This window comes from Meles meles, chromosome 17, assembly GCF_922984935.1.
Source record: "Meles meles chromosome 17, mMelMel3.1 paternal haplotype, whole genome shotgun sequence".
Classification (NCBI taxonomy): Eukaryota; Metazoa; Chordata; class Mammalia; order Carnivora; family Mustelidae; genus Meles; species Meles meles.
Window position 1 is genome coordinate 54889619 of NC_060082.1, and position 72089 is coordinate 54961707.

Below are 72089 nucleotides of genomic sequence, written 5' to 3' on the forward strand. Positions count from 1 at the left end.
CTTTATCTCAGAAATAAATAATAAAAGTAACAAAGAATTCGATCATATGCTGAGGACCTACTCCAGGCTGGAGCGATCAGGGCATTCAGTCTTACAGCAACCTGGTGAGAAAGAGGCCATTTCCTCTTATAGATAAAATAGCAGAGACTTGGGGAGACTGGTTAACTTGCCCAAAAGCACATCGTTGGTGAGGGATCACACCCCGAGTCAGAGCTGGTGCTCTCAGTCAGGAGATCCTCTACGTTTTCACCTGGGTACCCATCAGTGTAAGCGCTGATTTAACTTCCTATCTCGAGTGGGTGGGATCATCCCTGGGATGCTGGAGTTCATCTTATCAGTTAGTAATCTGGCTTATGGAAAGGGCACTAAATTAGAAGTCAGGAGACCCAGTTTTCGGTCTAACTCAGCTCCCTACTGTGCCCGCTGGGACCGGCTAGTTAGCTCTGCTGGGCGGCAAGTGTGGGGACTGATAACGCCCGCCCTGCCTGTCTCAGCAACTATGATGAGAGGCAAAGGAGAGCCTTCACATTCAAACTCATTAAACAAGGAGTGCTCACTGTGGGCACAATCCTAGCAACCTGCGCGGGTAACATGGGTAATACGCATGTATTATCCGTGTTAAATACCCATGTTAAGTGAAAAACATGGTAAAGACCCCTGTTTCTCATTATTGTAAGTTAACTCAGGAAACACTTCAAAGAGCAAGATAGCATCGTTCCTGTGAATTAGGAAAACATGAGCCACTTTTTCTTAAAGGCTTGATTTCGCCCAAGCAGGCGAAACATTAAGGCTCCAGAGCTGGGAGACCAAGCCGTCTATCGGAGAGAGCCAACTTCGCTCTCGAGACCTTCTGTGTGTTTCAGCCTGCCTCTTGCAACTATTGCATGGATGGTAAGCACGCTGCATGTTCTTCAGAATAAGAAGGCCAGCAAAGTTGGGAGACCGACCTGAAGACCACGAGGGGCTCTGTGAGGATGAGGTTCTCACGCGGCACAGGACACTTCTTTCCCCAAATCCCCACGTCTGTCTGCTTGCGGTGGTGGGATGCTGGGTCAGTTCCACGCTTTGCTAAGAAGAAAGGTATCGATATGGAGAGGAAGGATTTGAGAGCTGAAACAACCATAAAAAACGAAATCTGTTCTGACTGGTGCACTGACTGGTCAGTACCCATGGCGAGGGGCTTGTTAAATATATTGACTCTCACCCCCGGATAAAGCTTGCCTCTGCTTGGTTTTGCAGAAGCTCTCGTTGATTCTGTGCTCTGTCCGGGGCTAACTCTTTTCCCATCGCTTCCGGGAAACATAGTGCAGCACCGTAAGTACCCTGAGGTCTCAGGGCTGACACGCTGGGGCTGACTTCCAGGAGGACCTGAAAGAAGGTTTCCGTTCAGCTGGCTCATCTCATCTCTGAGAACCGGAGTTGGACCTTCTTTGATTCTTCAATGGTTCTGCGCCCTTGTGTTCAGAAGGTATTTAGTAGGCACTCACTGGAGGAATGGACGCATCAGAAAGCATCGAGGGAGTGCCAGGTTACGTGAGGTGCTGGGTTAGTCCAGGTAGAGAGTGAAGGAAGAAGACTATGGAATCACACCTCTCAGGGAATTTCAGCTTCGGGCAGATGATCCCACCCGACATGGCAGAAGTAAAGGACACATGAATTTTTATTTGTGCAAACCATGAGATTTAATTTAAAAAAAGGAAAGGTTATCACGAAGCGAAATGCAAGAGCCAGGAGACATGGAGGGCGCGTAGAGGTTTTTTGTGGATGTCAAGGCCCCAAGAGAAGCAAATTCCTTTGGAAACAGCCCAATGAGTAGCATTTCCCATCCCTTCCATTTTTGCAAAGGCAGGTTTTGTTGGGTTTTTAACCGAGGGCCTCAGGATGGAGGGAGAAGCTATCTTCTCAGCACAGAGTTTTCTTCCCCTTTTCCAGAGGGAAGGCAGATTTGGGAAACTGGCACTGCCCCTGCCCAGATGGCAGCCAGCAGCTGGCTCTGGCAAAGGGGAAATTCTCACTCTGGGCTGCTGACTGCCTGCCCCTCCCGTCTCCCCAGCAGTCCCGGGCCGGGCCATTGGAAAGGCGAGAACGTGAGAGCCTGGTCATGCCAGCAGCTCCTGGCCACCCTGACCCAGCGATTCTGACTCTGATACCCAGACCTGTGGCTGGGGAGCAGGGGTGTAGACCCAGAAGCACTAGCCTGCCGCCTCGACCTCCTCTTCCTGCCTCGGGAGCCGGTCGGACCTGTGCCGAACCACACCGTGGCTCCTGACACCTACGGGGCTGCAGCGTGAGGGACAGAGGCTGGTGGTCATTTCCCAGAGAGTGGCCACAGGCTGATTGGGGTCACAGGGCCCCAGATGACCCAGCTGGCCTGTGACTGCCCCTTGCCACAGCAGACAGTGCCCCGTCTCCTAGCAGACCCTATTAGTCCTCGGTTCCTCCGCCCCGGCCACACATTTTCCTTTTTCCCTTTGCTCCTCCCTCCCTTTTTCCTTCCCTCCCTCCTTCCCTCCTTCTCCCTTCCTTCCTTCCTGCTTTCCTGCCTGCCTGCCTTCCTTCTCTCTCTCTCTTCTCACAATGTCTTTCTCGTCCTTTCTGCAATGAGGCCTGAAAGGTCACAAGATAAGTGTTTTTCATTCATATCCTGGAGCTGTAGGTATTTGGAGACGATTAAAAAAAATGCACTTTCTTGCTTTCCTCCTCCTTTCTTTCATTCTTCGACCCTGTATTGACGACACATTCTGTGTCACTCCGCTGCTCGGTTCCAAGGGTGCACAGATATAATAATCATACAATAATAGTCGGCCCTGCCCCTGAGGAGCTCACAACTCAGGACATTTGTGCATGAGATGGGATGAGTCTACGGCAATTAGCGACAATAGAGTGTGTTAAGTACTATAAAAGCACACAAATTACTGAGAAGGCAGAGGAAAGAGCCATTAATTTCTACCTGACCCATTTTGGGGAAAAGTTAGCTGAGGTGCTGCCATTTTTCAATTTAGTTGCTCACTCGGCTTCTTACGTTCTGGAGAAAAGGTTTTATGTCGCTTAGTCTCGTTGGAAAAATGAAAGGTTTGCTTTTTGTTTCAATTCCTGCTTATGACTCAGGTCCTGAGGTTTTGAATTTTTATCAAGTCCAATTTTATTTATTTTTTTTTCTTCTACGGACAACCCTTTTGCGGCTGTTTTTGTTTAGCCCAAATGTGGTAAAGATTTTCTTCATATGATTCTGTAATTACTTTTGCATTTAGGATCTATTTTTGTTAACCTTTATTTATTTATTTTTAAAGAATTATTTGTTTATTTCAGAGAGACAGCAAGCACGTGGCGGGGAAGGGGCAAAGGGGGAGGGAGAGAACCTTAAGCAGACTCCTCACTGAGCACAGAGCCTGATACGGGACTCCATCTCACGATCCTGAGATTGTGACCTGAGCAGAAACCAAGAGTCGGGCACTTAACCGACTGCACCACCCCAGGTGCCCCTTCTTTTTTTAGTATTTTTTAAAAAATAGTATTTCTAATACCACTTGTTCCAGTACCACTTTTTGAAAGACCATCGCTTCTCTACTGAATTATTTTTGCACTTTTGTCAAAAGTTATTTGACTCTATTTGTGTGGGTGTATTGCTGGATTCCTCAAGAGGAGTGTTGTTTTTTTGAAGATTTTATTTCTTTATGAGAGAGAAAGAGAGTGAGAGAGCGGGGGCGGGGTGGGGAACAGAGGCAGAGGGACAAGCAGACTCCACACTTGAGTGTGGAACCTGACTCGGGGCTCTGTCTCAGGACCCCAAGATCATGACCTGAGCGAACACCAAGAGTTGGGCCCTTAAATAACTGAGCCACCCAGGTGCCCCTCGGAGGGGCCTTTTTATGTCCAGTATACTACTTCATGCACTCTCTGTCTCTCTCAAAATAACGGCATTCCTGCCACACAGATAACAGCGCATCTGAATTAGAGTCATGACCTGAGTAGGCAGAGGAAAAGAAGTCTGGCCAACCAGCATTCGAATGAACTTTGCCACCGATGGCTGTGTGACTTTTGCATTTGGGACTTCTCGATCTTGAAAAAACACAGGTGAGACTCAGTCAGGAGTGTCCTAAAGATTAATGAGGGCCATGGCTGCGGGAAGAGCTGGGATGTGCCTCCTCAGTATCCACGTATTTGTGTCATTCCTTCTGTCCCGTTTTACCGCGAAAATCTTTGGACGGTGGGGAGCGGCACGGAAGCTGTGAAAATAAGCGTATTGTTAGATTACAAGCGCTTTAAAGGAAGGTCTGTCTTCTTCAGTAAAAGGGAAGGTCTTCCTGTTGCCCCCTAAGGTAGGCAGCGAACAGACCTCCAGGGTCCCTTGTTTATTTTCTGCGGCACGAGGTCGAATACAAGAATTACGCCGGGGAGCCTTATTCCTGTTACATTCCTTTGGTTCTCCTTCCCAATAGTATCATTCTTTTACAACTTTGGAATGAAGAGCATGCAAAATGGTGTCTTCATGTGGCTGAAATGCTTTCTGCCCATGCCACTCATTTCTGATTTTTCATGGCCTTAAAACACCATCTGCTGGGTGGGTGGGAAGGACACTTGTAAGGTTGTCACGCCCTTCCCTCCAGTCGCAGCCCGGGCTGCACTTGCGCCCATCACATAAAAAGCATTTTTTTTTTTTTTTGCTTTGTTTTGGGTTTGGTCTTTCTCTGAACGGTTCTCAGAAACTTAGTTCCCATCTTTGGAAGTTTCCTCTTCTGGGCCATGCCCCATTCTCCCTCCAAGGACTGCATTCCTGGGGGGATGGTGATGGACAAGGAGACGTCATTCATGCCGAACACTTGGGGAAGCTCGTACCATGATAATCATTTCGTGTCTTTGATTCACTTGGCTTTCTTTTCCTTCATAAATTGCTCAAACACTTTCAGTCCGAACACTAACACGGGGGACAGTTGTGATTAACCTCTCTCCACTCCAAGAAGTAGCCAGCATCACTGATTCTTCCTTCTAAAATAGCTTAACCAGTTTTTAATACACCAAAAAGACTTTTGCCCATAGCCCTCTGGTCATCTATTCTCCTTAATGGCCTTTTATGAGGGACCTTATCAAAAGCTTGCAAGGAAATCCAAGTAAATTATGTTCCTTGGTTCACCTTTACCTACTATTTCATTAACTTTTTCAAAAACAATATGACATAGTTTTCAACATAATTAAAGGGGTTGGGAAAAAGGGAACTTTAACTACCGTTTGACAGTTTCCATAGTCGCTTAGGGGAGCTGGGTCACTGCTCACATTCTGTCTCTGCTTAAGGACACTAATTCATTTCCCAGGCTGTCTGGCGAGGTCAGCCACTAGTTCAAGGTGGAAATGACAAGTTTTTAGGCTTTCAAGTGTGCAGCACTCAGCTCTCCAGAGAGCACGAAGGAAGGAAGCCGCAAGTTTATCCAGGTCTGGCCCAGAGAAAGAGGAAATGATGGGGAAAATCAAGACGAGGGCAGAGGGCGGTGTCTCGGTGGAGGGGAGAGTAGCTTGGGAGAGTCTCCCATATTCCCAAACAACTTTTCATCGTTTGCATGAGAAAGGGAGGGGCCGAGACCACAGAATCTGGGAAGATTCTCCGTGTTCCAGGGGAGGTATGGAAGGCCAGAATGCAGGGGTACATAGAGGTTGGTAGAAAGAGAAGGGAAGAATTAGGTATGGAAGAACAAGTCGTAGCACTATTAAAAGTGACGGCTATTACCATCTTAAAAATTAGTGTTGTATTTGCTAAGTGTCTCCTCAGTGCAAGGCTGCTCTGGGCGGGTGCACGTGCCTATCTCGTGTAAGCATCAGGGATGGGGAGGGACGATAGCATTCCCTTCACTTATAAATGAGAAAAATAATGCACAGAGAGTTCAAAGGACTTGAAGGTCACACAGTTAATAAATTATCACATTTGGGAGGCGACCTCGTCCTTCTAATTCAGAAGCACATGGATTTTCCATGATACCAGCTAGCCAATTCTGAGTCCGTTCCGGGGCAAATTCTCCCTTAAGTCAAATACTCTGGTTAACTCGATGTTCTAAACATTCTAATTATGAATTCGCAGTTTTCATGAAGTAAGTATCATTACTGAGTCGTTAAAAAAGGGCAGCCACTATTTAATTTGTATTGATTCACAAAGGCATTTAAGGTTACAGTCTCTCCAAAGAGCTTTATGAATCTTTGTTTTCATTGGTCTGGGAATTTGGAAGTATTTTTTTTAAAGATTTTATTTATTTATTTGACAGACAGAGATCACAAGCCGGCAGAGAGACAGGCAGAGAAAGAGGAGGAAGCAGGCTCCCTGCTGCGCAGAGAGCCCGATGCAGGGCTCGATCTCAGGACCCTGAGACCATGACCTAAGCCTAAGGTAGAGGCTTTAACCTACTGAGCCACCCAGGCGCCCCTGGAAGTATTTGTTTACAAAGGACTCTGGCTGGCAGAATGCTAGTAAAATGGGCTTTTAATATCGAAAGAATAGTAAAGAAAAGCAGAAAAGCTTTCATTTCTTTCTGGCTTACTTCTCGGTTTCCCCTGGCTCCATGCCTATTTTTCCTTATGTCCTGAGGAACTGGCCATTTTTAGTCCTTTCCACAACTTCAGAAAGCCCACCATAATTGTTCTAGCACACGCTTCAGACTCCAGAGGATGTGATGCCTGCATATTCCGAAGCACTCATCTAAGTGTCTTCTGGAGACCTGCATGCTAATCTCAGATTCTTCCGGAGGCTGGTTTTCCAAGGGATCACGGCACCTTCCTTTCTGCCTCGTGCATGCTTCTTGTGGAATGCTCAGGACAGGCAGGTATCAGAAGGAACCTGAATGAGCCTGAGCGGCCCAGCCAATGAGGTCCCCACCCCTGCTGCTGATCTGTCAAGACCGTGGTCCTGAAGACCAGGAGTCTGAGAAGCTGAGGAAGCAGAAAAGCAACTTGACCTTTTCTTCAAAGAATTGAATGCACTGGTAAGAGTGAATGCAAACCTGGCAGTCAGAGAGAAAAAAGACTTCTTTCCATCTCCCATCAAAATAAGGAGACTGAGGGAAAAAGAACAAGTCTCCTGATGTAGGAGTGGAGATGGCGTGGGCTGCTGGATCTTAGTAAGGTCAAATAAAGTTGGAGGTTGGCAGTTTTGATGGGATATTTCAGTGTCCATGTCCAGATAGCAGGAGGCATCCACCTGGGGCATTCGTCAGGGCTGTAGTCACTAGGCAGGTCTCTGTATGAAAAGTTGGGCAGGGGTGCGAGACCCTGGGCCATGCAGGGGAATAGAAAGGGTCCTACCAAGATCGTGTTGGTGCATTCCAATACAAGTTCTGGTACCTTCTAGCTTTGGTAACATTGGGAATGTAAATCTTGATTTATTAATCAGAGTTTCAGTTTCCTCACCTAGTACATGAGAATAATGCCTGGTTTACCTGGTAGTTTGAGGAATACGGAAGATAGTGTATGCAAAGTCTCTAACAACATGTAGCAGATAATGTCTTTCCCAGGAATTTTTTTTAAGATTTATTTATTTATTTATTTGAGAGAGAGAGAATAAGTGAGAAGGTGGGGGGGGGGCAGAGAGAGAGAGGGAGAGAAGTGAAGCAGGGCTCTATCTCATGACCCAGAGATCATGACCTGAGCCAAAACAAAGAGTCAGATGCTTAGCCAACGGAGCCACCCAGGTGCCCCTTGCCCATAAATTTCTGATGTGTTATTTTTCTAAATGACAAATATAGATTCATAGCATAACTACATGTATGACTTTGTGTTTTTTATCACAGGTATATCTAGGAGATACCGTGGGCTCTGTTCTTGGCCATTGCAATAAAGCAAGTATTGCACTAAAGTGAGTCAAATAAATTTTTTGGTTTCCCAGTACTTATAAAAGTTGTATTTGTGCTATACTATAGTCTCTTAAGTGTGCAATAGCATTATGTCTAAAAAAAACAATAGAAGTACCTTGATTTAAATTTACTTTATTGTCTAAAAGACACAAACCTGAGCTTTCAGTGCCTCATAATAACTGCTGGAGAGGGTCTCACCTCGATGTCGATGGCTGCTGACTCATCAGGGTGATGGTTGCTGGTGCCTGGAGTGGCTCTTGCCATTTTATAAAACAGGACAGCCTTGAAGTTAGCTGGACCAACAGACTCTTCTTCTCATGAATGATGTCTCTGTGGCATGTGATGCTGGTTGATAGCATTCCGCTCCCAGGAGGACTTTTCTCAAGGTTGGAATCAGTCTTCTCCAACCCTGCTGCTTCTTTATCAGCTAAGTTTGTAATATTCTCAACCCTTAGTTGTCATTTTAACAATATTCACAGCATCTTCACCAGGAGTGGATTCCATCTCAAGAAACCACTTTCATTGCTCATCCTTAAGAAGTATGCTTCCTCCCGTAAAGTATTATCATGAGATTGTAGCCATTCAGTCCTATCTCTAGGCTCTACTTCTGATTCTGGTTCTCTCACTATTTCTACCATGTCCACGGTCCCTTCTTCCCCTGAGGTCTTGAACTCCTCAGAGTCATCCAGGAGGGTGGGGAATCAACTTCTTCCAAACACCTGTTCGTGTTGATGTTTGGGTCTCTTCCCATGAATCGTGAATGTTCTTAATGGCATCCAGAATGGCAAATCCCTTCCAGAAGGTTTTCAATTTGCTTTGCCCAGATTCCTCAGAGGAGTCATGATCAATGGCAGCTATAACCTTATGAAATGTATTTCTTAAATGATAAGACCTGAAAGTCGAAATTACTCCTTGATCAGTGGCCATCTTGTTCCAACTTCAGCTCCCTGCACGTCCTCTGACCTCTGCAGAATGGATGTTGTGTGAGCAGGCATGACAACAACATTCATCTCATTGTCCATCTCCAGCAGAGCTCTTGGGGACCAGGTGCACTGACAATGAGAAGTGATCTTTTTTTTTTTTAATTTAATTTTATTTTTTTCAGTGTTCTATGATTCATTGCTTATGCACCACACCCAGTGCTCCATACAATACGTGCCCTCCACAATACCCACCACCAGGCTCACCCAACCCCCCACTCCCCTCCCCTCCCAAACCCTCAGTTTGTTTCTCAGAGTCCACAGTCTCTCATGGTTTGTCTCCCCCTCCGATTCCCCCCAGCTTTTCCTCTCCTTCTCCCAATGTCCCCCATGTCATTCCTTATGCTCCAAAAGTGAAACCATATGATAATTGACCCTCTTTGCTTGCCTCATTTCACTCAGCATGATCTCCTCCTGTCCCATCCGTGCTAATACAAAAGTTGGGTATTCATCCTTTCTGATGGAGGCGTAATATTCCATTGTGTATATGGACCACATCTTCTTTATCTATTCATCTGTTGAAGGGCATCTTGGCTCTTTCCACAGTTTGGCGACTGTGGCCATTGCGAGCAGTAATCTTTTGAAAGGAATCTTTCTGCCGGGCACTAGGTCTCAACAGTGGGCTTAAAATATTCAGTAAACGATTTGCAAACAGATGTGCTATCATCCAGGCTTTGTTGTTCCATTTCTAGAGCACATGCAGAGTAGATTTAGCATCATTCGTAAGGGCCTTGGATTTTCAGAACAGTGAAAAAGCATTGGCTTTAAGAGGAAGTCACCAGCTGCCTTTGTTTCTAACCAGAGTCAGCCTATGCTGTGAAGCTTTGAAGCCAGGCATTGATTTTTCTTTCTAGCTACGAACATTCTAGATGGCATCTTCTTCCAAGAGAAGGCTGTTCTGTCCACTTTGGAAATCTGTTGTTTAGCGTAGCGCCCATCAGGAATCCTCGGAGCTAGACCTTCTGGGTGACTTGCTGCAGCTTCTCCCTCGGCACCTGCTGCCTCACCTGGCACTTGTATGCTCTGGAGACGGCTTCTCGCCTTCAACCTCATGAACCAACCTCTGCTGGCTTCAGACTTTTCTCCTGCAGCTTCCTCCCCTCTCTCAGCCTGCACAGAACTGAAGAGAGCTGGGGCCTTGCTCTGGATCAGGGCTTTGGCTTCAGGGAATGTTGTGGCTGGTTTGATCTCCTATCCAGACCACTAACACTTTCTCCATATCAGCAATAAGGCCGTTTTGCTTTCTTATCATTTGTGTGTTCACTGGAGCAGCACTTTTAATTTCCTTCAAGAACTTCTCCTTTGCATTCACAAGCTGGCTCACTGTTCAGGGCAAGAGGCCTCGCGTTCAGCCCATCTCAGCTTTCAACACGCCTTCCTCACTAAGCTTCGTCATTTCTACCTTTGGATTTAAAGCGAGAGACCTGTGAATCTTCCTTTCACTTGGATACTTAGAGGCCATCACAGGGTTATTAACGGGCCTAATGTCAATACTGTGGTGGCGCTGGAAACAAGGAGGCCTGAGGAGGAGAGAGATGGGAAAGGGCTGGTTGGTGAAGCAGTCGGAACACACGTAAGATTGGTCTGTTCGGTTTACTGTCTTAAATGGGAGTGGACCAGGGCACCCAAAACAATTACAATAGTGACGTCAAAGATCACTGATCACAGATTGCTATAACAAAGATAATAATTATGAAAATTATGAAAAAGTTTGAAATATTGTGAAGATAACCGAAATGTGACACGAAGTGAGCGAACGCTGTTGGAAGCACGGCACCTATGGACTTGCTCTTTACAGAATTGCCACAAACTCTGAATCTGTAAAGGATGAAATATTTGCAAAGTGCAATAAGGTGCACACCAGAATGCCTCTGTTCTCTCCACCGAGGGCAAAGAAATAACACTTTTTTAAAAAAATTTATTTATTTTTTTCAGCGTAACAGTATTCATTGTTTTTGCACAACACCCAGTGCTCCATGCAATACGTGCCCTCCCTATTACCCACCACCTGTTCCCCCAACCTCCACCCTCGACCCTTCAAAACCCTCAGGTTGTTTTTCAGAGTCCATAGTCTCTTATGGTTCGCCTCCCCTTCCAATTTTTTTTTTTATAAACATATAATGTATTTTTATCCCCAGGGGTACAGGTCTGTGAATTGCCAGGTTTACACACTTCACAGCACTCACGATAGCACATACCGTCCCCAATGTCCATAACCCCCTCCCCCTCTCCCAAACCCACCTCCCCCCAGCAACCCCCAGTTTGTTTTGTGAGATTAAGAGTCATTTATGGTTTGTCTCCCTTCCAATCCCATCTTGTTTCATTTATTCTTCTCCTATCCCCCTAACCCCCCATGTTGTATCTCCACGTCCTCATATCAGGGAGATCATATGATAGTTGTCTTTCTCCGATTGACTTATTTCACTAAGCATGATACCCTCTAGTTCCATCCACGTCGTCGCAAATGGCAAGATTTCATTTCTTTTGATGGCTGCATAGTATTCCATTGTGTATATATACCACATCTTCTTTATCCATTCATCTGTTGATGGACATTTAGGTTCTTTCCATAGTTTGGCCATTGTAGACATTGCTGCTATAAACATTCGGGTACACGTGCCCCTTTGGATCACTGCGTTTGTATCTTTAGGGTAAATACCCAGTAGTGCAATTGCTGGGTCATAGGGTAGTTCTATTTTCAACATTTTGAGGACCCTCCATGCTGTTTTCCAGAGTGGTTGCACCAGCTTGCATTCCCATCAACAGTGTAGGAGGGTTCCCCTTTCTCCACATCCTCGCCAGCATCTGTCAAAGAAATAACACTTTTAGGTGGAAATGTAATGACCGAGTTTTTCCCCTCCAATTGGACTTACGATGTAAACGCCCCAAATTTTATAATTTAATAATAGATGAGAAGCCTTACGAAACTGTACAATTTAGATGACATTATGTGTATTTCTAGTCTCCTACATTGTATCACTTTAAAGCATGGGTAGGACTTCTGGGCATTCTGACCAGCAACTTTGCATCTTTAATAGAGTCAGGGTTAGAAATCACATGCACTACACTCAGTTGAGTTAAAAGCATAGAGCATGTAACTTCCTGATGTAAATTTTCATTTTGCTCTGATCCCTTTCTTATGGAGGTGCGTAAGATGGGACTTTAACTTGACAACTAAAGGCAACCCTTTCTCACGTTGACAATAGCCTCTTTGGGGCCAATGTCAGTCTTTCAGGGCTTTTCTTCTCCCCTCCCACCTGCCAGCTATGGACAGCATTTGTACTTGGGAGGAAGCTGTCCTGGTGGGTGGGGAGGGATGCCTGGGTTGGCCTCTAAGTCCTTGCTGGTCTTTGCTGCAGGATAAGTCTGGTCTGTTCCCTGGATACCCCGGACTGGTGGTCATGAAGGAGTAGTTCTTTCATCTGGTCTTTTGGGGTTTGCATTTAATCATGCCCGTGGTCCTGGTCATTTGCTTCTAGTGGTGGCGTCCTTACGCTCTGTGGCCGTCTTGTTTCAACTCCAGATCCTGCTTGTCCTCTGGCCTCTCAGTACCACTGCATCATTTCACAGGGCCATTGGGAACTTCTGGATTCCATGTAGACTGAGTACAAGCCTTGGGAAGCCAGAAGGTGTACTTCGGGGCACCTCAAGAGCTCCCTCAGCCAGGTTAACCTACCATATCGCTGAGGTTTCAATACATGTGCAGGCATTAGGCAGAGGGGATAGCAGGATTGAAATTTTCCTGGGGTGTTCACAGGAGGGCAAAGAACAAGCCCCATTCCTCTGGGGAGTTCCTAGTGCAGATGGCATGAAAAGTCAAGGATATACATACCTGGCTACTTTCCTTGGTTGTTTTGTTTTTTGTTGTGCATTTTCCAATTCTTCCTCCTCCCTGGTCCAGAACAACTTTGAATTTTTCTCCCCAAGTAGGTAAGAATGTCCCTTATGTCATATTCTAAATTCTTTACTCCTGTAAAATTCTATAATGTTACTCAAAGTATGACGTTGCTTACGTACACGAAGCGAACTTTTGAAATTTAGAAGTCCCTTTTTCTCAAAGCTTAGCTTTTAAGATGATCATTTTATTAGGGACTTACACACACACAAGGAAATAATAATTTAAGGTTAAATTTTGGACAATGACTTCCTTTTTCTTCCTGGCATTTTGTCTATCACTTAAAAACTGAGAACCATAGATTTGATGGAGGAAAACCATAAGGAATCATGATTTAGAGGAAGAGGGAAGTTATATTACTTCAACTTAAAAAAATGATTACCTGTTAGATATGAGTTGGAGATTACCCACCCTGGTGTTTTAAGCCATTCAGCTACTTAGGGGAACTTAGGGGAAACATTAAGGGAAGGAAGGTGCTTCGCCGAAGGACCCATCAAAGCTGTAAGCTCATCACCAGTGTATGCTGAGCCTGGATAAGTGGGCACTCAGACAATGACTGTTAAAACTTCCAAAGATGGGCTGCTTCTAGGCTGTCTCCCTTTCTGATCACTAGATATCATCATTTGAAGCCTCTACTAATTTCCTTCCATAAGGATTCATATCAATTTCATTGTGAGAATTCATCTGCAGTCTTCTTAATCTCTTATTAAGGAGGAGAACTTCCACTCATCCACTCACCTCACCTGATTTGAAGACTACAAAAAGCTGCAATTCTGCTGAGCAAAACTTTTCAGACCTTTATCAAACAAATTGACATTAACCAATAGTCACTGGGCACCTGCTATGTGCCCACCCACGGTCCTAGGTACTTGCCACGTGTCTGTTGTGGTTTCATGTGTGGAGTGGAAGAAGAACATTTGAGGAAGGAAATAGACAAGGATTATTGCATTGGAAAAACACCAAATACACCGTACCTTATCAAAATCACACAAAAGATATACATTTTTAAATTTTCAAAACTCTGTTATAGCTCTGTTATAAACTCTGTTACAACTGTGTCCATATCACTGTCTTCTGGAAACACAATGATCCCTTTGGGACTGGGATTTTGCCCTTTTTCATTTAAAGATTAAGTATCATTTTACTCAGAATGAATGTGCTTTCTGGTGATAAAGTTCCCTTCTCTTTAGTTGCTCTTGACGGGTCTCCACAGTGTTCTCTACTTTACCAAGCTTTACACAGAAACATCTCCTTTTCCTTTGGAGTCCTCCAAACTCATGGAGTCACCTTCCTCACAGAGGCCTCACAGAGCCTCACAGAGCCTGGCTTGACTCACCCAACCAATGGTCAGGTGAATTCCCTCTCTGAGTTGCTATCACACCTATAGCCACCCTTACGTGATTGACCTCAAAAATAGATTGAGGTCGGGGTCTGTCTTAAATTAAATTTCTTTGTATCTTCCATAATGCCTAGAAAAATTATACACCTGTTGTTGGTAAAAATAAATAAAGAGGCAAGTGTAGACTTATTTAGGATACTCAGGGCTGATATTACCTGGTATAGCATGAACACTGACCATTGAGGATACCACTACCCATTCGTGTGATCTGAGTATCAGCCACACTCTGTGTGTGTGTGTGTGTCTCAGATGTTCACACTGTTATACAGGTTAGATATATTATCCTCCATTTCACAGATGAGAAATGAGGGAACTGAGTTTCAGAGACATTCAAATTACTTGCTCAGGACATACAACCGATGGAAGACCCTAGATCTCTTTCACTCAGACCCTTGCTCTGCATTCCACTCTGCTGCTGCACTAATGACTACTCGTTGGCAGATCAGGTCCTCTGTCCCCTTGCATTGAGGTGTGCTTTTCAGTGAAGGGGGAGTGGGTGACTGGGGAGTCTGAAGCGTGTGTGGATAACCAGCTCACTTAACGCTAAGCCATCTCCACTGTGGGGACCTGCATAGTCATGACTAATTGTCATTATGGTCAGTTTACACAGTAATTGCTTGTGTTACACAGATTTGGCCGGAGAAGGTCATTTTTCAAAGCCGAAGTTCTAGTAGCTTGCTGGATGATTCACAGCGGGTCCCGTGACACCTCTGCACTGTTTAACAAACGGTTGTTTGTTAAGTGGGAAGAAAATTACACTTGCCTTAAATTCTTCATAAGCAATTTTAAGTGTTTTGAACCTGCGTTTTTAATATAAAAATAAGATGTCTTTATTGTCTAATAATGGACATCTTGTTGGTGAAGAGAAAAGAAAATCTCTTCTCAGTTTGGTCAGTCATCGATAAGGAGTCAATGAAACATTGTAAATAATGACACATTATAACTCAGAAAGGAGAGCTTTAAGCACATCAGTCCTATTTCCTATTCCTGAGCACACAGGAACATTCTAACTCCTCCTTGCTAGGTTGGGGTCATGTGATAGGGTTCTGGCCCAAAAAATTAAGACAGAAGAATATAAGCCACTTCTAGTTCTGCCCCTTAAAAACATCTTAAACAGTATTACAGCTTCGCTTCCCCTTCCACGGTCTGTAATTGTCACTGGTTTAAGATTCCAGCTTCACGGAGTGGAAAGAATGTATGTTCCTGAGTCACCACTTAGAAGAGAGCTTCCAAGGAGAGCTCCCAGGGGTGCATAGACAGTGGCATGAGGGAGGAATGAACTTACGTGTGAGACCACTGAGATTGTTGTAATAGATTATTGTTATAGTAACAGGTATTTATGGATCTAGTATAGAAAGTGGTCCCAGAAGTGGGGTGTTGACATAACCAAATCATATTCCTTGACTGTTACACTATTTTAAATTTGTATCATTGGTTTAGAAGTTTAGCGTCAGGCAGAAAAGCAGCTTAATCAGAAAATGGGAGATAGGAATTCAGGTTGTGCAGTGACAAATCGTTCAGTATAACGAGTGTCTCCTCTGAATTAGAAGATAGCCACGTGCACAGTTTATACCTTTAGGGGAAATGGTGAACAACAGAATTCCAGCAGTGTTTATAGTATCACAAGAAAGATGTGTATTACAAGAAAGAGATGACTCAGGAAATCATCATGAGTTTGCAAGCAGAAATAGAATCCAGAATCCAGAAATTTGGGCTGTACGATTGGAAGAAATACATTTATTTTAGACTCACACAGTAAGACATGGTACCAAGAAGGGCTTTAAGTGACAAATATCTAGTAAAAGTTCTCAATGAATGATTTGAGACAAAAGTTAAATCAAGTGTGTGGTCTCCCCATCTATTATTTCTGAGAGCCTTAATGCCTTTAGATCATTGTATTGAGAAAAGGAAAGGCATGAAGGAGAAGAGGCAAAGAAAAAAACCTAGATTTGATAACAACATCTAGAAAATAACTGGGTGTGGTTGCTGGCACATGGATGTGACCGGAAGCAGATAGTTCCTGTGCCGTCTAAGTTTTCCAGGATTGCGTTACCAAAGAATCCAGGGGCCTAGACCCAAAAAGTCCTTCCTTGATCAAGGCTTAAAATAATTCTTGAGTTCTGAATCCATTCCAGACTGAGCAGAAGTCAAGCTTTTAGAATGACACTGTTCCGAATGAAGCGTGTTTCCCCAAACTCACACGTGGCCAAGGAGAAGAACAAAGGAGGAAGTCCTTTCTGGAGCAAACTCTGTATACATCCACCATGTCTGGAGTATGGACTGGGTGGTGCTGACCCAAAGGGTTTTAGCATGGTTGTAGACCATAATGCTGATTGTTGCCCATTATTTCCCTTTTCAGATGGATTATTTGTTGTTTTTTTCCTACCATTAAAAATGGGCTGTGATGGTGGGGAAGTTGAGAAGCAGATAATTTGTCTTTTTAATATGTGGGCTACCATACCTAGAGGTACTATATCAGACTGATGGTGAAGACGGGCCATCACCCAAGTGTTCTGGACATTGATCTGAAGGTCGTGACTGGATAGGACCTTGACTTGTGAAGTGAGAATGCTGTGTGTGAGCAGGAAGAGTATCATGGATATTGGACATCCAGGAGGGCAGACTATGGCAAAAATCTTTCAGTGTTCACCATTTGGGGTTTTTCTTGGACACGAGGAAGGCTACATCTCCTAGGCTGCCTTGAAGTTAGATGGGCCATGTGACCCTGAGCTTTGCCCAGTGGAATCTGGGCAGACGACTGTTACTTTGAGGCCACCTGTATTAAAACCTGTTATGCCTTCTTTTTCTTTCATCTGAATAGTTGAAAGCAAAGGACTCTGGGATTGGAAAGCCACACAATGGAAGGATCCCGACCTACATCAGATGTTCGTAAGTAAGTAATAGTCTTGTACAGTGTTCTAGTACACATATTGGGAAATTATATTTTATAGCAGCCTGCATTGATTACCTTAACTTATACACTAGAGCTGGAAGAGCTCTTTATTGCTCTTGAAAGGAGTGACGTCATCCCCCTTCCCCATCATCACCATCACCATTATCATCATTGTTCAAAAAGTACTTTTTGAGTATCTACAACTTGTCAAGCTCCATGACAGACACTGGAAGGCAAAAAGGAATGAAACACTGTTCCTGGTCTTGTCTATAATCTGGTGGAGAAACAGATAAACAGATGACATCAAGAATTATATCCTGAGCGTCACACCATTAACATATGACGTAGTTCATTCTGGGGTGGGGGCAGCGATTGGTATAGATGTCACGGAAAGTCACATGTGTATCAGGTTCTAAGGGATGAAGAGGGATTTCCTGGGCAAATAGAGCAGGTGGCAGGCATTCTAAGTAGAAGCAACAATTAGTGTGAAGACATGCTGATCTGCAAGTTAGGAAAATGAAACTGATTTCTATACTTGGAGATGGAGAACATATTTACTACTCTCATCCTCTTCCTCAAATGTATCATCCTACCATCAAAATTATTTATTAATGTCCATACAGAGTGACCACGTGGATTTGATCCTGTTCTCCAGAGGATCTCAGCTCAAGGGAGTGTAGGTAGCAGATTACACACTGACCAGAGGAGTTGCCCATAGAATGCTCTATTATTTCCTTGCTATGTAATATGGGCCAAGTTCACCTGACTTGTCTTTTTCTTACTCGTACTGCTGTACCCAAGAGAGAACTCATATTTATCCTTTCTCACTTGAGAATTTGTCATGCACATCTGGTAAATGAAATATGTGAAACCTGATCTGAAAAAAATACACAAAGACCACATATATATATATATATATATATGTTTATATTTTACAAAGACAGTTAATAAAGGAGGGTTGCGGTGGCGTGGGCCATGGTCTGTAGCAGTCTCTAGCGTCATCTCATTAAAGGGCCCATTTTACTTCTTCCTGGTGGCAGGTGACTGGTATCCTCAGACAGATCCTACCTCTTAGTGGTACACCTGGCGGGAGAGCCAGTCTCGGAGGATGGGGACACATGATGTAGAGAGGGCCGTGTGGCAGTCCAGACCAGGTGGAGATGTTTACTCAGCGTGCATGAAAGCAGCGCCGTGAGAGCAGGAATAGGGATCAAAGTTTAAGAAGGAAATAAACATTTCAGTCAGAGGGTGGCTGGTTTAGGGGGTGAGTGGGGAAGGCTGCCAAAAGGGAAACCAATCAGCAGACCGGGGCCCAGTCAGGATGTAGCGTGTTCGCGAGTGGGGACCAGTGGTTCAGAACTAAGGGTTCCAGCAGTGAAGGCTTTGGAGGACCATCTATCACGGGAATCCCTTCTCTGTGGCAGGATAGCGCATTTTCATTTATACATAGACATGTAGGACGTGGCAAAGAGCTCCGAACCTCTGTCCTTACCCTGAGAGCTCCAAGTGAAATAAATGCTTGGTCAGTTGCTTCCTGCCATCAGTCTGCCGCCCCCTTTCTGCTTGTGGAACACACTCTACTGCTTCAGCATGTCGGGGACTCTCCATCTATCGGTGGCACTTAAGGAGGCTACCGGGCAGGCACGGGGATGCCATCGGCCCCTTTGATTGACAAGAAGTGCCTCAGATAGCCCATTTTCTCCTGGTGGTCCATCACCCACCTGTGAAGCATGCAGTTCTCTAAAAACCCTCTTAAGCCTGTAGGAATTATTATAATCTATAACCTTGCAAGGACATGCGTCCCACATATGCAGCTACTTCGGAAAGTGGTACTTCCATGTCCTTTGAGATCCTAAACCTGCCTCATTGACGACTGAATGCCTCTAGTATTTTTTAACATAATTACAATAGACATTTATTTAAAGTAATACAGGGGTCCCCGGGTGGCTCAGTCAGTTAAGCATCTGCCTTCAGCTCAGGTCATGATCCCAGGGTCCTGGGATCGAGCCCCACATTGGGCTCCCTGCTCAGTGGAGAGGCTGCTTCTCTCTCTGCCTCTCCTCCTTGCTCATGCTCTCTCTCTCTCAAATAAATAAATAAAATTGGAAAAAAAATCTTTTGAAGTAATACACTGGCAGCTCAAATTGTTCTAAATTGTACATTTCAGGTTTACCCAACTTCTTAGACATATTTGAAGGCAGCTGCAACCGCGGATTTCCATTCCGTGATTCTTTCTTTGCCCATTCTTCTATCTTTTTTCTTTCCTGAATAACTTCTTCCAGATATGGTTCAAGGTAGAATTTATCCTCCTCATATTTTGTCCCGTCATGGTCAGGTCAGGTGCTCTCTCAATGTGAAACATCCTGGCGTTATAAAGGTTCTCAGGAAGCCTTTGTGTGGCTTCATCTCACATTAACCGCAGCTCACAGACCCCCGCAGCGCTGCAGTACATTTCCAGATACCCTCCAGCCACCGGCTTGATGCCGCCACAGCAGGCCTGCTCGCCATTTTGACCCAAGACTGCAGCATTGGACGCTTCTAGTATCCTGAGATTGGATAAACCATTTCATGTTTATCCATTGAGTTCTTAAAGATCGTGGCTGAGGTCTTGAGCTTTATCTTCGTAACCTAGGCCTACATGGCGTTCCCTAACTCAAAGTCACTAACGATGCCTCTGAGAAGTTCCAAACAAAACCCAGCCTAGGGATGTTGGGTGACCTTGTGGCCCATCCAAGCCTCTGATAAATCCTTAAAGCTTTAATCCTGCCCTTGTCCTCTCCCCACTTCTCAGTGCCCTTTTACTTTGCATTGGCATTAATGGTATAAAGAGCTACCTTCTCATCTGACTAATGCTAATTCACCTCCATCCGTGGTCATTTGCTACCTATTAGAAATATCCTGACAGCCTGCCTCTCATTACCATTGCACCAGGTCCAGCTCCCAAGAATAACCTTCTAAGGAGGATGAAATGTACGCCAACGGCATCTAATACCAGGGCATTCGCATTCATATTTTTAGCAGCACATATCAGTGAGCCCAACCTTTAGTGTACTCTATGTACTTTTAATAATCTCCATAAAAGCCTGATTTCCAATCCCTAGGCTCAAGCTGACAGTGTAAATAAAATCACCCAAATCCACAGGGTAAGAGAAATGAAAATGACAAGGATTAAAATTTGGTCAAACCTCTTTCTTTTTAAAAATTCTGCTTCCCTTCCAATTGGATCACGACCCTCTGTGTGCTCAGCTTAAGACCAGACGGTATGCTTTCACTTTTATTCCTCTCTGCAGCAGGCTCACAGTATTTAGTGAGAGTCTGTAAAGAATGTGTGCTGGGTAGAGAGTTAATACCATAATCCCCTCTCGTTGGGGTCAAATGCTGAATAGAGCAAAAGAATTAGAAAACATGTTACATACAATGGCAGGAAAAAATGCATCAGCATGCTGTTCTGTGAACGCTAGCATCCATCACCCGCGAGGGACGGCCGTGGGGTAGCAGAGCGCGTGAGAGATGCAGATGGGAGTCCGCTTGCGCAAAGGGGGCGGACGGAGACCTGAGCACGAGTCTTCATACCCATGTACTCTGGGAGGGGTTTGTCACCATGTTCAATCACTGCTTTCCCAGTACCTGCTCGGAGTTCGTTCCTCAGTAACACATCAAGCCACTAAATTGTTTCACGGAGCTGGACCCCCAGCTATCTCTTTTCACTCTCCAGCCGTGGGTGTGAATATTGTTCTCAAAGTGCTGTAATACATCTGTCTCTGGAGGCTTCTCCTAACGAACAAGGAGAAATGTGAGGCACCGCGGGCAAAAAGGGTAGGACAGCCACCTTCCATTGTACCTCGGGAAGGTCACCCGAACTCTCCTGGAGTAAGATTACAAGCAAATAAATAACTTTGTCTGGAAGTTCTACCCAGAGAAGTGTGTGTGTATGTGTGTGTGTGTGTGTGTGTGTGTGTAAATGGTTTAACCAAAAAGTGACCAGTTGAATTTATTTTAAATAACACCCTTTGAAGTAGCAACTATTCGAGACGAGCATTTTAAAAATTTTGTTTATTCTTCCATTCCCGTATAGTAAAATTCTTTGGGATATCGGGTTCTATAGTTTTAACAAGTGCAGAATTGTGGAAGCATTGTCACAATCAAAACAGTGCACAGCCGCGTCACCCTCAAACAGCACCCCTGTGCTGTCCCTTTGTAGTCAAAACTTTCACCCCCTCAACCCGACAAAACTTAAATTCTTTTATACGACTTTACATATGGATAGCTTGTACAATGACCAGAGTGATCACCGGAAACTGTATTTTTCTATAATTTATGTGTACTAAAATAACCCAAAACAACATCGTCTGCACATTTTAAACAAAGTCATATGCGTGTGTGTGTGTGTGTGTGTGTATGTATATATATAAAGGACACACATGTAAATAACTAGAGAGCCAATGTTCTTTGATCGAAAAAGGCTTCCTTATTGTGCAAAAAGTTCAGTGGCTTCAGGGAGAGTAACCTAACCCACTCTTGTGTCAGCGTGAACAAAAATACCGATTAAATGTGTATTGAACTGATTATTAAGCCATGGATTGAGGAATGATTTTTACTTAAACTTTTAAAAGCTCATGAAACTGTAACTAGAAATGTGACATTCATAGTGTTGTTGTTGTACCTTAAAGACAGCTAGGAAGGGGGCACCTGGGTGGCTCAGTTGTTAAGCATCTGCCTTCGGCTCAGGTCATGATCCCAGGGTCCGGGGATCAAGCCCGGACCAGCTCCACGCTCAGCCGGAGGCCTGCTTCTTCCTCTCCCACTCCCCCTACTTGTATTCCCTCTCTCACTCAAAAAAAAAAAAAAAAGACAGCTAGGAAGGAGAAGTGAGGTTTAAGGAAGGGGGAGAAAGATGGTGCGTGCGTGTGTGTGTGTGTGTGTGCATGTAGGTGAGATGACGTCATACGTTTGCTAGCTCAGTAATGATAAAAATTGACTTGTTTTTGCACATAACCAATACTGTGTATGTATATGTCAGTGATTAAAAGCTGATGGCCTTAAGGAGAAAACTATTAGAAACATTAACTTTTGAGTTATAATTTTGAGTTATATTTGTGAGGATCATCTTTGTTTACTTAAATCAGACACCAAGATTTATATGAAAATACTGAGCAAGACTGGATTCTAACCAGGAAGTAGAAGACATGTTACGAGTAACTCAGCATATCACCTCTTTCCTGCAGGGGCATATTGATGATATTACTAAAGAAATCTAATTTCAAGCAAATAAGTCGTTATTGTTTAAAACAGAAATATTAACGTGTCCTTGATTTTATGCATCATCTCATCTACATTTCTAGTAGCCCAAGGTCACCCTCCTAGTCTTCTCTACTGCGTCCTCCTCCTCTAGCTGATATTCCTTTTCTCATACTTCACTCGTTTTCATGGAGAAATCATTTATACCCAGAATTAGAGATTTCTCAATCTACACCTCCAACCCAGGTTTTCCTCATCAGTTAAAGACACATATTTCTAGCTTTCTACTTGATATCTCTCCCTGTATATTCCACAAGCCCAAACCTAATTGGTCCAAAATGGATCTGAGTATCGGTCAGACCATTCGGTTCTCCCCCATAGAATTTTCCATATGCTTCCATTAGCTCTTATCTCACTTCCTGTTTCTTTTGCTGGACTGAAGGCAACAAACGTGTCTTTTCCCTAGTGCCTGGCACGGTGCCTGGCATCTGGTAGGCATTTATAAATATTTGTGGAAGGAATGAGCGCTCATGACACTCATATGCATATAAATAGGGATTTATTTCCACCCTAAACCCCAATGTTTATGAATGGTTTTTAAATGGATGAGTAGCTCTGATACGTATAGATATAAGCATTTGTTCTCACATCAACCACCAACCACTGTATCTACATGATGTCTGGAGATCAAATAATGTCTGTTTTATGCAGCAGGGAAAATAATTAGCTCATTTCAGGGCTCTTTTTTCCTATCTTTCTCATCGAAGTCATATTCTTTTTTTTTTTTTAAAGATTTTTATCTATTTATTTGACAGAGATCACAAGTAGGCAGAGAGGCAGGCAGAGAGAGAGAGAGAGGGAAGCAGGCCCCCCGCTGAGCAGAGAGCCCGATGCGGGGCTCGATCCCAGGACCCCGAGATCATGACCTGAGCCGAAGGCAGAGGTCCAACCCACTGAGCCACCCAGGCGCCCCGAAGTCATATTCTTTTTAAATTTAATACGTAACAGAAGCATTTCCTATGTCTTAGAAAGTTCCAGATATTATTTTCACTGATGGAATAATAGTTCTTCTTGCTTTCTCCAAAAGATGAGTCGGAAGCATCATGATGACCTCATGGGGAAGCTACTCCTGTTCGACAGTCCGTTCTCTCCACCAGTGATTCTCAAAGTGTGGTCCCTGAACCGGCAGCATCAGCAACATGTAGGAACTTAGAGGATGAAAATTCTTGGGCTCCATCCCACACTTTCTGAATCAGAATTTCAGGCATGCAGCCCAACAATCTGGGCTTTAAGAGGCTCCCCAGGAGATTTCAATGTACAAAAAAGTTTGAAAACCCCTGTCCTACACTTTCCAGTGAAAGAATCCTCCTGAACTTTTTCCCCACCCATCCCCCCCCGCTTCAGTTAGGTGCCTCATTAGTTTCATATCATGTTCGCACTGAAAAAAGGCTTCTATGTTTGACAATAAGTCTTTAGAACAGGGCCTGGCTTCTTATACCTAAACCGTAATTATAAATGGGGTGTAAGGCAGTAGTTTTTTTTGTTCTTTGTTTTTTAATTTTATTTAAAGATAAAATCATAAAAAAAGATAAAAAAATAAAAAATTTTATTTAGAGATCAAAAGTAAGCAGAGAAGCAGGCAGAGAGAGGGGGTTGGGGAGGAAGGAGGCTCCCTGCCAAGCAGATAGCCCGATGCCGGGCTCAATCCCAGGACTCTGGGATCATGACCCGAGCCAAAGGTAGAGGTTTTAAACCACTGAGCCACCCCGGCGCACCTGTTTTTGTTTTTTTAAGTTAGTTTTAGCAAGAGAAATTTTCCTCAAAGGAAATACAATACAGAAGCCCGGTGTGCATGCATGCGCGTGTGTCGGATAAACAGAAATCACTGTGATTGAATGTGGTTGACAGGATGGGGTATGTCCATTCCACCAGGCTTCCTCCCACTCAGCCCTTTCCTCCATGACCCCTCCAGGGAGCAGAACTTGAAAACCACAGAGGAGGTGGAAAGGAAACTCGATGAAGAGTCAGGGGACCTGGGCTCTAGTTTATTTCTTTGGGTAATTCATTTAGTCTCTCCCAGCCACACTCTCATTGCCTGAACATGGTGGGTAATCTGTAATTCCTTGTCCAGTTGGAAGTTTCTTTGTTTGTTTGTTTTTTATTGTTTCGCTTCTGATAGAAAGAGATCTGGGCTGTCTCGAAAGTTCTCCCTTCCTCGGAGACTCAGGAGTAAACGTTGGCTTTGCCATGTGCTCGTCTTCTGTCTTTTCCTTCAGTATTGACTTCCAGGCATTAATGGATAAACGGGGCCAGGCGGCCACCGTTAGGAGTCCAGTAAAGAGAAGAAAATCTTCCACCAGAGTCACATTAACAGTGAACAGATTTGCAGCCTCCGCATCTGACTGGGAATGTGGGCTGACGAGAAGGGCATATGTGAAGAATTCAGAGAATAGAGCAAAACATAGTGGCGCTGGCCTTTCCCGCAGCCTCCCCTCCGCCTTCTCTTTCACTCCTCCCCTCTCTCTCGTTGCCTCCCCTCCTTCCTCTCTTCGTCCTCCTCTTCCTCAGAGAGCTGGCAACGCACTGGCCCACAGTCACTCTCCCCGTGTGACACTGACCCGGCCCTGTTACTTCCAAGGCCCGAATCCGCAGCGGGTAACAAAGCGTGCGGGTGCCCCTAGTATTACCAGTGTTGAGTTCCCTCTCCCTCTTGTAAGGATCTGTGTGTTTCTGTCTTCTTTCTCCCTGACCTTCTCTTGCTTCCTCCCACGTCCTTCTCTCCTTCCTTTCAGATCCCCCTGACTGCCTGAGGCCACTTCCGGGAGACGGCTCTGAGCTTCCCCGTGGCTGTCAGGCGGAGGGTGGGAGGTGAGCCCAGAACCGTGCTCTCCCATTGCTACAGGACGAAATGCTTGTGTGCCTCCAAAATTCCTATGTTGAAGCCTAATGCCCAGTGTGATGGTATTCAGAGGGGGAGCATTTGGGAAGTGATCAGTCGGGAGGGCAGAGGCCTCCTGAGTGGGATTAGTGCCCTTCTCCCAGATCCCAGAGAGCTTCCTCCCTTCTGCCATGGGAGGTACGGTGAGAAGACAGACATCCGTGAACCAGTAAGTGGGCCCTCACCAGACACAAATCTTCCACCCCTTGGTCTTGGACTCCAACCTCCAGAACTGTGAGAAACAAATTTCTGTCGCTTACAGGCCACCCCGTCTGGGGTATCGTGTCGCCAGCACAGACTAAGACACCCGTCCTGATGTGAAGTAGGGTTTGCACGTGTGTGGGAGGGAGGTGGTGACAGGAGAGCGTCGGAGACCTGAGGGAGCCGGGTGGTCTGGCCTTTTACCTCTAGAAACTTGACTCCCACAAAGTCTCCTGTGACCCCTCTGGAAAGAAGGTCGCTCTGGCGCCTGCTCAGCCAACAGCAAGGGGCTCATCTCTGAGATGCAGAGACCTCGCTCTATCCGTCATTCCCTGGTGTGTCCGAGGTCTTGACAGAAATACCAGACGCACTTTAATTGAATTTGCGGACCAGAAATGGCCCGACAGGGAAAGCACGTTGATAAGAATCTAGGTTCTAGCTTACATTTTCGCATTAGACTATACTGCTCATGTACACACAATTATTTTTTAAATGGGATTTTAAAAAGTGGAATCTATATGTCTGTGCTTTTGCTTGTTTTTATCATATGGAAAACTGAAGTACTAGATTGTTGCTTTGGCCGCTGGCAGCTTTATCCATCCCCTTTCCCCTCTCTCCTGATTTTGAGCTCCCCCTCCCCCAAGCTTTAGTCTCTATTTTTTTTTCTGCATGTAAATGGCTGCACGTCTCACCTCACCTATCTTTTGCCCTCGTGCTTCTTGTGAATCCCTGGTCTACTTCATTTTCCTTCTCAGTCAAACTCTTTGAGCCAAGACTTAAAACTTGGGGTCCACAGGGTGCCCCTGCTGTCTTCCTCACAACCCACGACTCCCGGAGCTTCCCTTACCCCCAACCCCCACCCTGCTGAAACCGCTCTTGCTCTGGTACCATCTCCAGGGCCCGGGCAGCGCAGCAGTCATTACGACATTCGGCCTCTCTAAGAAAAACTGATTATTTTTTCCTGAGTCTCTTCCCTCCTTCAGAATCCACAGCCCTGCCCTCTCCTGCTTTTTTCATTGTAGGACCTTCATTCACTCTCCCCAGCCTCGGTCGGTCCTTTAAATGTTAGGGCTCCCTGCAATTCTGTCTTCTGCCCCCTGTTTTTCTGTGCTACTCACTCACCCTGGACAAACCCTTCACACCCAGGGATTCAACGCTTACCCCAAGCCTACACTTTCTACACCTGCACCCCAGGTCCGCCTTTCTTGGGCTCCAGACACATTTATTTTAGCGTGTCTCCACTTAAGAGTTGGCTAACGGTTACCTCCTGCACGGTACAGATAGAGAGCTGTTCCGTCACTGCAGAAAGTTTACCTCGATAGTGCTGTTCTAGAATGTGACGTGATCATGTTTTATCCCTGCTTGCTTCCATCGTGATTCCCCACATGCTTCAGAGGAAACCCCAAACTCATTCCCTTGGCAGGTAAGCTCCTGCCTTCAGTCCACTCTCGCTCTCGTTGCCTCCTCCCCACGAGCCTTTGCTTCCCTTGCGTCAACCCACTGCTCCCATGCCTCTGTGCTTTTGGTTACGCTGTCCCTGCCCCTTAGAAGGGCTGCCTTTCTCTGTCCCTTTAGAATTCCTGTATATTATTCAAGCTCAGCTCAAGAGTCATTCTCTCTGTGAAGCTTTTCCTTGCCTTTCTGGACAGAGTTTAGACTCAGCTTTTTGTAACTTCCACTAGAAGCTTATACTGCGATGACAGTCATCATTTGAAAGAAAAAACTATGGAGCTACCATGAAAGTCCAAATAATGCTACCCACCCCCAACCCCCACCCCGAAGACAACCATGTCCTAATCTCCCAAATTTGGGAATATATGACCTGACATGGCAAAAGGGACTTTGCAAGTGTGATTGAGTTAAGGACCTTGAGATGGGGGAAATGATCATGGATTATCCAGCTGGGCCAATGATTTAATCACAAAGGTCCTTATAAGAGGGATATAGGGATGTCAAAGTCCGAGATATAGAGAAAAGGATATGGGATGTTGGGAGCAGAGTTTGGAGTGATGTACTTTGAAGATGGAGGAAGGGGTCACAAGCCAACACATGAAGGTAGCCTTTGGAAGCACCTAAAAGTCAAGGAAACAGATTCTTCCCTAGAGCCTTTAGAAGGAACACAGCCCTGCTGACCCATTTTTGGACTTCTGACTTCCAGAATATAACAGAATGACTTTGTGTTGTTTTCAACCACTAAGTTGGTGGTAATTTGTTACAGCAGCAAGAGAAAACCAATATATTTACTCTCTCACCTATCCATCAAACGTCTGTGCCACATATAATTTCATATGGATTTACTGAGCACCTGCTTTGTGCCAGATGTAGTATTGCATGCTAAGAGTACAATAATGAATAAGATCCTATTACTGTTGGGGGAGGTAGGGTGGGCTAAGGGAGAAGGCAGGAGTCCTGAAACTTGGAATTGTAAAGGGCTGCCCTCTAAAGTTGAGGCTGTTTTCTGCAGATAATGCAGAGCCATTGAAGGACTTGGCCTTGTTAGTTCATGACTGGATCTTTGACTGCCCAAGTGTGGAAGTGGACTGATGCTCTAGCAGGAAAACACACCAGGCTGCTTGCCATATCAAGGTGAAAAATGATGAAGACTGGAACTGTGGGAGGTCGGTGAAGAAGGGCATCTGGTCATATTTGGGTGGTACTTCAGAGGTAGAATTGATGGGATTTTGTGATCAATTCGATACTGTGCCTGAGAGGCAGAATCCAAGATGACTCTGCTCCAAGATGACTCTGAGAACGGGTGACTCTAAGCTCCGTGCCTGGCACACAGTGGATAAGAAACAATTGTCTTGAATTGAATTGTGTGGCAAGAAGACAATGGAGTAGATCATCACTGGGAGTGAAGGATGATGCCAATGAATCTGAATAGTGGAGGAAAATAAATAGAAGAATAAGTGTGTGTGTGTGTGTGTGTGTGTGTGCAGGGAGCTGGGAAAAGGATGTGAAATGTGTGCCCTGTTAGCCTGTATGATTTTTACTGCTCAATTTAAGCTTTTGTTCTTTAAACTAGAACTGTGTTCAGAGAGAGAATTTAGAAAGCTGTATAACCACACTGAAGATGTCAGATTTCTCTCAATGGCAAGTTTAGCTACTGTTTTTTATCTGAAATGGTTTGGGGCAGGGGAAAGAGAATACATAGTTTGGGTTGATTTTTGGTGCATTTGCTATATTATTCCAGAGAGGGCAATGTCTCTCTTTTCTTCCTCTGCTATGGGCAAGCCTCATGTCTACACCCAGGACTGGAATGTGCTCTGGCGCATTGTGGGGTTATTTGCACCACCCCCCTTGCCCAAGACTCCTTGACATGACCACATGGTGGTGAATGTTCACTGTATTGAGAGGACACTTACAGTACCTGCTCGTCAGAGCAGCATCCTTGTTCCATCGCACTGATGGGAAGGTCTATACAATTATTTCCAAAGGCCCTGAAGCCCTTGTTTCCCAACAGCCTTGCTCTGTGGCATATTGACTGTGTTCCCAAACAGTCAAGTAGGGCCCTTGGTGGTTGGACAAATCTCTTCTTAGATCTGTGTTCACATCGAATATTATTCTAAGAGATACTAATTGTGACTCTGTCGATTGAACACAGGGGAAGAGGGGAAGACTCTTACGGTCTAATTAGTTTGGAAAATTCTGGGTTGAACAGATGTACTTAAGTCTGCAGGACTTCGCAGAAGCTTTACTTTACAAATAAAGACACTTTACAAACAAATATACTCTGTGAATGTCTGAGAGTGGGGTAAGGATTTTCCCAAACGTATATGACTCCAGAGCACTAGAAACATGATGTGGCAAAGTGTTCCATGCAACAGAAAGGGTTGTCCTACTGAGACAGTGGATGTCCAAGATGTTCTCGTATGCCAGGCACACTCTGTGGGAGGCCACAGGGATGACATTTAGCCATTATCCACCTTCACAAAGCCTCCAGTGGGCATGAATCACTAAAGATAGACTGAAATGGTAATTGGACCAATCTTTTTGTTCTGACACTTTTAGATTGGATTTGAACTCACTTGGCCGATGTGCCAGGATACAGTTATAATTCAGAGCTGCTAATATCATCATTCCATTTCTTTTTAATAAAAGATTACTTAGTTATTTGAGAGAGAGAGAGCACAGGGAAGAGCAGAGAGAGAGAGAGAGAGAGAGAGAGAGAATCCTCAAGCAGACTCCCCGCTGAGTGGAGGGTCTGATGTGGGGCTCAATCCCCAGACCCTGAGTTCATGACCTGAGCTGAAACCAAGAGTCAGCTGCTTAACATATTGAGCTACCCAAGGTGCCCCTCCACATTTCAGATCTTATCACACTTACCATTTCCTTCCCCTACCCCTCAAAGGTCTTCTTATAATAAAACAACCCATGCTGGTTTCCTTAAGAATTGTTTTAAAAATACATTGCTGGGAGCCTGGGTGGCTCAGTCGGTTAAGTATCTGCCTTCGGCTCAGGTCATGATCCCAGGGTCCTGGGATTGAGCCCCTCATTGGGCTTCCTATTCAGTGGAAAGTCTGTTTCTCCCTCTTCCTCTGGCCCTCCACTACTCCTGCTTTCTTTCTTGCTCAGGTGCTCTCTCTCTCTCAAATAAATAAGTAAATAAAATATTTTAAAAAATACTTTGAAAACACTAACTTTCTTTGGATATTAGAGCATAATACAACAGTATCTTATTTATGTTCTGTTTTTCTTAATCCCATGTGACTACAAATGCACAGTATTTTGTAGTTTTCAGGGATTTTTATCATCTAGAATTTCATTTGATCCTTAAAACAACTTTATAGGGAGAAGACGATGAAATCACATTGTCCTAATCTGTTTGGGCTGCTATAAGAAAACGTCAAAGAATGGATAGTTCTCAACAGCAGAAACGTATTGCTCACTGTTCTGGAAGCCAGAAGTCCAAGGCTGGGGTATGGTGCTGGCATGGTGAAGGTTCTGGTGAGAGCCCTCTTCTGGATTGGAGACAGATGCCTTCCTGCTTTGTCTTCACACAGCGGACTAGGTTAGGGAACTTTCTGGAGTCTCCTTTATAGAAGCACTGATCCCACTTATGAGAGTTCTACTCTCCTGACTTAATCCCCTCCCAGAGCCCCCACCTCCTAATGCCATCACAGTGGGCATGAGGTTTCGACCTATGAAATCTGGGAGGGCACAAACATTCAGCCTATGGCGCCCATTTTATATAGAAAAAGTCTGGCACATACCATATTTGGATGCCTAGCTCCTGCCAGGGATTGAGCTAAGGGTCTCACATGTATGAGCGCTTTTAAAGCTCTTACTAGGTCTCTGTATTAGGACACGCTCTGCTCACGTTAGAAATGAAGAACTTGAGGCTAAGTGAGTGACGTTCTCCAAGGTCACAGAACTCACACAAGGAGGGCTGGTGTTGGAGCATGTTTGTTTAGCCCCCAGATCCACTCTCCTTCCACGACGCCATCCGGAAAGACGAGGCTGAGACCAAGGGCAGTGAAAGATGGCCCAAGGTCACACAGGGAGTTTGGGGAAAGTGCTAATTCACTTGACTTTTAGTCCAAGGACTTCTCTTCTACATATTTTTGCCAGGTCACTGGAGGGCATTTTCAAGAATAAGTAATGACCTGTGAAATGTCGCTGACAGCGGCAACGATAACAACCCAAAGAGAGGAATAAGGAGGAGGAAAAATCTCCCGCCCCTCCACGGCCTCAGAGTCGCAACGTAGACTGAGAAAAATGCCACCCCAACTTTGTTCTCTTTTTTCACGCAGGTGAGGGACTGGGACAGCAGCGATAGAAAGAGGGAGGTTTGGCTCTTCTTGCCTCTTCTCGTCAGGACCAAAAAGAAAACAGAGCAAATTCTACCCCCTCCCCCTCTGGTCCCCCTCTAGGGTCACCCACTGTTTCCGCTAATCAGATGCATACGATTAGATCACTGTCCGTGGGGCTTTCCAGAGGGCGAGTCCCTGTGCTGGGCCGTGGGGGGTGTCATGGAGGGAAGTGGGGCACGTTTTCTCAGAGCCTGCAGAGTGAACGGAGAGGCTGACTGTGAAACCAAAGGTACAAACTGCCAGGAAAGTGGGAGGCAAGGCACTTGGGGGGATGAAGAGGGAGTCTTGGGCATGTAGTGCGCACAAAGTTCACGGTCATCACTGGGAACGATTGCTGAGGGCGTCCTGCTTGCATTCACCGTGTCTTCCATTCGCCAGGGCCCTTGACTGCGTAGCCCCTAAAACACAACCAGCCACCATGCGGCACATTTTTGTTGCCACTTTCCCAAACCTATAGCCCTCTGGAAGCTGTCCTTGAAACCAGGTGGGAGCACAAAGGTAGCTATGTTTCCATACCCTGGCTTCCCCATGAAAGCTCCTTGACCAGCACCCCGCAGGAGAGTGAATCGTGAAGTCAGGGAAGGTGGCCTGATGTGTAGGGTGTTGCTGAGTTCCCGCCCTCCCTCCTCGGGGCTTGGAGTATCTATGTTCATGTTCCGCCTCTCTTTCACGACTGTCTCTTTCCCCCTAATGCAGTGACGGGCAGAGTCTGAGCTTGGGCCCTGTGCAGGGTCCCTGCAGGTGAGAATCCTGCGGGAAACCCTTCAGCTTCCGTCTTTGTTCATTCAGGCTCTGCGGGCTGAGCAGAAATGGAGCGGTCCAAAGGCAAAGTCTACTGGTTGGAGCAAAGGCCAGCAGGAGCCAACGGGCCAGAATCTATCACCGCCATTTTGGATTATTTTATTATTGGTGTATTTGCGTCTTTGTGATTGAAGGAAGATCTGCAGGTCAGGACTGACTTCTGCGATCAACAAAACCTTTGAGGATGACGAGGGAAATACAGAAAAGGGTTCAGCCTTCTCCAAAAAAAAAAAAAAAAAAAAAAAAAGCACTTTATAAATCCAAGGCAGTTACGGTCTCTTGGGTGAAAATTCCAATGGGCTCACTCGCCTTGGCCGCACTTACGGCCCCTCTTGCACACTTAGGCTTCCAGATCATTAGGCTGAGAGAAGCAAAAGTGCTTCCCTTGAGGAAACCCGGAGTCACCACTCCACTATTCTCCTGGCCTCGCTCCTGATTCAGGGAATCTCTGAGAATCTCTGGAAGGGACTTCAGAAGTCATTTAGTCCAGCTGCCAGTGTATTCCCCCGATAAGCAGACAAGTGGGAACATAAAGTAAAAGTACCGTTAATTCTCAGTTATTTGGATACAGATTGTCCGCAGGCATGGAGAGCGAAATTTGTGTCTTTGGAGATAGCGACCGGGTATCTTCTTCTCTGTTCCTTCTCCAAGCTAAACAATCACAGATCATGTTAGTGGTCCTTAGAGGACTGATTTCAGACTTCGGAAATCCCATAAATTGAAGTCATCTTCGCCTAACTAGGTTGATGCTGCCTTCATTTTCCTTCCAGAAACTTTTGGCTATTCCCCGTTCAGAAGGGATTGACTGCATTTGAAATGGGACGACAGAGGAATTGCTCTCACTGAGATTACCCTTCGGCTCCATCCCAGAACTGAGAGACTCTGCGAACGGCTATTGCCATAATGACTAGCAATCACGGCACAATCACGGAAATGAATTAAATTATTAATTTCAATAGCACCCCATGGTGCATTTATAAATTCCACCATCTGGGGAACATAAATATGGAGGTCCACATTCTAAACTTGGAGGCATGGTGCTCAGTGCCAAGGGCTGTATCTTTGAAGGCAGTAAAGATTTTTCAAGATACTATATGTGGAGCGGCAAGCTGTGCATTTGAGAGAAGGCTCTGTCCCTGGGTCTCTATTAGCTTTACCATTTATTTAAGGCTCTCTTCTCTCTTCATTTTTTAACCAGTTCTTATCTTACAGACCCAGAGCATCAAAATCCACAGGATGGAAAAGAAACTAAACCTCAGACTTGAACTAGTGAGTCCCTCCCTCCCTTTTCTCTTCATTGAATTTCCTTTTGTCCTCCCCCAAAGTCTCTTACTGATGTAAATCTCTGTGTTAATAAGTTCTTCGTACTGAGACCGCTATTCTTGGGGTTTGAATGTTTTCAAAATCCATTTAAAGCTTTAAGATAATTGTTTCTGAAGCACGGGGGTAAGGGGGACCAGGAGTGGTGTGTAACCTACTCTAATAAAAGAGATTTCACTTTCCTTCCTTACGTGGAACCATTTGGCCAGATGTTGGGGTTCAGCAAGCCTTCCCTGTTTGCCATCTGTGACATCCCCAAGGGCCAGTGAGAGAGGGGCACTTCAGAAGAGCATATGTAAATGACTTCCGCGGAGCCCTGCAGGGGCACCGTAGGCCATCTTCTTCCTACTATGGATTACCAACTCAAAGCCAAGAAACAGCCCGGATCTCGGCCTCTCTGCCACAGTTTCCTAATAGCCACAACTTGGATTTCTAATCAGCGAGTTTGCTTAAGAAGCAGAAGAGGAATGCATACAGCCTTCTATGGCATCAATAATTCTATGGCATCGGTGGTGGTGTGCAGCTCTTGGTTTTTTAGCTCTATTCATCCGAGGCTTTGAAACAATTTGAGCAACTTGAACTAGAGGATGATGAAGAGGGCTGTTGAGCAGCAGAGCTGTTCATTTCAATGCTTCTTCTTGGGCACATGCACTCAGACATAGCTCAGTCCGTTCTGTAAGTTAAGGTAGACGTGCAGGCCAGTGATTTCTAGTTGAGGTAGAGGGTCTGCTCTCAGGGTCCCCCCTTGGTCCCATGCTGCCCGCATGGGTGCTATTGTTCACCGGCTCTGGTATGTGGGCTTCAGGGAAGGTGTTTGAGGATGGGATGCTTTCGCAACTGTCTTGCAGGTGGGTTCCCTTGAATTCCCCGTGGTGTCAATCATCAGGGGAGCTTGGGATGTGGTGATCTGAAGCTTTGGGAATAGGTGGTTTTTGCCTAATTTGATTTTCGTCCCTTCGTTGTTTTAGATGCCATTCTCCTACGACAGCCGGATTAGCTTATCATTAGCCATTTGCAACCAGAGAATAAACAGAAGCAGTGATCACAGTAGATTTGCATAAAACTGCTGATCTTCATGGCAAGGTCCTAGCCAATGGCTTCCCTGTCTGTCCCTGGATTGTAGACATTAATGTTCATCAACTTTGAGGAGCTGGATCTCTAGGGACACCCATGTCCTGAGTTTACTAATGACAATGAAGGACCCCAATCAGTGATTTCTGCAGTTGAGCCACAAGATCCCCCAGCCCTGTACGAGTTAGCCGACTGGAATAATTACAGACTAAGTAGTGAGGATAAGGAGGAAATGTAGTGTCGTTGGAGTTAGTGGCCTGAGAAAACCAATGTTTCCAGCGTCAGGAGCATCTGTTTGCTGTTACCAAGGGGGAAGGGTCGAAGCAAAGAGAACTTCCCCAGATCTGTATGAGTTCAGTAGCCGGGAAGAACTCTGCAAAGTTATCGTTAAAAACGAAACAAAACAAAACAACCCAGGACATAATAAACAACGAGATTCCAGCATCTTGCTCCCTGCTCCCAGCAGTGGGAAGACCAGCAGCGGCCACTGTCTCTGAGGTGGAAATCTTGAACGGTTTCAGCCAACGCGGGCGAGCCTGGAGGAGCCAGTGTGACTTTGCTGTGGAGCCCGAGTTTGCTTCTGACTCACACATCAGAGGAAACCTCTCTCACACAGCGTGGAGAAGCTCACTGTCTTAAGGTGAGCCGGTCACCCCTCTTGATCACAGCAGCTCTTCTTTTCTCTCTGGGTGTCAGAGTCGCTCACCCTAAAGCACCAGCAGCTGTAAACTAATGAGCTGACCTCCTCTGAGACCCAGGTCAAGTGCCCTGCCCAAGGCCATGATGGAGGGCCCGTGGAGACAGCAGGCCTGGCGAGCATGGCGTCCTGCCAGACAATGCCTCTCCCCTACGGTCTCCTTGACTCTCGCTACCCGGATAGACACACCATCGGACACTGCCCTGCAGTGAATAAAGGAAAAGAAGAAACCAGCATTTCTTTCTGAGATGAAAGCATGTGGCGCTATCAAGGTGGGGAGGCGGGGAGAAGGAGGCCTGGGAAGATTCAAAAGTCTGTTGGTGATACCTGTAAGGACAAGCCATGTGAGCGAGAAGAAAAATGTTTTCTTGCTTCGTGGGCAATGTCTACACAGCCCTTCACCCCAGGAAGGGAGAATGGCTGCCTGAGTGAGGACCAGCTCTAAATGGGCTGGCACTTCTCGTTCAAGGGTAATTGCTTACCCAGGGGACAACTTCCAGGTGAATTTTTCTTTATAATAAGAGTTGATGGCCAATTTAATTGGTCGTTCGGGCCACGGGATAGAGAAGTTGGAGAGCCCTATGAAGAATTCTATAGGGAAATCTAAATAAAATTTAGATCCCTTCTAAGATGGCCACTAGAAGGGAGGAGGAAATTGACAAACATCAAAACAAGATCTTTGTAGGGCTCACCTGGCTTCACACTCCATTTTTCTACTCAGATGCTTCCTGAGTCTTTCAAATGATCAGATTTCTGATTTTTTTTCAAATTACCAGATTTCAAGAAATCTGGTAATTTCATGAATTACCAGATTTGGCTTCTTGCTGCTTTAGGGAGCCATTCTGCAGAGGTCTGGAAGAGGTAGGCTTCATCAGAACGGGGGCGGGGGTTGGGGGAGGGAACTTTGGTTTCCCCAGGTCCTGCCCAGCCACCCTGCAGGCTAAGAGCAGTATCTCCTAGCATACCTGTAACCCATCCGTGACACCTGGCTGTGTTGTGACACAACTTTGAGGAAGTGCTGTTCTCTGTTGGGACAAAAGAGAGTGGTCCTGCTCTACTCATACCTCCGAATGTCCAACTGCAAGCTTGTCCCAATGCTTCAACTTTTGGGCTGCCTCCCAAGTTCCCAAGAAACTAATCACTGGAAACTTCTCCTTTAGGGAAATTGAGTTACATATGGATTTTCTGGGACTTGCCTGAGTTATTCTATGTGGTCACTGTTGGTTATTACCAGATATCATTGGATAAGACTGGGAATCACTAGATAATCTATGTGATTATCATTTGAATAGGTGAGGCCCACCCATAGCTCAAGGCCATTTCTGGCCCCAAGCAGGGGGTGTTGGGGACTAATCTGCTTCTGAGGAAGGATGGCCCAATATGAAGCTGCCCACAACCAGGCCTACCTCCCATCTTCTCGTGGTCCACATGTTTTGTGTTTGCTTGGATCTCTGATGCTTGCTCCCTGACTCTTTCAGATGGGGTTCTCTGGGGGCATAGACTCTCAGTCAGAGAGTTGTGTGTTTGTGTCTTACTGGGAAGAAGTCTCAGAAACAACATCCTGTAAGGGACCAAAGGAAGCAAGATTGGGTAGAGGGACAAGTGGACCGGTGATATAGTTGTAACAGGGACTTGGCCAACTTCACAGTGAGCTCTAGGGCTGGGATGGCTTTTCAGTTGTCCCACATTGAGGCGGGTGTACCGGGAATTTTGTACTTCCTGATCCTGAGTGAGCTAAGGGAGTTCAGCAGAAGCCGTTCAGCATGGCAGCTCTCGGCAGTAGATGGGGGCTGCTGGGGAAGGGTTGCATTTTCAGTGGGGTAGCTCCCTTCGGCCGAGGGAAATTCCCAGAGAGTTGTGAACTCCCAGGAACCACCTCACAATTCCCAGCGGAATAAATGTCTTGGCTCTTTAAGAGAGAGAGGGACCACATGTGTATGTGTGTGAGTGGGGGGCTAGTGGCACTGTGTGTGTGTGTGTGTGTGTGTGGCTGCATGGAACACCATGGCAAACACTAGAGCCACCCCTGAGCCCTTCAAATACCCTTCATTTGTCTAGTAAATTTGCCCAGTCTGGGAATAGTTTCTCCAGGATTTTGGATAGCCTCTTTGAAAAAATGTATGTATGTATGTATGTATGTATTTAAAGATCTTATTTATTTATTTGTTAGAGATAGAGAATGCATGAGCAGGGAGAGCAGCAGGCAGAGGGAGAAGCAGGCTCCCTGCTGAGCAAAGAACCCAGAGCTGGACTCAATCCCAGTACTCTAAGATCATGAACTGAGCCAAAGGCAGATTCTTAACTGACTGAGCCACCCAGGCGTCCCAACTCTTTGAGAAAAATACAAAATTAAGAGGAATGGGACAAACTAGTTTTCACTATTATAGCTGGTCTTCAGGCCACAATGACACTCATCATCTTTGTCCTCTACTACTGATTTCCTGTTTCCCCTTAATATCTACATCTCTGCCCTCAATGGCACCTAAGTCTGGGTGGCTTACCTGGCAGAATGACCTAGATTCTCATTCCTGAGGGGTGTGAGTCCTTAAGTCACCATGTCTTCATTAGACCATAACTTGCTGGCCTTATCTACTTGCCACCAAAATTAGGCAGCAGAGTACCAGAAAAGTTCTCCAGGCATATTTTTTCTTCTGCCCCATTATAAGAGTCCTACCTCCCCCTCATGATCAAGGTCAATTATCACTACCAGTATAGTGACTCCTTTTCTTGCCTGCTTGTCTCTAGGCACAAGGATCCTGAAATGACCGAGTGGCAGCTGTAGCCTTAAACCTTAAGGATATTTTTATTGTCTCCTTAATAAAAACATCCCCACTCTGGGAACCAGCACCTCTAGACCCATAGAGCCTAAAGTTCTGGGGATGGAAAACTTGGATTTCTCAAATGGGCCCCCAGGAGAGATGGTGAGCAGGGCTATTCCTACTTCCATTTCTTGGTCCCCATTTCCATGAACTCTCCCTATCAGGGCCCAGCGCCATATACAGTGATTTAGGATGTCTATCTCCTCCTGAAGGATGGTGTCCCATTCTTGCAGGTATCATCAAGGGAGAACTTCTGCTATGCCCTCAAAAAAACATGTCATTGCTTTTCAGGTTTACACATTCTGTTTGTTGTGATAGTTCATGGGACCACTGGATCCTTTGGTTGTATACCTCCTGCCACACCTCCTTTTCTGTAAAATGGGTCCTTTAGTCAGAGGTGACAGAGTGAAATATTAAGTAGGTTGTAAGTGACATAGTGAGTAACACGTTAAGTGTATGTCAGTAGATTAAATATCTGTAGTCAAGCTGGCCAAATCCTTGCAAGCAATATATATGTTGATTTTAGTAAGGAGAATTGCCACCCCATTTAAGGTGTAAGGGATCCATTTTACCATCAGATGGATGGTTGGTGTTCATGAAGGATAATGCCATGTAAAGGGTTCAACACTGGTTTTTGTGAATGTTGAGTTAGATGTTTGGTAGAGATAGATAAGTTGGCTTTGGTGAGTGGGAGCCCATACTTTAAGGCCTATGCGTACCTTCTATTCCTGTCACAGTGGCTGTCCTATCCATGAACCCATCACACCAGGATTAGGGTGACTAATGATGGTGGATGGCTGACATTGACTGGCCTAGTTGTTATGTTTAGTTGATTATTTAATTGGTTATTTATTCCATGGTGGTTACTCTCTGATGGGTATTAACATACTATAAAAAGATTTTCATATTTCATCCCCACTACTATAGATGCATGTTTCTCTGTTTTCTTGTCTCTAATCTTCTCAACTTCTTCATTCTAGGTCCTTATCTAGCCAAGCCATTCACCACTACTCATGGGTCTGGGTAAGTTCTAACTTTAGATGATTTTTCTTTTCATGTGTAATTTATGATGTTATATACCACCTAAAGCTTTTGCTTTTTGGAAGGATTCCTCCTAATTGCTGAAGGCCACTGGTTAATGGAGCTGTGTAGTTCATTAAGGGTACATTTTCAGCTTGCGTGTACATATGGAGCCATCCATAAACCAAGTTTGGCTTTTTCTCACCTCCATCAGGTGGTCCTAAGGTGCCTGCCATGTGGTCATAGATGTGAGTTGAATACAAACGCCACAGTAGTGGATCACATGGGTTTCTAGGCCACCTGCTTTAGCGGTTCATACCATCTGACTCTGCTCATATCTGGTTCTGGGTGTCCTACTTCCATCTTACAACTGGTGGCTTTTGTGGCTGATGGAACTTTTTTGACTTGCTGAGCCTGTTATAACCTTCATGATGAGTAGCTCTGGCTGCATGGCCACATGATGTCTTCTGGTCAATGCGCCATCTCTCCCAGAGTCCAATAACATGCAAAGAACTCTTTTTTGAATGGTGTTTAGTTTTTTGGTATAGATGGTATACTCTTACTTCAGAAACTTAGGGTTCTACATTTTGAGTCTTCTTCTAGGGTTTGTCATATAGTCTGCACAGCATCTTTTGATACCATAAGATCCAACAGATTGTATAGAACAAGTGGCAGGCTGCTTGTCCCTCAGTCTGACCTGGCTGCACAGTCCTTTCCTCCCTCTGCGCCCACTCAAAGCTGAGTAAATTATGCTGTGTCTTCTTTCTAATTTCTACATCAGCAAGTTTCAACTGCTCTGTTTGCCAAGTTTTGCCTCATTTTAGATGACCCACCTGCCTCAAATTATTAACTGATCAACACCCTTAGTCTCTCATCGGCTGGCCTCCTGCCATCTAACATGACTGTCTCCATTTACTTCAAGGCCTCTGCTCCTTGTGTTTCTCTTGTCAGATTTACCCTTTTGTTAGCTTTATCCAGTTTCTTACCATTCTTCATGAAACCTTACCTTCACTTTGAAGACTTCTTGACTTTTTCTGACAAGTCATGTCTCTCCTGCCTGCAATCCTAGGGTGTCTCAAGGCACATCAATGCAAGATGACCTTAACACACCAATTACTGCATAATGCTTGCCCCATGCTTCATGCCATTAACTGTTTTTACCCGAAAATTAAGAGCTCTTTAAGAAGGGATCCAAATCTTCGTACATTTTTGGTAGGCACACAGCTAGGACTCTTGGTGAATCCTAGCTGGGAGAGCTATTCTCTCCTTATCCTTAGCCAAAACCATCCAGGATAGTAGCACAACCTGACAGATACCCTGAGGGCTGAGGATACACTGGAGTATCTTCTTACACTTCAGTAAGATGAGGTAGAGGCAGAAGAGTCCTGAAACTACGTTAATGGTGATGTTATGGAGATCTGGAGAGTGCTAGAGCACAGTCCCAACCCTGAGAGGAAATGGAGGCATGAACCCAGTTACATAGTCCTTAGTGTAGCAAAGAGAGTGCCTTGATGAACACTCAGGTGCCCAGGATTCTTGCCAGGACTTCAGATACCTGATCCCCAATGTCTGAGAAGCTGAGAAGCTGAGATGCTAAAATAATTTCTTTTCTGGTAAGGCAGTTAGGATAGACCATGGAAATAAACAACCCCAAACTCCAGAGTTAAAATAACAAAGGTTGATTTCCTGCTTACCTTGTCCTCAAGAGGTGGTGGCCTAGGGTCAGGAGCAGCTCTGCTCTACTTTGACATGGCTCAAGATCCCAGACTGATGGGGTGCCATCATTCCTGGAGCTAACCTCTCATTTGAGTTTGTTACTGTAAGGTCTAGAGAATTCAATATAAGCAATCAAATATTCTGGATTCTTCTGATCACATTTCATTGGCCTGAATGACTCACATGGGCATACTTCAAAGGGCAGGACTCTGTAATCTTTCTATACCCGAAAGTAGAGGAGAATGGAATATTGGAACACTAGCAATGCCTGTCGAATTGAATCCGAATCAACTCATAAACTGGACTTTGCTATGGCTGTGAATTGTATGTATGTGCTTGGTGGAAGGGTGGGGGACACTTCCTTGTTGCCTCATACTGGAAAGAGTAGAATAGAGGGGAAGGACAGGTTAGCTGCATAAAATCCACAGGGTTAAAAATCTTCTATAAAGTAAAATATATTCTGAAATATAGGCACTGTTTTCAGTCTGGCACCATGATTCACCTTTGGTCAGGCCAGCTCTGCTTCTGGGCAAGAATCTTCTCATTCATTCGTCTTAGTGTATAAGGACAGTATAAACTAAACCCAGCCATCAACATTGGCTATTATTCTCCAGAGAAGAAGATGTTTCTACAATCAACTGTTCATGCTCTATCTCTGCTTATTCTCATTGTGTAAATCACATCAGATGTGAGCTAGGTGGCCCATGGCTAGAGATGAGCCCCATGACTGGTCTGGGAACTGAGCCATCTTCTTTGGTTTTATTAGCACCATGCGTTGACTGACCGACACACTCATTGTATCCTGAGAACTTACTGAAATCACTTCAGCTTTTGGGGGGGGAAAAAAAAGGAATACAAATAATTAGATACAATTCAACTAATTTTTTAAAAAATCTTTAAAAAGTATATACATATACAGACTCGTGCACAGAGAGACTCATTCTTACACAAATTTGCTACCCTTCAGAACAGGGAAATTGTACTTCACAGTTTAAGAACCACTTTGAAGAACCTCTATACTACCAGAGAGTCACAAGAGTCATTTCAATTGTAAAAATCCATTGTGGAAATATCTCTGCCATAGGCCCCTCAGCAGACACTCAAAAGAAGTGTTCTGTTTGTTGGCAAATCTTCAAGTGTCAGGACTAACAGTGTGGAAGGGTTTCAAAGAGGAGTTTAGGGATGGGGGATCACAAGTGCAGAAGATTCGAGTTGGATCTGACATGAGATTCTCTGTGAGAAGCACAGTCCAGCTCTCTCTACCAGATCCGTCCCAGGACGACGCTCCCAATGCCTTCATCACCTTCTAGCCTGGAAACGACCCGGAGAGCAATTCTTGCTAGACACAGCCATGCAAGGAAGGAAGATTCTTAGAAATTGCTTGGGGATGTTCAGACTGTGTTTATTTGACTGGAGAAGCAGTCTCTTCTTAACAACCAGCAGTTGTGGGCTTTTCTTGGCTCCAGGTGAAGAGGTGACTTCCGTCTTTGATTCGGTGTTCATAATTGGGCTGTCTGTTAGCAGAGCTGGTAAGAAAACAATGCTAATGAGGTCAAGGGTTCAGTGCCCACGTGGGTCAGTTAGCTTTCCTTTGTTCTTTGGCCAAAAGTCTGCACGGGCTTACCTCGCTTTATTGAGATTGACTTCATCACACCTCACAGATACCTTTGGGGTTCCTTGGGGTTTTTTGTTTTGATCTTTGTTTTACAAATGGAAGCTTCCAGACTTCAGTGGAGGAAGTGACTGCAGATGTGGTAGAAATAGCAAGAGAAGTAGGACCGGAAGTGGAGCCAGAAGATGGGACTGAATGGTTACCATCTCATGGTCAAACTTGAATGGATGAGGAGCTGCTTCTTACGGATGAGCAAAGAAAGCAGTTTTTTGAGTTGGAACCAACTCCTGGTAAAGATTCTGTGAAGACTGTTGAAACGACAACAGAGGATTTAGACTACCATAAAAAGTTAGTTGATAATGGAATCATTAGCAGTAGAATGGTTGGAGAGGACTAAGTCCAATTTTGAAAGAAGTTCTACTGTGAGTAAAACGTTATCAAACAGCATTTCAGGGGTGCCTGGCTGGCTCAGTGGCTTAAAGCCTCTGCCTTTGGCTCAGGTCATGATCTCAAGGTCCTGGGATCGAGCCCCGCATCGGGCTCTCTGCTCAGCGGGGAGCCTGCTTCCCTCTCTCTCTGTCTGCCTGCCTCTCTGTCTACCTGTGATCTCTGTCTGTCAAATAAATAAATAAAATCTTAAAAAAACCCAAACAAACAGCATTTCATGCTGCAGAGAAATCATTCGTGAGAGGAGGAGTCAACGGATGCAGCAAACTTCACTGCTGTCTTACTTTAAGAAATGGCCGGAGCCACCCCAGCCTTCAGCAGCCACCACGGTGATCCGTCAGCAGCCGTCTACCTCAAGGCAAGACCATCCACCCGCAAAAAGATGATGACTTGCTGAAAGCTCAGATGATGATTACCCCCTTTTTTTTTTTTAACAATACAGTATTTTTTAATCAAGGTACACATTTTTTTAGATATGATACTATTGTACACTTACTAGACTACAGGATAGTGTAAATAAACATAACTTTATACACTCTGGGAAACCAGAAAAGTCATTTGACTTGCTTTACTGTGTTATTCACATTATTGACATGGTGTGGAACCACTCTGCAATATCTCTGAGGTTTGCTCAAGCCTCTGTGTCCAGCGACTATGAAGGCGACAGTGGTGGGGAGAGAGTAAGGGAAGGTAGATCACTCTTTAATCTTAGACTTCCTGCACTGAAGAACAACTCCAAGTTCATGTCCTTTTGCAGCAAAGTCACCTTCAGGGGTGGAGGACTGCTCTTTAAGAAGCAGTAAGGAAAATGAAAGGAATAGTTCCCCAGTGATGTTAGGGTCTCTGAAGCTACAGGATCCATGCCTACAGCTAGAGCATCAGCTTGGTCATTTATGTCAATGAAATGAGAGCAGCAGCAGACATATTATGATTTATAGCCAATTTTCCATTTATTAGCCGGAGTTTCAAAAATCTCTAGAATTTGTGTATGGAGTTAACGCAGATTAGTGTGCGTTTCATGTCTTCTTTTTTTTTTTTTTTTTTTCTTAGTCACTGTCAAATGGAGATTCAAATGAATGATCACATGCTCTTAGATAGCTGGAAAGAGAAAGCCTGAATATTCCCACAAGTAGGGCTCAGTCCTGGAGTGACTTAGACCTGGCTTTGTAATCACAATTCATGATTCCCTCCTGTTATGCACAGTTTTCTCAGAATTACTGTATCTTCTGTAATGCTTTGTAGCAACGTTCATCAGAGTAGGTACTAACCAAGAATGACAGAAAAACTATGGGCCTCTAAGTTGACCTTATGACTCCTTAGCTGTGTGTGCGCATGTGTACATGTGTGCTCCTGCATCTTTGGGAAAGCTAATTAATTGCTTTGAGCCTCAGTTTTCTTGCTTGTAAAATGGGGATATTAACGTTTATGTCCTGTTGGGCTGTTGGAAGAATTATATGATAGAATATGAAGAAGTCTGGCTCATCCAATGTGGTACATGGAAGTGTTGTCCTTAAGGACAAGGGTTCTTATTATCAAAATTGCCTATATATACTTAAATTGTTTGGCAAATTTCCCCCACTTTATTGCAAAACCATATGTGTAGAGCATCCATTAATAATCCCTCCTTAGCAAATGCTGCTGATTGCCTTTCCGTATCTCTCAGCCCATCTGCATTCACCACCAGCTATGATAGACAGTCGACACCTTCTCACCTCAGGGATCTAGGTCTTTCCTCTGCTTTGCCTGAGGGCTTTCAAAGGCACTTACAAAACCTAGAAGCCTAAGAGTTTGTGCTCCTAGGGGCAACCTTAATCGCAACCAAATGAAAGGTATCTGCCGTTGGAGTGATTCTGAGACATATTCCATATGGTTTCTCAGAAGATGCTCAGCAGGACTGACCTGAAGTTGTCCACAGTGCAAACCCTCTCATTAATGCACTTTTTTGGTTTTTACTTTTCTCCTTTCTCTGTCTCACTGTCCCCATTTCTTCACTTGTGATTCCTGGATTGACTTTGCAAATAAATTCCTAGCCCGCAGGTGCTTCTCTCAGGGTTTTCTTTTTTTGGAGAACCCAAACTAGAACACGTACCTCATGGGGTTTTTATTTTTATTCTTAAATTTATACGCAGGACACTTTATTTTTTGGTGTGCAGTTCTTTGAGTTCTAACAATGTGTGTGTTTGTGTACGTACCACCACCATTAGGATACAGAACAGTGTCCTCATCCGAAAAATTCCCTCCTGCTGCCCCTTTGAAGTGAAACCATCCCCCACCCCAAACCATGGCCAGCATCCCGTATAGGTTTTCCTTCTCAGAATGTCATGCTGTGCGACACCTTTTACAACTGGCTTCTTTCCTCAACATAACTCCTTTAGGATTCACCCATGATGCATGTTTCTCCTAAAGTTACTCCTTTTTGTGGCTGAGTAGTATTCCATTGTACGGATGTAAGATAGCTTATCACTTCATTGGTTGGAGGACATTTGGGTTGTTTCCAGTTTTCTAAAATTATGACTAATGCTGCTTTAAATATTCACACGCCTTTTCATTTCTCTAGGGTGCATACCTAGGAGTCGATTTATTGAGTCCCATGGGAAGTATATGTTTCACTTTATAAGAAACTGCCAAATTTTTCCAGAATGTCTGTACAATCTTGTACTCACACCAGCAATCTGTGAGAGTTCTAGTTACTCCACATTTTTGGTAGCATTTGGGTTAGTCGTTATTTTTATTATTTTAACCATTTGCATAGAGATGCCTTGAGATTTCATTGTACTTTTAATTTGCCTTTCCCTAATGGGTAATGATGTTGAGCATTTTTTTTTTCTTGTGCTTATTTGCCATAATTCTTCTTTGGTGAAGTGTCTGTTTAAATCTTTTGCTTACTTTTTTGAGTGATTTACTGTGTTACTGTTGAGTTCTGAGAGTTCTTTATGTATTCTGGATACAAGTTATGTATCACATATGTGATTTATAGATACTTTCTCCCAGTCTATGCCTTGTTTTTTCATTCTCTTAATCATAGGGTTTTTATAGGGACTGAGTTTATACATGTAGCTTTTTGAAGGTGAAATGAACATGCTACATACATGTCAATTTGAGCATGAAATATGAAGAAGTTTGACTTTGCAGTCAGCCTCACTGGGGTTTGAATCCTGGGTCAGTCGCCCACTAGCTGCTTTGCCATGAACTGCCCTGTGATTTTCCTCATCGCTAAAGTGAAATAATAAGTGTCAGGAGCTTAGCCCCAGACCAGAACATTATGAACATTCAATAATTGTGAAGATTCTATTCATAGCACAACATTCTTTTTCCTCTCTTAACCTTTGCATAAACTTTTTTTTTTCCTAGTTAGGATGACTCCTCGTCCAGGGGCTTTGCTTGACACACCCAGTGGGTGCCAGACACCCCTTCTTCGTGCTCCCCACCCTTTAACCACCTTCAATCACTGTGCTTTAAGCACAATGAGATGTGAGCAACTCGAGGGCCAAGCTAATGTCTTTCTCCTCAAAAAATAATTTCAGGTAAAGTTTGATGAATGAATGAATAAATGAACAAATTCATCTCGTGCTTTGTCTGGGAATTCCCAGTAGATGTTCCTCGGAGTATTGCCAAATTCATTCCCTTTAAGACAGCCTTAAATACCCCATGTGGTTGTCTGTGACTTACACCAGGACGCCGCGCACGCTCCGCCAGACACTGTATCTTTGACAAGTTGGATGCCGAATGGAGAAACTTGAATGCTCTGCATCTATTTACTTTTACCACATGCCATAAAAATTAAAAATACATTGTACCACAAGTGCAGTATTTAGTGTTTCACTTTAATTACATTCAAGTGTGTTGCTAAATAGTCTTGAGAAAACCTTAATGACCAGCTGTTCTACCCTTTTCCCATATGTCAGAAATGGTTTCTGAAATCACATTCTGGGACAGTAAGGTTGTATAATTAGATAGTGTATAGTTAACACTTCTAGATTTTCCCCTTAAACTGTGGACCCTTTACGCTAACATATTGCATGATTCTGCTGGTTTGGCGCATTGCAATTAAATGACGTGCCAAACAGCGACAGAGATCTGCAAACTCTATCAGAACTGTTATCATGGCATCATTATTTCTTCATATCTTTTTCATCGTCGGGATGGCATGCTTTTGTGTGTGTTTGTGTGTGTTATGCAATATTCAGCATGTTTGGCTGACAAATAAACTTAGTCAAGAGGGCTGTAAATTTTTAATATTCCCTTCATAATGCCATTTATCTTACTAGAATTAGATGTAAGAGTGGCTTTTGCATCCTTTCAAACAAAGAGCTATGGCTCAAATACATAGCAACCATTTAAGGAAACAAAACAAAATCAAAATTCCCCCAGGTCATAAGAGAAGCCAATATTTTCCGTCACTTCTGGTGGGGAAATGGGGATCTTATGTACCCCCAAACTAGATTCGGGAGATAGAAGAAGTTGAATTTCGACTATTGGTTATTGTGAAAATAAGTCATTACTCACTTGTAGTGCTTGACTTGGAGCTTAATGAGTTGTTTTGAAACCATAGTAATATTTGATTTGATTAAATTTGGCTAATTCTTTGATTCTTTGAGTTTGGACAGGAGACTGAACTAGAAATACAAAGCAAGGAAATGGAAAAATTCTATCGACTACTAATATTCTTTGGCTGCCCTACTTCTCCCCTCAAGAAAATGCCCTTGACGTCGTCCCAAATCACAAGTCAGAAGTAACTCTGATTTCTGATTGAGAATTGCCCAGATAAATACATTAAGACCAAGTCATCGCTGAAGCTTTCTTGAGTTCCTACGCATCACATTCATTTTTTTAAAAAAGGTTAAGAGAGATCTTTGCTGTTCTAAGACCGATTTCCAACATTTTTTTCCCTTCTAAGCCTGAATTTCCAAAGACTTATTTAGATGTAAGCATTGACAGCCGTAATCGTTTTTAAATCTTGCTTTGTATCCTTAGTTATAATGTTGTTCAATTAATATTCAGAATAATGGAAGCGATGGGCTGTTTTGAAAAAGACTTGAATACAGTCCAATGCTTTGGGAAACTGACTCTCGGGAGGATTAATCAGCATTTAAAACTTGCATTAATAAAAATCTGATCTCCCCCCATGCGGCACACATAATACTTTTCGTTTTTAAACATTTAGTTTAATAATATGGCATCCTTTGTCCTGATTTTTAAAGGGATTTTAAAATTGAGCTCCTTCACATCAATTCTGCCTTGACCCTTGTGCATAATTGGATACTTGCAATTTCAAAATATAAGGACGCTCTTTTGCATGGTGCACTAAACTGGATTTCCATTATTGAAGAGAAGGGCAATAGTGGACGGCAACTTTGTACTTAACATTGCAGTTTTTTCTCCTCTCTTTATATCCAAAGAGTTTTCAATCTTTCTTTAAAGCTCAATTATCCAAACCCAGCCCTCAAGAGAAAAAAAGCTAAAAACTCTCTTTAAATAATGAAAAACCAGCCCTCGGAATAGAATCTTTTGCTGGAAATGGTATACACCGAACAATATTGATAATTAGTGGTCTCTTTTTATTTGTTTTGAAATAAGCATAAATAACACTGAGTTATTTACATGTAAACAAGGATTTGGATTCTAAATTTAAAATAAAATGACATGATGGAGAGTGAACTGGGACACGGCAGCGGGCTAAGGGCTCTGTTTGGCTTCTAGCTAAATGGGAATGAAATCAATTTTAGAAACAGAGAAGAAAGATGACTGTGAAAGCAGAATTGGGGGGGACCCCAAAAAGCAACAACTGCTGTTTTATCCTCATCGGGTAATTGGTTGCCTTATGACCATAAATCAAGTCAAGTGAGCATGTGTTTCTGCAGGTTTTCTCTCTCTCCTTAGACCAGCGGCTTGCTCTCTGGCCCAAGGCCAGCTGCTTTTCCTCTGCGGAGACCTTGTCTGACTCTGCTGACCAGAGGCAGAGAGAAGGGTTCCCTTTCTAGTGCTAAAGGTGACCTGGGAGGATTTTATTCTTCCCCTTGCAGGATTTTAGAAACATCTCAAAGCTTCTATGATGAAGCGGGAGGCATGGCGGAGCAAATTCTTATCACTGCTGGGCCATATTGGGTTTTTATAGCAGGCACAGCAAATGGTTAATAAATGCTTATTGAAAGAAACTCTTTAGAAGCCCTAATTAAGTGCCGCTGGCCTGCCGCGGGTGGACCAGCTTCCGCTCTGGCGGTTTTGCTCACCTGGCCACCTTTCCAACCGAGCGGGCACTGCTTTTCCTCCTTCGGTCTCCTTGAAGTCTCGTAACTGCTCTGAGATGGGGAGTGGAGGTCTTGCAAAGAAGGCGGCGAGGCTGCAGGGAAGGCCAGAGTCACTGCCCCTGGAAGGAGCACTAGGTACGGTGGGGAAAAGCATGCGAGGTAGGGATGGAGAGTCAGGAGAGCAAAAGCATGTGCTTCATTAAGACAGGACTGGACAGCGAGCGTCTTCATCATAGAATCACCCAAGGGGCCTATTCCATTACTGAAGATGTTACAAACAGGAAGCTCGAAAAACCGGGAAGCCTGATGGGAGCCTTGGCGGCCGATGCATTTTACCCACAGACCAAGCACCTTTGTGCAGGTGATCTCGAGCTGGTTTCAATGGAGAGAGCAGGAGAGCCCTAGCTCTGTCTTTTCCAATAGGAAAGGGCCTGTATGTCAAGTCTCTTTCTCTGCCTGTTGAAAGGATTTTTGTTTGTTGTTTGTTTTGCTTGCTCTGTAGCATTTTTTTTTTCTCCACCCCTGGCTGTCTGGGGGTGGGGGGGGGGAAAGGTGACAAAGCCCCAGGGGGTACCCTGCCCCCTTCTAGAGGGAATGGGGCAATGAGGGCCTGCTCCCTGAAGACACTTTCCCAGGATCCTGGCATTTGGGGAATTTGTTTAGCTTCAGGGTGGGGGGGCAGCGCATGGGGGGTAGATTTTACTACCCCTCATTTTGTGTTCAGATTTTGAACATTCTAACAGGCTCTGCTTTCCCCTCAGGATAATTTTTCGAAAATTCAGACAAGATTAGGTCAGTTCCTTGCTTTAAAATGCAAACGACTTCTCTTAGCCTATTAAAAGAAAGCTCAGAGCTTTAGCATTACGGCTCTGGCTCTGCTATCTGACCCCAGACCTCCCCTCAGGCTGTTAGCTTTTCTTTAACTTCCGGTCCCCGCCCCCCACATCTTGCCCTCAGGTCAGAGTAGCCTAGACCCCACTCCTTAAACCTGAGTGCTTTTCCTGACTCAGTGCGCCTGCTCAAATAACACTCCCTCTTTTGCACTTTGCCTGGAGAACTCCTACTTACCCTTCAATGCCCTGCTCAAACGCTGCCTCCTCCCTGTGGCTCTTTCCGGACTCCCCTGAGGCTGCCCTCTGCCCCTGCCTCCTTCACCCTATCCCCCCACCCCCACCCCCTACCCCCAAAGAGAATTAGTCGCTGTGTTTCCCTGACTATAGCATTTATCACTTAGGCTATGAGTACTTTTTGTTACCGTTTCTCCCACAAAACTGGGTATTATGCAAGAGTTGGAATGCTAGTCCAAAGCTGTTATTTCTTAAGTGTTTGTTCAAGTGAATTTGCCTGTCAATAAGCACGAAGTGCATTTCAAAATCTTAGAACTAAAAGAATATCAAATAGTTTATAGTTAAAAGTTGATTTGTTTTCCTTAAGCCTACCAGATATAATCATTATTAGTTAGGAGCTTAGCCCTACCTTAGAATTGAAAAACTGTCTTTCGGGAGCTCTGTATTTCTTTTCTACACCAGATCCTAAGAAGGAGTGATACATCTAATAATCATAGAAATCTCTCTCTCTCTCACTCTTTTTTTTTCCTGATCTCAGAAAAACTTAGATTTCTTGGCGTAGACTGTGTATCAGGTAAAACTCCCCACCTCCAACAAGAAGGGCGCTTGGATATGGATCCCTGCAAAATATTTGATCAGATTCAACGTAAGCACTGGATGGTTGGCCGCGCAATGCGAGCCTACACTGAGGGAAGTTCTCCGCACTCTGATGTGGTGGGGAAAGCAGTATTCCTTCTTCTCCTATCTGTGGTGGGGTCGGTCCCACACCCTCTGGAGTTGCATATTTTCTAGGCAAGCAGGTCTGAAGCTTAGTTGCCTGTAAGAATCATCTAGAACAGGTTGTGGAAAACTACAGCACACATGCTAAACACAGCATGTTTTTGCAGCCGAGAAGTTCTGTGGGAACACAGCCACGCCCTCGGACTCTCCTGTGGTCTGTGCCTACTTTCACGCTACAACCACGGGGGTGGATAGTTGCAACAAAACTGAACGTATCTACTATGTGACTCTTTACAAAAAGATGTTGGCTCACCCCTTGACCTACAAGTTTCATTTTTGTTTTGTTTTTTTAAATGACACAGAATGCCGGAGCCGTGCTATAGATGGATTAGCAATCGAAGGGATACATTCTGGTCATTTGAATTTTTAAGAAGCTCCATCCACATGGGATTCTGCTGACAGACTCTTAATTTTTATTTCTCATGAAGTTATCCATAAATCGTGCCAAGCAAATTCTCACAGCACACGGAGTATCTAAGGTGAGCACAGTATTTCATCTATCTTTGCATCTGTAATTCCTAACACAGCTCCCACCGTAATTAGATTCTGGTAAGGCTTTCGCTAAGTGAATGAGGGAAGGGCAAGGTGGGCAGTCTTAGACGATAGATGCAACTAGAACCCACTAAAAATCACAGTCACTTGCAAGTCCCCTCTTAGGCCCTGTCTGAACACCCGATTCCTTTTTAGTGCGATTTCTTTCTTTCTTCCAACTCCAAGCTAACCTAGAAAGACACAAATGCTACTGACTCTCTGTGGATCTGAAATCTAAAAAAAAATTCCAAGAGTATCAAATGATGCTTGCCCTGGTCTGCATAAACATGGTCATCTTTTCATTGCTTGGGACATTTCAGGGGGAAAAAAAATCGACTCATCATGAGAAATGGTGCAGATGGTATATTTGGCATCACCAGCCTGCATAGATCAGAGATGCATTTATTTACATGACTTTGTTTGTATAGTGACCATTTATCTGGGCCCTTGCTCCCATTTAACCTTTCGAAGGGCTGGGAAGGAGTGAGCCATTTTGCCCTTGGGATTGGATGGAGCGAGTCCCTTACACAGAGGATGTTTGCATTTCCTCCTACCTGCAAAACGCTCCTTTCTTACAGCCTCAGAAAACATTTGGTTATGTTATCTCGTGGGTCCAGGAGGAGTGTGGAGTGTGCCAAATTTAAGAGCCATTGCCAAATGCCGTGGTTCGCATTATGTAGACGGCACGCCAGTAGTACTGGCGCTAACTAGTTGCAGATTCCAGCTCTGGCCTCAAAGGCAGAGGATCCCCGTTAGTCATTTCCAACTGGGATCATGGCCTTTGCCTTTGGTTATGAGACGTCTTTGTGTCTGTGCACAAAGTGTGGCCTGCAGGCACGGCTGACTGACCACTGTGCCTGACCTCTTCCGGGCTGGGACGGTGAGCCCCCAAAGTGGTGCCCAAAGGGCCTCAGACCCCATGGGTGACTTGGAGATGCTGAAAAGTGGTATGGTGCCTTAGAGAGGGCCTTGGAGAACTTGATGCTACACCTGGGAGTACCACCTCCTGGGGCGAGTCACTGGAGTTCTCATCTGTAAAATGGGGACAAGTTATGGTCTCGAGCTTTGGATTCCTCATCTTTCCACCGGGATCATCAGAGTTGTTAGTGACGGCTTAGCTCCTGCATACGAGACCCTGGGCTTCAGAACTGGCACCAAGTAAACTCTCGATGGAAGTTTTTATTATTATTATTATCGCTATTATCGATATAAGCAGCTTGCTTACTGCACATCGCAGGTGTGAAAAGGGAGCTGCTGATGTGCTCTGTGAATGGGCAGAGCTTGGCTGGTGTGAGGAACGATTGCTTTAGAGGAAAGGAAGGGTAAGTTCTCCTAAAGCCTATCTGTCAAAGCACATTTCATCATAACTCCTTGGTCAAGTGTTCTGAAAATTTTTTACGTTTTTTTTTTTTTAAGACTTTGTTTATTTATTTGAGAGACAGAGCATGCAGGTGAGAACACGAGTTGTGGGGGAGGGGGAGAGGCAGAGGGAGAGGCAGACTCCCCACTGAGCAGGGAGCCTGATGTGGGGCTCAATCCCAGGACCCGAGATCATGACCTGAGCCGAAGGCAGAAACTTAACCCACTGAGCCACCCAGGCATCCCGTAAGTTTTTATTTTAATAAGTTAGTTAGCATACGGTGTTCTATTAGTTTCAAGCGTACAATGGAGTGTTTCAACACTTCCATACGTCACTGCTTAATCCCTGTCACCTACGCAACCCATCCCCCACCCAACTCCCCTCTGGTAACCAACAGGTTCTTTTTTTTGTAGTTAAGTGTCTGTTTCTTGATTTGTCTCTCTCGCTCTCTCTTTTCTCCCCTTTGCTCACTTGTTTTGTATCTTAAATTCCACCTATGAGTGAAATCATATGGTATTTGTCTTTCTCTGACTGACTTATTTTGCTCAGCATAATACCCTCTAGCTCCATCCATGTCGTTGCAAATGGCCCAATATTCTTGCGATAAGAAGCTACTGTTTATTTTTGTAGATTCTTGAGAGACTGTCCATGGGTAAGCCGTTGCTCTGATGCGCCGTGGATGAGTGAAGAGGTAGCTGAAGTGCTGGTGGGAATGTTCTGGAACAGAACCAGGGTGGGGCCCGCTGCCTGGACTGCACTTCCAGCTGCGCGTGAGGCGGTCACAGGGGGTCCACGAGAGGAGTTGTACCCGAGAAGGCAAGCATGGGAGCCATCGACCTGGAGGAGTGTCAGGACAGAGAAACTACTCCCTGGTTTCTTAAGTACGTGTTACTATGAGCCTCGTGATTCCATTCCACAGGTGTGTACGGCTCCGTCACTCTGCCGAGGCCCCACACAAAAGGGGCTGTGCTTTGAGGAAGCTGAGTGAAGTTCTCTCTCTCCTGACCGAAATGAAAAGCTGGAAGGAATCAAGGCTGCCCTTGAAAGTGATGTGAAGATGTGGGTGTACTAGAGCCCGTTATTTTTCTATAAGCGCATTACAAGGTTGCTTCACGAGGAAAGATTACCGCGCAGTGTTGTCCACCAACACTCGGACACCAACACTCAGACGAAACCCACCAGGTTTTCGTGAGGAGTCGAAAGTGCAACTGGAAGAGGTCCCAGATGCTCACCATGACAGCTGCTGGTTGTGACAAGGGTGTCTCAGAAGCTCTGGCGCCACATGCCTCACGGTTCGGATGCCCCCAGGTGCCCTACAAGGCCTTGTTGGCGCCACTCTGAAACAGTCCCCGGGGCCAAGCAACTCAGTAAGTCAGGCCAGTCAACACACACACCTCACCTGCCTAGGGAACTTCTAGGCAGATACCGTGGGCACTCAAGAGAAACTGAAGACTAATATAATAATAAAAATAATACATAGTATTTGTTAAAGACTTACTAGGTGCCTGGCCTTTTCATTCGTACATTACATGTGTCAATTAAGATTAGCCTCACAGCAGTCTAGTGAGATAGTTAGCATTATGATCACCATGTTCAGAGGTGGAGAAATGTAGCCTTCGAGAACTTAAGTAACTTGGTCAAGACCATAGTCAGAAGGGGCACGGCTGGGATTCTACGCAGGCTGATGATTCTGAGCCCATTAAACCATATGTCGGTGGCCCTAGAGACTTGATTTAAAAGTAACATGTAACTTTCTTTTTCTTCTTCTTCTTTTTTTAATGATTTTATTTATTTATTTGAGAGACAGAGAGAGAGAGTGAGAGTATGAGCAGGGGGAGGGGCAGTGGGACAAGCAGACTCCCCACTGAGTGAGGAGCCTGACGTGGGACTGGATCCCAGTACCCTGAGGTCATGACCTGAGCCGAAGGCAGACGCTTCTTGGACTGAGGGACCCATGGGCCCCCAAAAGTAACATGCGGCTTACAAAAGAAACAAAGTGTTGAATTAGGGGAATATCTGCTTAAGGTGTTTCTTTAACTGATTGCATTTTAATTTTTGGTCTGACAGATTTTTTTGTTATGGGTATAGGTTTAGTGAAAACTTAGTAAAAACTATGCAAAACAAGTCTTACAGCATTGTAGAGCAGGCGCTCCATGAATGGTCCGAGGCCATAGAAGGAAAGAGGGAGGGAGGGAGGGAGGAGGTTGGGGGAAAAGGAAAGAAGGAAGAGAGAGAGAAAGGAAGAAAGAAGGAAAGACAGGAGACTAATTAGATGGTATAAATCAAAACTGTGTGCTTCATTATAAGTTCTCGTATTTTCTTTCTTTATGCTTCCTGCGTCTTTACAGTGTGCTCTCCTCAGTGAAGTGAGAAGTGGCTAACAGTGCCCGAGCACTGGGCCACGATCTGTGTCCTCCACTGTGGGGGGAGAGGGGGCTGCAGAATCACAGTAAAGAAGAAATGCGGTCTCTCTTCTCCTGAGTGGCGCAGCTCCACCCCAGGCACTGGGGGGAAAGTTCCGGTAGACATTCCCTTTGGCCTGGGTGCAGGAGCGAACCACAGCCAGCCTCTCTGCTCACCCAGTCCCATCTCAGGGGTTCTGATGTGCTCAGCTCTCTGCTGTCCTCTGGCCTGGAGGACAGGAGGCCTGGGGAAGATGGGGGTTTTGCAGGCCTCCAGGGGCACGGCCTGGATCCACACCGGCCACCGCCACTCGTCAGTAGCAGCTGCCATGGGAGATCACACGCGATGGAGAGCCCCTCCTGAACCCCGAGCCTCTCCCAGCTCCCCCTGCAGGGCAGACCTCAGTGAGGGAGCCGAGGCGGCCACCGGGCAGCAGAAGCTGGTGGCGGATGTACAGACACAGAGCTGAGAGGCCGAGGAGCGGGGATGGGGGTGGGGGTGGTGTGCCAGGGGCGCCTGATCTTGGATAGCGCTTTGCAGAGGGAGTGGATGGTCTCCAACATCGGGAAGGGTTGCAAGTGAGACGAAAGGGGAGAGGTCTGCCGGAGAGAAAGAAGCATGGCGTGCACGGGTCCCTGGAGAAGGGAGAGCACATGGGAGGGAGGCACCCAAGGACAGAGGCTTGTCTCCTGAAGAAGTGTTCAGCTGCTCCCGTGGAGCGGGAGGTGGGCAGAAGGAGCACATCTGATCTACGTGAAATGCCCAGGCGGTGACAGCTCTCAGGGCTGCAGAGTTAGAACTCTCCTGAAGTGCCTTGAAACACAAGAGAAAGTAGTGTCCACCTTCGAGTGGCGAGTGGCAGCCGCACAACCTGCTGCGACGTTTTCACGGTTAATTGCTGCCTCTGGGTAATTGACTTAAGGAAATGGACAGCTTCTGTGTGCGTTTGTCCACTCTGACTTTGTAGTATGATTTTTTCAGGGGTGCTCTGGACTGCCTCTGTCCTCCTAAAATTCATGTGAAGCCCTAATCCCCAATGTGACAGTATTTAAAGTAAAAGGAAGTAATTAAGGTTAAATAGGGTCCTTAGGGTGGCATCTTGCTTTGATAGGATTAATGGCCGAATAAGAGATACCAGCGAGCGCCTGCTCCCTGTCCGTCAGGTGAGACCACAGCAAGAAGGCTGCCGTCTGCAAGTCTGCAGCGGGAGAGAGCCCTCCCTAGAAACAGGATTAGCTGGTGTTTTGATCATGGGCTGCCGGGTCTCCAGAACCATAAGAAAATAAACTCCTATGTTTACGCGTTGTCTGCGGTATTTTGGTATGGCAGCCCAAGCTGTCTAAGAAAGGAGGAAAAAAAAAATGCTCCAAATATCTGTAAACCCAATCTGCTGTAGGCTGTGCTCAGAGAAGCTTGTAAGCTACTCTTTGTAAAACCTTGGGAGTATCGCCCAATAGTCCATCTGAGCCCCCAAGGTTTGTATTTGGGAGGCCGACATTTATTTTGAAAAGTTTGGATACATTTTGAAAATGGAAAGTGCTGTATGGAAAGTAGCACTATGAAAGCAGCGAGTGAATAGAAGAAGAGAGGAGAAACCTAAAAAAGAAAAAAATCCTATGGAGAGGAGAATGCTTAGACCAACTTTAGTACTGAATATTTCCTTTTAAAAAAAATTCATGTGTCCTAAAACCAACTCCAAATGGAACCATATAAACCAAACACTAGAACCAGGGGAATTTTCCAGCGAGGGAGAACATTTTGATAATATTAGTAATTTAGTTTTCTCATAAGGAAATAAAAAGGAAATTAATTCAATGATTTGGTACGAATAGTTACAAAAATGTACAGTTTCAGAGATTAGTGGGGATTGCAGTTCCTGCCGGAGGCAGCAATTTTCTCTGTTCTGCTAGAGGGGATGAATTATAATATTTTATTTGTGTTCGAGGTGGAAGAGGGGAATGGGAAGCTCTCTGGCTCCTGTCCCCTTATCCTGGAAAAAGTACATACATATAGGGAATATATTTCCTGTTTTCTTGCCTTATTGCATTTGTTTTCTTTTTTCCCCCTTGTTAATATTTGCTTAAAATGTTTCCCATCTTTATTGAGATGTAATTAACATGTAATGTTGTGTTCATTTAAGGTGTACTACATGATAATTTGGTACCTGTAGATATTGTAACATGATTACAACACAGGTTACTTAACACAGCCATCACCTTACATAGTTACTCCTTTGTGTGGGGGGGGAGTATATGTGTGTGTATGTGGTGAGAAATTTTAAGATCTGCTCTTTTAGCCACTTCAAGAATATAGAATAAGATTTTTAACTATTGTCACCACGCTGTACATTAGATCCCAGATATTATTCATCTCAAAGCTGAAGGTCTGTATGCTTTGACCACCTTCACACATCTCACCCCCCGCCCACACCCCCATCCTTGGAAACCACCAATCTATTGTTTCTATGAGTTCAATTTTTTTTAGACTCTGCATATAAGTGAGATCATACAGTATTTCTTTTTTTCTGATTTATTTCACTTAGCATAACACCCTCAGGGTTCATCCAAGTTGTTGCAACCGGCAGGATTTCCTTCTTTGGTTGAATGATATTCCATTATATGAATGGCATATATATAGATACACATACAGAGAGCTCACATTTCGTTTTCATTCATCTGTTGATAGATACATTGTCGTTTTCATGTCTTAGCTATTGTAAATAAAGCTAAAATGAACCTAGGGGCACAGAGAGCTCTTCAAGATTGTGATTTCATTTCCTTCTGATATATACCCAAAATAGAATTAATAAATCATATGGTAGTTTATTTTTATGGGTTTTGTTTGTTTGTTTGTTTGTTTTGAGGAACCTCTGTACTGTTTCCAGAATAGCCATTCCCATTTATATTTCCATCAACAGTATACATATATTCTTTTTCCTTTATATCCTGGTTAGTGCTTGTTACTTGTTTTCATTTTGATAATAGCCATTCTAATCTATGTGAGTCGATGGCCCTTGTGGTTTTGATTTGTATTTCTCTGATGATTAGTGATGTGATGAATGTGGTAGACCTTTCCATGGACCTGTTGGCCATTTGTAGATCTTCCTTGGGAAAATATCTTGTCCAGATCCCATTTTCAATTGGCTTATTGGGTTTTGTTTGTTTTTTTGGAGTTTGTTATTGAGTTTGACTTCCTTATATATTTTGGACATTAACCTCTTATCAGATAAATGGTTTGCAAATATTTTCTTCCATTCCACAGATTGTCTTTTCATATTTTATTTCTTTCCCTGTACCAAAGCTTTTTGGATTGATGAAGTACCACTTGCTTATTTTTGCTTTTGTTTCTTGTGCTTTTGGTGTCAAATCCAAGAAAACCATTGCTATAGCCCATGTCAAGGAGCTTATCCCTCCCCGCCACCTCGTTTTCTTCTAGAACTTTTATAGTTTCAGGTCTTACATTTAAGTCTTAATCCATTTTGAGTTACTTTTTGTGAGTAGTGTAAGTTAAGGGTCTAGTTCATTCTGTTGCGTGTAAATATCTAGGTTTCCCAACGCCATTTATTGAAGAGATTATCCTTTCTCCATTGAGTAATATTAGCTCCTTTGTCAAATACTAGTTGATCATATATGCAAGGCTTTATTCTGGGGTTCTCAATTCTGTTCCAGTGACCTGTGTATCTGTTCTCATGCCTATTTTTTTTTTGATTACTCTAGCTTTTTGATATAATTCGAAATCAGGAAGTGTGATGCATTCAATTTAGCTCTTCTTTCTCAAGATTGCTTTAGTTATTTAGGGTCTTTCATGTTTTCATATGAATTTCAGGATTTTTTTTCTATTTCCATAATGAATACCATTCAAATCTTAATAGGGGTTGTACTGAATCTGTAGATCACTTTAACTAATATGGATATTTTAACAATGTTAGTTCTTCTAATCCATGATCACAGAATATCTTTTCATTTATTTGTGTTTTCTCTAGTTTCTTTCGTCAGTTTTTACAGTTTGAAAGTATACAGATCTATCACTTCCTTGGTTAAATTTATTCCCTTAAATTTTTGGGGGGTGGGTGGGGATGCTATTCTAAATGCTGGGGTGGGAGGTGTCTTTATTTCATTTTCCAATAGTTCCTAGTTAGTGTATATAAATGCGGTTGATTCTTGTGTGCTGATCTTGTTGATTAGAAAAGGAAATGAGAGCTGTAGATAGGCAAATGAGAGATATCCAAAGAGAAAAAGAAAGAAACAATCTGTGAAAGATGCTGCCAAGAAGGGCCAGAAGGATGTCTACATGGTTCTAGCTAATGAGATGATAGGTCAAGGAAGATCGTGAGCATGCTTTATGCATCCAAAGCTCACATGAACTCTGTGCTCAAGGGGACGAAGAACCAGCTGGTGGTCTGAAAATGGCTGGTTCCTTCCCTGCAAAAGAGCACAGAAGTGATTAAGGCCACTCAGACTCAGGGCACCATTCAGGAATTGTCCAAAGAGATTTTGAAGACTGAGATCATGGAAGAGGTGGTAGAGGATACTTTTGAAAGCACAGATGTTCTGGAAGAAATGGAAGAAGGAGCAGAAGTGTAATTGATAAAGTTTTGTTTGAAATTACATAGCAGGAGCCTTTGGCAAAGCAACGCACAATGAGCCTGATATACTTGTAGAGACCAAAACTCCAGGAGGAGTAGCCGCCTTAGAGGATAAGGAGTAGGATAGGAAGAAGCTTTGGAGGCCATGCAGCCCTAGCTGGCCATGCTCCACAGTGTGGGGCTACCTGCCTGGGCCATCAGGCTCTTCTGGCTCGGCCATCAGATCACCTGCACTCCTCTGACAGAGCCCCTTTTTATGTGTCTCTTGCATTACACCTCTGTGATGAGGCATTACATTCTGGAGGAGGCTCTTTGTTAAAATCTCTTCACTCCCTGCAGAGGTTTGGAGATCTAAATGAGATTGTTATTCTAAGAGGTGGTTTAATAAATGCATCACTTTCAGGAGTATAAACAGAAATATTTTTTTCAGGGAAGGGCAGAGAAATCTGTCTTCTCTCAAAGCACTTCTGAGAATAGAGTTGATGGCCCGAATGATGAGGACTGTACTCTTTTTGTTGTTTGGAAAACACTATATAAATAGATTTTAATAAATTTCTGCCTTAAGACAGAAAACAAGTTTTTAGAGTTTTCTGTATATAAGATCATGTCATTTAAAGAGAGACAATTTTACTTCTTCCCTTTTGTTGGATGCTTTTTATTTCTTTTTCTTGCCTGATTGCTCCAATGTTACTTTGATACCAAAGCCAGGTAAGTCCTCTGGCTGGGACTTCCAGTACTGTGTTGAGTAGGAGTGGGCACCCTTATTCTCTGCCTGATCTTAAAGGATAAACTTTCAACCTTTCACCATTGAATAGGTTGTTAGTGGTGAGCTTGTCGTATATGGCCTTCATTATGTTGAGGTATGTTACTTCCATACCCAATTTGTTAAGAGTTTTTATCATGAAAGAATGTTGAATTTTTTAAAATTCTCCACCCCATTTATTGAGATGATTATGTTAATGTTATCTCTTATTCTATTAATGTAATATATTTCACATTTATTGATTTGCATTCGTTGAACCATACTTGCATTCCAGCGATGAATCCCACTTGATGTGTGATCCTTTCAGTATGCTGTTGAACTCTGTTTCCCAGTATTTTGTTGAGAATCTTTGCATCTATATTCACTAGGGATATTGACCTGTAGTTTTTTTCCCTGTATTGTCCTTATCTGCCTTTGGTATCAAGGTAATGTTGGTATCATCATGGCATGAATTTGGGAGAGTTCCTTCCTTTCCAGTGTTTTGGGAGAGTTTGAGAAGGACTGGTGTTAATTCTTCTTTAAATGTTTGGGAGGATTCACTAGAGAAAGAATCTGGTCCTAGTCTTTCCTTGGAGGTTTTCAATAACTGGTTCAATCTTTTCACTTATTATTGGGTGTAAAGATTTTCTGTTTCTTTATAATTCAGTCCTACCAGGTTGTATATTTCTAATAATTTATCTCTTTCTTCTAGGTCATCCAGTTTGTGGCCTAAATTGTTCATAGTAGTCTCCTATGATCCTTTGTATTTCTGTGGTATCAGTTATCGTGTCTCCTCTGTCAGTTACAATTTTATTTGAATTCACTCTCTTTTTCCTGGTTAATCTAACTAAAAATTTGTCTACTTTATCTTTTCAAAGAACTATTAGTTTTTTAAAAATCTATTCAATTTTCCTATTCTCTATTTCATTTGATTCTACTCAATCTTTATAAATTTCTTCCTTCTGCTTACTTTGGCCTTAGTTTTTTCTCCTTTTTTTAGTTCCTTGTAATGTTAAGTTCTTTTTGAGATCTATCTTTTTTCTTGATGCATGCATTTATAGCTATACATTCTCCTCTTAGAACTGTTTATTCTGCATCCTATAAGTTTTAGTATATTGCCTTTCCATCTTTGTTTGACTCAAAATATATTTTGATTTCTCTTTTGATTTTTTTCACTGACTTAATGGTTGTTGAAGAGTGTGTTGTTTAAGCTCACTGAATTAAATGTTCTTTCTCTGTGCCCATGAGATAAACAGATGACAAATATCACTATCAGGACATTTGCTATGTTGTATGTGTGTGTGTTGTATGTATGCATTTCTCTATGTATGCTCCTAATTTTTAATTTTTATGTTGCCAATGGCTGCATGATGCTTAAAAGTGAGTTCTGGATGGCAATATTGGTTTTTGAATTTAAAAATAAGGGGAAAACTGTAACAAGTTTATTACTACAGGGAGACAAATAGATTTGAAATCAAATATGTTCATTAAAGGCTTTGTAAGAAGTCTATGCAAGAATGCAAAAAAGAAAGGTTAAATGATGGGTGGTGGCATGGAAAAGATTCAAAGAGTAGGTGATTTTGAAGATCGTTTTAAAAAGATAAATAGATATCGATTTGCTTGATAGGGATAGGGGAGGAGCGGTTAGATGCATTGCAGGTAGAAAAAAAAAAGTTGAGCAGAGACATGGATCATAGTGGCATAAGCAGCATTTTGAATGACAGAGATGGGAGATGGGAGGAATTTGCTGTGATGAGAACAAAAGAGGTAGACCAAAGTTTGGTAAGAGAAAATTCTAGAGAATAGTATCTGTATGTCATGCTAAGGAATTTGAACTTTATCTCAAGGACAATGGAGGTCTGTTAGAGGTTTTAAATCACAAGTGATTTAAGTGGAACTACTTTTTGTTTTAGTTGTTAAGGAAGATCTCAGTTGATGATTGTGTTCAGGAGGGTTTTACAAGGTTAAGATCAGAGCAGACAAGTGTTTTAGGAAGAGGGAATAGTGGGGAGCATGTGGGAAAGCTAGAGATCAGAAAAAGCTTGGTTCACCAAAACAAAACAAGAACAGAACCAACCAACCTTTAGAGCAGAGAGCCCATAGTAGGGGTACCAAAAAGGAAATGATAAGGATCATGCTCCAGCAGGGGACACAGAAGAAAGGAGATTGACACCGGAGAAGGACAGTGTGGGACACTGGCTGGATATGCAGGCAATGGATGGGGCTCAGGTGACTCCCCGTTTGGCTTGGTTGACTTGGGTGGACAATTATGCTACTTACGACAGTAAGAGAGCAGACATGAGGAGGGGGATTTGATCAGTGAAATTGCGTCCGTATTGTCTGGAGGTGCTTGTGGGATACCAGGTTGAGATGGTTCAGCAGGCAGTAAGTAATTTAGGAGGGGGGTTTGACCCAGAAATGACAACATTGGTGTCAGCAGTGTCTAGACCAGGAGAAGTTCAGGGAGTGAAAAAGGTCATCCTGGGGAAATCTCATTCAATGTATTACAAAATCAAAAGAAACTAAAAATAAAATCCTGGGTAGAGAGAGGATGTCAACCTTTAAGAAACGGGCAGGAGCCAGAGAAGAAACTGGTGGGTTTCTACATTTCTGATTAAGAAGGAGAGAGAGAGAGAATAATAAGAAACCAGAGATTCAAAACCAAAATGAAGACCTGAAGGAGTTTGAAGTTTACAAATCGACAAAAGGGACAGGTGGCAAGTGCAGCAGAGGTACACACGGTCTGAGGAGAGACGATGGAATTGGATGCGGAAGGGGTGAAGGGGTAGATCTCATACTGAAGGGCAGAGAGAGGGACCCACGAAATGGGAGGAAAGGGAATAAATTGGAGAGAGGGTAGGGAGGGCGCCAGAATTTGTTATAGATTAAAGGATAGGGATTCCTACCTGTTAACTCATTTTTTCTCAGTATTGTAAGAGTTAAGTTCTCTTGTTGAAAGAAGGAGGGGCGATGGTTGGAAAGAAATAAAGAAAATTGGAAAAGAGGCAGAATAGAAACTTTGGGAATCAGGAGAGGACCTGCTCAGGTATAAACATAATCATGAATTGGAGGGTCCCAGGGAATCCCATGTACCTCCTCACTTCCCTGAAGGAAGACACGTTTCTGACTGTCAGGAAAAGGGTAGAAATTTCCAAAGTACATGAAATTGTCCAAATAGCGTGTGAAACAGAAACTATACCTTAACGAAGTGTGAAAATCCACAAAGTTTTTCTATCAAAATGAAAAATACAAGCCAAGCCAAGTAACATGGGCTATGTTGGGATTAGGATCACAAATGCCCAAAGATCAAAGATGAGAGAAACAACTAACATGGACTGTGGATAAAAATCGTTGTTATGATACCTTCCGTCCTACCTAACAGACAAGCAAATAAAAACACTCCAAGCCTAAGAGTTGATGGATTACACTGCTATGCTGGTAACTAGATAGGTTTGCAGGCTGCAACTTTGGGATGACGCAAATTTCAACAGTTTTGAGCGCTTAGCAACTCAGCCATAAGAGCAGTGTCAGATGGTAGATGGCCAATTTGACCCAACGCTGAGAGTTTTTGTGTCCTATGTAGCAGAAGGAGAGAGCAGAGGGTCCTTCCCCGGAGAAGCAGCTGAGTCCTAAGTGGAAGGCCAGCATCCAATTAAAAAGAGCATTGGATCAAAAGCTTCAGCTTCCTTGTCGCAGTGAAACAGACAGTGTTCTGGTCAGCCTAACCAGGGCAAAAAGATATACATTAAACATGAATCATCCATTTAAAAAGTTGTTCATAATCTAGTAATAGAAATGTACTATCTTGATAGAATTTAAAATTTCTCTCTAAGACAAACAGCCAATGTGATAAAAATAAAATAGCAAGAACATGTTTTTTTCTTTTTTTGGAGCAGTCTTATTAAAGGTAAGAGCAAGATAAAAGATGACATCATATGGCGATTCACAGAACTGTACCCCTGGAGATAAAAATACATTATATGTTTATTAAAAAAAAATTTTGGAAGGGGAGGCGAACCATAAGAGACTATGGACTCTGAAAAACAACCTGAGGGTTTTGAAGGGTCAGGGGTGGGAGGTTGGGGGAACAGGTGGTGGGTAATAGGGAGGGCACGTTTTGCATGGAGCACTGGGTGTTGTGCAAAAACAATGAATACTGTTACGCTGAAAAAATAAATAAAATGGAAAAAAAATGACATCATAGTCACTTTACACTATTCTGAAGTTACAGCCAATGAAAAAGAGAAGAAAGAAAAATTATTGTTTACAGACAATCTGATTGTCTACCTAGACAACCCATGAGGCTAAACTGAAAAATTATTTGAACTAGTTAGGAGTTTAGGAACATGGTCAGTTATAAAATTAATATATAAAAAGTTTACTACATGCCAGAATTTTACCAATTAAAAAGCATAATAAAAAGTTCCTGCTCACTGGAGTACCTAATCTAAAATATCCAGGATTAAATTTAATAAAAGCTCTGCAGAAGCTACCTGGAAAACAATTGGAAAATTTTACTGAGGGACATTAAAAAAGAAACCAAACAACCCTGAAATAAGTTGACACTGTGGTTGTCTTCATTAATGGTAGAATACGGCAGTATAAAAATACTGTGAGTTCCCAAACAGATGTGTTAATTTAATGTGATTTACATACAAATCCCCAACTGTTTTGTGAAACTACTTAAACAATTATTATGGCTTTACCTACACATGTGAGCTTATTCTCATAAAAGCTAAGAAAAAACTGGGGAAAAAAATGAGAGGAAATTTGTACTACCAGGGAGCTAAAAATTATTTTCACTATACATTTGTACATCATATAGACCAATATAGAGCCCCCAAATAAACCCTAGGGTAATGAAGAATTTAGACTATGCTAATGTTGACATTAAAATTGGTAAAAAAAAAAAAAAAAAAAGGATTGATGATCCATTACGTGCAGCTAGAGTAAATGGTTAGCTATTGAACTCACACCCGCCACTCCACCCGTGTAAGCACCTGTCTGGATTTGCCAGGCTCCGCCAGCTTCCATCGCTCCTGTGTGCCACACAGGACATACAGCAGTTCCAGGACCCAAGTTGGACCCAGCTGAGTCTATGGTGTAAAACATCTCAGAAGCGCAAACCCTGACCGTTAAAGAAAGGAGATAGTCAGTAGATCACTCTCTCTCTCCTCATCCTCTCTGCTCCATCCGACTCAGGCATCGGCTCTGTTAGCCTCTCTTTTGACATCCAGATGACTGAGCAATGGCTGTGTTTTCCTGGGAAGCCATGACCAAGCCTTTGCACCACCTTTGATTTTCTCTCTGCCCGCCCTTCCTCATTTTCCCTTTCTTCCCACTCTTGACGTGCTGAGATCCCTCTCCTGCAAAACTTTTAACATATAAGCTTTTCCTGCTTTGCAAGGAACTGGGGCTAAGACCCAGTCTTTCTTTGCACTGTGTACTAAAATACATCACAGATCTATGAGAACATTACAATGTAAAAACTACATAAAAGATGAGAAAGAAAATTTTAGTTTGTCTATAAATGTGTATGTTATTGAGGTGTCGAAAATCTTTTTAATGCAAGAATTTGATAGGTATAACTTTCCAAATTTTAAACTTCTGCAGATTAGAAATACAACAAAGCTAAATAACAACAAACAAAAAATATTTGGAATGCCTTTGGCCAAAACAGATTAACATATTAAATACTGGTGTAGGTTTATATGTAAAGAGTTTTCACAAATAAATAAAAACACATATCATTAGAAAAATAGACCAAAGCTTGAACAAGCAATCCACAAAAAAGAAACACAAATGATCCAAAAACGTAGGAAAAAAATATTCGGGCTTACTGAAACCAAGGAAATACAAATGAAAACAACCATGATTTATTGTTTTCTCTGAGAATATTTGCTAAGATTAAAACCAAAGGCAGTGTCACAAATCTGAGAAGGTGCATCTGTACTTTTGCAAACTACTAGGAGGTCTGTAAATTGCTACTTTTTTCTGGCAGTATGTATCAAAAGGTTTAAAAATGTTCTTATCCATTAGACCAATAAATCCAGGTATAAAAATTTATGTTAAGGAAATAACCAGAGGTCTAAGACTTACATGGAAGTACATTCACAGCCACATTTATAATAAACAATTGGAAACAATATAAATATAAAGAAAGGAACTGTCTAAATACATTTTTATATATTAATAAGATGGGATTCTCTGCACCTGCTTCAAATTATGGTTTTGAAAATATGGAAGGTTCTGGAAAAAGGTTCTCAATATAGGCTGGAATATTAAAAAATCATATGACACTAATGCAAAATAAACTTAATTAAAAAAGAAAACAAAGGGCTTATGCAATATGTGAAACCTTTTTTTCTCCTTTCACATCTTCTCCAAGACTAAACTAAACTAAACTCGACAAGAATTAGAAGCGCAAACATTAAAAAATTCATGGCGAATCACTCAGTGGCTTTAAGAGTAATTTTGCTCTCATAATCATAAGTTACTATTTTTAAATGATTTTGGACTCTAGGCCTAAATGTGAAAGATGAAACTATAAAAATTCTAGAATAAAACATAAATTCAAATCTTTGGGACCTTGAGGCAGGCAAAGATTCTTTAGGACATAAAAAGCTCAAACCATCAAGAAAAAAAAAGGTGACAATTGGATTTTATCAAAACTTAAAGTTTTGCTTTCAAAAGATACTATTAAGAAATGAAAAGGCAGGCCAGGTGAAAGAAAAACATTTTCAACACATGTATTTAACAAAGAAATTGTATCTAGATTATATGAAGAACCCTTATAAATCAAGAAGAAAACCTGATTTTGAAAATAGACAAAAGATTTGAATACACGCTATACAAAACAATATCTTCAAATGGCTAATAAGCACATGAAAAGATGTTCAAAATCACTTAGTTATTGAGGAAGTACAAATTAAAACCACAAAGAGACATCCCTACATAGCTACAATTTAAATGGCAAGGGGAGCCTGGGTGGCTCAGTTGGTTAAGCAACTGCCTTGGGCTCAGGTCATGATTCTGGAGTCCCAGGATCGAGTCCCTCATGGGGCTCCCTGCTCTGCGGGGAATCTGCTTCTCCCTCTGACCCTCCCCCCTCATGCTCTCTCTCTCTCAAATAATAAATAAATAAAATCTTTAAAAAAATAAATAAATGCTAATCATACTAAATGCTGACAAGGATATGGAACAAAAGTCTCACATATTGCTGTGGAGATAGAAAATGGTGCCACTACTTTGGAAAACAATTTCTTTAAAAGTTAAACATGTTCCTACCATACCACCAACTGTTCTATACCTAGGTATTTACCCCAAAGAAATAAAAACATATGCACATGAAACACGGTGGACAATGCTCATGACCATGTATTTGAAATAACCTCAAACTGGAAATAATCCTTGTCCATCAACAGGTGAATAAACAAGCAAAGAGTGGTACATTTCTACCATTGGTTATTACTCCGCAATTTAAAAAAAAGTGGATTGCTGATATATACACCACTATGGATGAATCAAAGTAGTTTTACTGAGTGAAAGAAGCCAAGTGCAAAGGACCACCTCTGGTGTGATTCTATTTATATAATATGCTGGGGGATGAAACTGATCTAAAGTGCAGGAAACATCAGTAGCTACCTATGGCCAGGAGAAGAGGGAAGGATGGAGGGTTACGGGACAGAAGGTAATTGCAGCGGATTATGAAAATGTTCTATATGTTGATAGTGGTGACAGTTCCATGGATACATCTGGTTGTCAAAACTCAGTGAATTGCACACTTTAAATGGATATAGTTAATATATAAATTATGTATAAAGAGAGTTGATTTTAAAAAATTTCCTTCTTGGGTTCCTTGCTGGATGAAATCTATCCAATCTTGATTACTCCTTTGCTTACTGTCTTTTCTTCCATTTGATATTTTATTATTATAATAGATTTAGAGACACAATTATAATAGTTTCTGTGTGTGTGTGTCTGTCTGTCTGTCTGTGTGTGTGTGAGAGAGAGAGAGATGGGGGTAGAACTGAGGAGGAAGAGACTGCTGATTTCCAAAATGCTAGAGGATTTTTGGTGGTGAGGAAATCCCAGAGACATGGAATCCAGAATCCAGATGGAGGCATGGGACTTGGAGTAAGCTGGAACACTGGGGAATCTGAGGTGGACACATGAGAGTCTGAAGTAGCCATGTCTGATGACCTCAAATGTTCTACATCATGGAGTGACACGAGGGTCCTGGATGGGCAGGTAGTTGAGGAGAGTAGAGTGTATGATACAAGTCACGGAGAGATAACTAAAGGATTCATTTGGAACAGGTGGGGGTCAAGGGTTGAGCAGAAAATTCCAGACCTCGAGGAACCCTCTCCATGCTCTCAGTAGGTGTTCTTCTAAGATATGCTTGAAGGACAGTGTGCTGCTGACCACTGATTACCATCCCCACTCCTCAATTGCTCACCCAAATCTCATAAACATTTGGCAAATGTCTAGACTTTCACTGTGGAGAAAATGGAGCTGCTTCTGCCCTGATTATTGATAGATCTTTGTCTGACCTTCTCAAGCATCACTGATGGGACCATGATACTCGTGATGGAGATCCATTTCCAGCAAGCAACATCCCTTATTAAAGGATTGTGTTATTTCGCATATAAGATGTCCACTAAAGAGCCTTTGTTTTTTGCTGGCATGATCTCTGTACTTCTTCACTAAGGAGAATCCTTTGTGCCTACCAAGTAGATTGTGAAGTTGGAACAGCAGCTGAGAAGAACCGTGCCAAATAAATTTTATTCTAATGACTTTGGTCCGTATCATCGGTCTTAGATAATTGTACTGCAGCAGGTGTGACTTTCTTCCAGAGGCAGGCTATTACAATACATGACATAATAATGCCATGATCAGTCTGATGTAGCCCTCACCGGGGGTAAAGACGTAGAAGGTCCCAGGCTCCTATCACTACTGTAGACTGACACATCAACACAGCATTTGGAGGTGAGCCATCAATCCCAAAATACGTTGTTAAAAATAACACCCAATGAAAACAAACATTTGGATCTCTGGGACCCTGTGAAGAAGGCAATGAACAGATTATAAATGGCATCAGCCTCTGATGTTTTAATCTGGGGCCTCAGAATTTGACCTGAGGTAGCTGAATCATCACTGCATCATTATTGAGAGTATAGTAAGTTTCCCCTTCCACCTTACCCTTACTTCTGTTCTTCTAAAACTAGGTAGAAAATGTATACATAGTATTGCTGAATGATACTTTCCAAATATTAGTATCCGATCTCTCTGTGATTAATTGTGCACTTGATTAACCTTAATTGCCAAGATAGCAAAAAAGAGCACTCTTAATGATTTTTTGATGTTTTGTGTTTGATCATGGTTGTGGAAGAACTAAAAAACATTGGTTTCAGGAGAGAATAATTAGCCAATTAATTAATTGAGGTCTGTTTATATTTTTATTTTCAAGGCATTTATTGGTCTTGACTAAAATATTTTATTTTCACTCCAGTCATTAGAGCTCATAAAGGGGCAGTGAGGTTATTAAGTTGTGTGGTTGGGAGTCCTGCCGAGCTGGCTGTGCTCTATCCAACACCCCCCCCCCCCCCCGCTTTTTTAAAAGTTAAGAATGAGGTTGAAAATTCCAAAATACTAAGAAAATATCCTAAGGGCCTCTAGAGGCATAAGATCTGGGATACACAACCAAGAAGTGGGCCTGAAAAGCTCATCTGAGAGGTTTTATAAGCATTACACTTAATCCTCAGAACTCCCTGCGGTAAGTTTTCTTATTGTCCCTATTTTTCAGATGAGAAAACTGAGGCATAGCGAGATTAAGTAATAGATGCGCATATTCACAGAGCTAGTAAGCGGGTGAAGAAGGATTTTTATCCCTACTAGGTGGGCTGAAATTCTTATGGGTGTATTAAAATTAGTCTAGCAAAATTAGCTAGTATGATGTCCTTCCTACAATAAATGCTTAATAGGTGCCAAAATACATTTGGTAGTACTAATTTATTCAGGTTTCATAGTAAGACAAAATCAACTGATGTTTACAGATTTCAAGGTCTCAAGCCAATAGGAAATGATAACCCTTAAATGCAGTACAAGGAAGAAACTGAGAAACGTGCCCTTTGTCCTTCCAGGCAGTCAGTCAGTCAGTCAGTGTGGTTGAGAGAGGACCCCTACTCTGTCACCAGAGTTGCACCGGTGTGTGCGGTGGTGAGGTAGGGAGGAGGATAGACCACTCCCATCAGTTACGTAGAAATTCCCATCTCGGTTCTTTGGCTTGTCCTGGCAATTTTAAAACAGCCAGTGAAACCAATCACCTTGGAGAGGAAGTGGGCAGTTTCATATCTGTCAGGCAACACAGAGGAAAAGCAACCAAATCTCTTGGCTGATGGCTCCGACGACCGATGCTCACAAAATTAAGAAAGCAACTTGAACTGGCTACTTATTTTCTTTCGGACCCTAAACTCCCAGCTATTTTGTTGAAGGACAAACACTGAAGCTTGGCCCATGAATTTTCCTGTGTTACTGGGGAGAGTGGGGCGGTGGAGTGGGATGTGGGGTGTGGAGGTGGGTAAGATGCACGACTGACTTGGTACTTCTTGCTTTTTTCAAGGTTCATCTCCCTGAACTCTCTTCTAAAGAACCATCCTTAGTGGTGTATTTGCTAAAAACTCTAGCAGATTTACAGCTTCCCTTAACATAATAAAGATTTTTGGCCATTCTCTCATTGCATTTGGTAGCTTCTGTACCATCATTACATACATAAAGTCTGTGATATTTAAGCAGATTTTTGTTTAAATTTCATCCTGCTTTTTAGTGATTTTTGTCTCTTGCTTATAACTTTGAGAGGACTGGATCAGGGCTTACACAGTTAATAAAAGCAAACTAAAGCAAATAATCACCTTCTAATACTTCCTTCAGCATATTCTAATTTTTTAATGGAGAAAATGCATTCTTAAATTAAATATGCATAATAAGGAATACTAATAATAAGAATAAAGTGGAATATGTGAGAATGAATCTAGTGTTGTAAGCAAATGCATTTGATTTGCTAAGGATAAAAGCTAGCTCGAATCAGTAAGAATCAGTGCAAAAAAGAAAAGCCTCGTAATGTTCATAAATTGTCCATAATTGTATGGATTTTAAATATAAAAGTTGGCAGTGGCAAAAGCTAAAAGCCATTAGGAAGTATACCATTGTGCGGTGCACTAGGAGCAGTAAGTCACAATTGGATGAAAAAAAAAAAATCCCCAGCCAGAGTTTTCTAAAATTTTGATAACCATACTTGAGACTTATCTTGATGTTTACTACAATGCATGCATTGTTCAGCATGGCATGGTCTAATGCATACATGAATCATATTTGAAAAGAGCTACTAATTAACATGAATAATCTTCTTCTGTGAAGGTCGTTTATTGCAAAGTTCTATTTCTTTCTTGCTTGCTTGCTTTCTTTTTTTTTTTTTTTTTTTTTCCTAGCTGAATATTGCTAAAGGAGCCCTCAACAACAGCCATTAGTTTAAGAGACTAGTCTGTTTTCTGCCTGGCATTGGGTTAGAGTTTTAAAGAGTCTTTTTCTCCTGCGAAGAAGCCATAAAAATAATATTTAAAAGTAAGAGGGAGGGAAAAAAAAGAGGGGGAGAAATGGGGAGAGGAGTAGAGAGACCTTTCTCTTCT

General features: G+C 43.3%; 1 long non-coding RNA gene and 3 pseudogenes across 1 annotated transcript; 2 read left to right on the top strand and 2 right to left on the bottom strand.

Moving 5' to 3' along the window:
- Positions 1 to 7999: 7999 nt before the first annotated feature.
- Positions 8000 to 10271, bottom strand: LOC123927620 (annotated as a pseudogene).
- An 8355-nt stretch (positions 10272 to 18626) lies between these two features.
- Positions 18627 to 19504, bottom strand: LOC123927622 (annotated as a pseudogene).
- Positions 19505 to 34353: 14849 nt separating this feature from the next.
- Positions 34354 to 51258, top strand: LOC123927996. Its single transcript, XR_006815580.1, has 3 exons — positions 34354 to 35018; positions 38875 to 38917; positions 51087 to 51258. It is a non-coding gene; the product is annotated as an uncharacterized LOC123927996 (long non-coding RNA).
- A 4073-nt stretch (positions 51259 to 55331) lies between these two features.
- Positions 55332 to 59820, top strand: LOC123927623 (annotated as a pseudogene).
- Positions 59821 to 72089: the final 12269 nt, after the last annotated feature.